This window comes from Aulonocara sp. 'chitande type north' Nkhata Bay, linkage group LG12, assembly GCF_057382095.1.
Source record: "Aulonocara sp. 'chitande type north' Nkhata Bay isolate Kocher_YH1m ecotype deep benthic linkage group LG12, A_spYH_male_GT1.1, whole genome shotgun sequence".
NCBI classification, from domain to species: domain Eukaryota; kingdom Metazoa; phylum Chordata; class Actinopteri; order Cichliformes; family Cichlidae; genus Aulonocara; species Aulonocara sp. 'chitande type north' Nkhata Bay.
The window spans coordinates 868151-940239 of NC_141355.1; the positions used below are offsets into that span (position 1 = coordinate 868151).

General features: G+C 42.3%; 2 protein-coding genes across 3 annotated transcripts; both read left to right on the plus strand.

The window, feature by feature from the left end:
• The first annotated feature begins 29988 nt into the window (after nucleotides 1-29988).
• Nucleotides 29989-31688, plus strand: uqcc3 (ubiquinol-cytochrome c reductase complex assembly factor 3). The gene is made up of 2 exons (XM_086312809.1): nucleotides 29989-30229; nucleotides 31365-31688. The coding sequence occupies exons 1-2, from the start codon at nucleotides 30113-30115 to the stop codon at nucleotides 31491-31493; spliced, it is 246 nt and encodes an 81-aa protein (XP_086168935.1). The 5' UTR covers nucleotides 29989-30112; the 3' UTR covers nucleotides 31494-31688.
• A 718-nt stretch (nucleotides 31689-32406) lies between these two features.
• LOC147316610 (activated RNA polymerase II transcriptional coactivator p15-like) lies at nucleotides 32407-38118 on the plus strand. Of its 2 annotated transcripts, none has more exons than XM_086313117.1 (5): nucleotides 32407-32548; nucleotides 34594-34666; nucleotides 36796-36915; nucleotides 37169-37277; nucleotides 37425-38118. In XM_086313117.1, exons 2-5 carry the CDS (start codon nucleotides 34598-34600, stop codon nucleotides 37502-37504), a joined length of 378 nt encoding a protein of 125 aa, XP_086169243.1. In that variant the 5' UTR covers nucleotides 32407-32548; nucleotides 34594-34597; the 3' UTR covers nucleotides 37505-38118. The 2 variants fall into 2 exon arrangements, with proteins under 2 accessions (XP_086169243.1, XP_086169244.1); XM_086313118.1 differs by having other exon boundaries at nucleotides 32466-32548; nucleotides 34597-34666.
• Nucleotides 38119-72089: the final 33971 nt, after the last annotated feature.

Genomic DNA, 72089 nt, shown 5'->3' on the forward strand with positions numbered 1-72089 from the left:
TCACTCAGCGGTATCTGGCTCTGCAGCCCTTTAAATTCAAGGTGACCCATAGGCCGGGCGCGCAGATGGTCGTGGCCGATTTCCTCTCCCACTCGCAGCCCAGACATAATCTGTATTCAGGAGACATGGCTCAAACCTACTTTAGATTTTGTTATTAAAGGTTTTAGTAGTGTTCGCAGAGATAGAAAGGAGGGTAATGGAGGAGGGTGTGCAATATTTGTGGCACAAGGGATTCAATATAGAGTTGTAGCTTTGGGAACACAGAATATATTATACTTGAAGTCTGGGGAGGGACTGGAAGTTTCAGAGTGATTAATTTCTACAATCCAGCTAATAAACTGATATCGGTGGATGAACTTGACGCATATTTAAAGGGAAAAGTAATTTGGTGTGGGGATTTTAATGCACACAGCACATTATGGGGTAATGGTAATGATCGGAATGGTGCAGTGATTGAGGAATTGATGGAGATGAAGAATTTTGTGTGTTTGAATGATGGAAGTGGCACGAGAGTGGATGTTAGAACAGGTGCAGAATCAGCAATTGACCTTACATTGGTGTCAGACTTGCTGGCAGGTATTTGTTCATGGCAGGTACTGAATGAGACAACGGTAGGCAGTGACCATTATCCTATAATGACGATGATTGGGTTCAGTATAGAAAAACGCGACGTAAGGGGGGTGAAGCAGTGGTGTTTTAGAGATGCTGATTGGGATACATTTAGATTAGTTAGTGATCAAGAAATGCAAAAGATTGATATAAATGTGGGGGTGGATGAGTTAAATTATTTTATTTGTAAGGCAGTTTTAGAGGCGGCCAGCAGGGTGATGAAGAGGACAGACGGTAGAGGGGAGAAGAAGATTGTACCATGGTGGACAAAGGAGTGTGATAGAGTGATTAAATATCGAGATAGGGTATTTAAGACTTTAAACAACAATCACAGTTTTCAGAATTTCATTGAATATAAAAGATTGCAAGCTAAGGTATAAAGAACCATTAAAAGTGCAAAGAGGGACTTCCGGAGGGGGTTTTGTAATTCAGTGGGGAGGGAGACAAGAATACAGAACATTTGGTCAATGATTAGAAGGATGAATGGTATGAAAAGGGAGTGTGATTATCCAGTCCTGAGGGATGGAGACATCATAGCAGTAACAGATGAGGAAAAAGCAAATGTGTTGGCAAAAACTTTTGTTAAAGTCCACAGTTCAGGCAATGTTAGTGAGGAAGGGCAACAAGGAAGAGACATGACTATTGCAGAGAATAGAGGCTTAATGGACCTGGTAGGGGATACAGATGATTCATTAAATATCCTTTTTACAAAGACAGAACTACATCGGGTACTACAGAAATCTAAATTATCAGCACCGGGAAAAGATCAGGTATGCTATACCATGTTAAACCAACTCAGTGAGTCAGCTAAAGATCTTTTGTTAGGGTTGTATAACAGAGTTTGGGAGGGTGGGAAACTGCCGCAAAGCTGGAAGGAAGCTGTGGTGGTACCCATACGGAAACCTGGAAAGGATGTCACAAATCCAGGAAATTTTAGACCTATAGTATTAACATCGCATGTTTGTAAAGTGATGGAGCGTATGATAACTGAAAGATTGACGTACTATTTGGAAACTAGAGGATTTATCTCTAAATATCAAAGTGGGTTTAGAAGAGGGAGGAATACTATGGATCCAGTTTTATGTTTGGAACATGAAGTTCGAAAAGCACAAACAAACAGTGAGAGTGTAGTTGCGGTGTTTTTTGATATAGAAAAGGCCTATGATATGATGTGGAGAGATGGCCTACTAATTAAACTCTGTAAATTGGGTATTAGGGGGAGGATGTTTGGGTGGATAATGGATTTTTTAAAGGGGCGACATATTCAAGTGAGGACTGGGAAGGTTTTTCCTGAAAGGTTTTTGGTAGAAAATGGTACACCTCAAGGGAGCATAATGAGCCCTATGTTATTTTCTTTGATGATAGATGATGTGTTTATTGATATAGAGGCAGGGGTGGGATGTTCACTTTTTGCTGATGATGGAGCAATGTGGAAGAGAGGGAAAAATATAGAGTATAATGTGAAGAAACTGCAGGGAACAATTAGAAGAGTGGTCTTATAAGTGGGGCTTTAAATTTTCAGTTGATAAAACCAAGGTGATGTTTTTTTACAAGGAAGAGAGTTGGCAAAGACATCAAGCTTAAGTTGTATGATCAAGAATTAGAAAGGGTGAGTAAATTTAAGTTTCTTGGATTGTGGTTTGATGAAAGGTTAACATGGGCTGCGCATATTCAGAAGGTGGTGGACAAGTGTAAAAAAGTGTTGAATATAATGAGGTGTTTAGTTGGGAGGGACTGGGGAGCGGATAGGAAGTCTTTGAGGGCCATATACACTGGGTTGGTCAGATCACTGTTGGATTATGGGTGTGTAGCATTTAACTCAGCAGCAGACACAACTCTGGTAAAGTTAGACCATATTCAGTATCAGGCACTATGAATTTGCACAGGTGCATTTAAAACAACTCCAACAGCAGCTTTATAGGTGGAGATGGGAGAGATGCCATTAGGACTGAGAAGGAAGCAGCTCATACTTAATTATTGGGCTAATTTACAGGGCCACGGGCAGGATCACCCAACGCATGAAGTACTTAAACCTTGCTGGGAGAAAGAAAGGAGGGAAATGAAGAGCTTTGGATGGATTGTGGGGAGACAACCTACAGAATTTAATCTGGATCAGTTAAACATTAGTCACAGAGTGCCGTTACCGGCAGTACCTCCATGGCTACTTCCTGATGCTACAGTAGACTTAACATTGTTGAACAAGAAGAATGAGGATAAGGCATTTACTTTGAACTCTCATGCGGTACAGGCTTACATTGACCAATACAGACGCCTCAAAGAACACAACCGGTCAAACCGGTGTTGCAGTTGTGGTCCCAGAGTTTTCGGTGGAAATGGGTAGAAGGATTAGTGATGGGCTTTCTGTATACACTGGGGAAGTGATCGCAATATTATTAGCTGTTCAGTGGATGGAAGACTTGAGACCATTACATGCTGTCATTTGTTCAGATTCAAGTTCATCATTGGTCAGTCTACAGCATAGTCACTCAGACAGTAGCGCAGATGTTTTGGCGGAAATTCAGCAGTCACTTTTCCGGATACGCATGATGGGACTTGCAGTGGTGTTTTTATGGGTTCCAGTGCACTATGGAATATGGGCGAATGAAAAGGCAGATAGAGTTGCAAAGGAGGCCGTAAAACATGTGAATTTTTGTTATTAGTCCTTTCTTGAGTGGATCAAACTGAAATAAGTTATCTAAGGCAGAGTCTGGGGGCCGATCCGGAAAAGATGGAAAAAGCCTCCTTACAAAGCTTCTGATCTGTAAGTATTTGAAAAAGTCCAATTTTTCTTGCAGTTGCCGGAATGTGGGAAAACCCTTGTTGATGAATAAATCCTTTATTGAGTGCAGCCCCTTGTGGTTCCATTGAAGAAATGAAATATTTGAAAGTGATGGTGTGAACGTTGGGTTATTCATGAGTGGAGTTAGTATGGAGGCTTCCTTCAACCCGAAATGTTTCCTTATCTGTGTCCAGATTTTAATTGTGTGAGAGACTACAGGATTTTTAAAGTCATGTTTGGGGATAGGGAGAGCTGAATAGATCATAGCCTCTAATGAGGAGGGGTAACAGCTTTCATTCTCCATCGTTGTCCAGTCGGCCCCCTTAGTGCGCAACCAAAACGACATGGAACGAACATTACATGACCAACAATACAGACGGAAGCATGGTAACCCCATCCCTCCCTGACATGTCAGTCTCTGCAGGTAGCCTTTCTTGATTCTTGGATTCTTTCTGTTCTATATGAAATAGGATATTAAGGAGTCTAATTTATTAAAAAAGGCTTTATTAATCACAATAGGGATACACTGAAATAAAAATAAGAATTTGGGGAGAATATTCATTCTAACAATCTTTATCCTCCCTGCTAGTGAAATTGGTAGATTAATCCATTTGTCTATGTTATTTTTGGTTTCATCATATAATTTAGAGAGATTATGTTTGAATAAACCATAATAATCCTGAGTGATATTTATTCCAAGATATTGGAACTGATTAGAAACCCGAAATGGTAAGGTATTGAAACAACTTGGGTTACCTATTGCTTTAGAGTTGACTGGGAATAGCACACTTTTAGATAAATTCAATTTGTATCCTGACACTTCTCCAAAATTCTGCAAAATTTCCATGATGACTGGGACTGATTTTGCAGGGTTAGAGATATACAGTAGTAAATCATCTGCATAAAGCGAGACTTTATGTTCTACTTTTCCCCTTCTGATTCCTGTATATTTGTCTGTTGAGTGCAGTAGAAGAGCTAAAGGCTCAATAGCTAATGCAAAAAGCAGAGGTGAAAGAGGACAGCCTTGTCTTGTTGAGCGATTCAGATCAAAGTAGTCGGAGTGGACATTGTTTGTTTGTACCAACACTTTTGGTTAGGTGTATAGTAGTTTAACCAGAGAAATAAATGTCGGGCCAAATCCGAACCTCAACAGGGTCGAGAAGAGATAATCCCACTCCACCCTGTCGAAGGCCTTCTCCGCGTCTAAAGAAAGCAACATTTCAGGATCAGGATTATGCTTGTCTTGCGTATAGATAATGTTTAAAAGTCTTCTAATATTAAAAAACAGCTGCCTGTCTTTAATAAATCCTGTTTGGATATAATCGTTGGCAGAACTGTTTCCAGGCATGTTGCCAAAATCTTTGCAAGTATCTTATTGTCTACATTAATTAAACTGATCAGTCTATATGAAGCCGGGTCTAAAGGATCTTTTTCTTTTTTATAGATCAAAGAAATGTTAGCCTGATATAGAGTTGGCGGTAGGGCTTTTTTGTCCAGCGCTTCATTATATACTTCCAGTAACAGGGGCGAGATATGATCTTTAAAGGCCTTGTAAAATTCCGAGGTATAACTGTCATGGTCCTGAGTCTGCCGACTCAGTGTTTTGTGTTTCCTTATGTTTTTGTTTACCCTGAGTATGTATTCTGTTATGATTTGCCAGTTGTTAGGTTTCTGTTCTGTGCTTACCCTGGTCCCACTTCTGTGTTCTGTCTGTCTATGGTGTCACACTGTCTGTTTGTGAATCTGTTTAGTTAGTTCAGTGTCTTGTCTGGTTCTCTGTGTCTGAGTTTCCTGTTTTATTTTGAAAGTCCCTGTCTCGTGTGAGTGTGTTGAGTTAACGTCCCCTGTCCCGTCACCTCTGATTTCTCCCAGGTGTGTTGCCCTCCTGTCCCTCATCCCCTGATTACTGGTGTTTGTATTTAAGCCCTGTGTGTTCTCCTGCCTGTTGCCGGTTCGTCTGTGTTCCATGGTGTCCTGTTTCTCTGTGTAACTCCGCGTAAGTCAGTGTGTTCTACGTCTCTCTGCATCCTCTGTTCAGGTCTGTTCTTTAGTTTCCTCCGGTTTAGGTCTCGGTTAGCTCCCCACCTTTCTTTGACTTTCATCACCAGTCAACTGCCTGCATTTTGGGTCCTTTTCCTCCTACGCCACACGGCTCGACTCGGCAGCCGTGACAGTACGAACCGGCACAATGGACCCAGCAGCAGTCAACCCGCCCGAGGAGCTCCGGGAGGACATTATTCACTCGGTAGACAAATTAATTAACTTATGGCTGGAGCATGAGGGGAGAGAATTTCGCCAAGCCAGAGCTGTTTGGCTACAGCACAGTTTCAGATCTCCCCTGGTTGCTCAGCTCACTTCACCCGCTCACACAGAATTTCGTTCTGAACAAGCTTCGTCTTCTCCCCCCGGTTGCTACAACCCACCCTGCAACTCATGCTTCACTGCCTGGCCCGACAGAGAGTGTTCTTCCCGGCACGTCGGTCCAGCCTTCAAATGGGAAACGGCGCTCACGCCGTCGAGGCCCCTCGCCACAGTCGGACCCCGGGATGTCAGAGCGGCCGACTGTGGTGAGTAAAAAGGATGACTGCTCCGATTTGAACTTTGAGACTGTTTCTTCTGGGGTTGTTCGGGGTGTGTCGGTGGGAGCTAATTCGCAAAGCTTACCTACCTTCGTGGTAACTGATCTCTCCCAGGTTGGCATTTTTAAGACTTCAGTGAAAGCAAAGGGCTGTTGTTCTTCTGTTTCTTCTGTGTCATGGTCCTGGGTCGGTGACCCAGCGCTTTAAGTTTATTATTATCATTTTCTAGTTTATTATTATGATGATTATTATTGTTTGAGTTCGTTCTCTTCGGTCTGCCTCTGAGTCTGCGTCTGTATCTCTGTCTGTCTATGGTGTCACCCCGTCTGTTTGTGAATCTGTCTGTTCAGTTCAGCGTCTTGTCTGGTTCCCTGTGTCTGAGTTTCCTGTTTTATTGTGAAGGTCTGTGTCTTATGTGAGTGTGCTCAGTTTACTACTACCTTGTCTCGTCAGTTCTGATTTCTCCCAGCTGTGCTCTCCTTCTGTGTCTCATTCCCCTCGTTACTTCCCATTATATTTAAACCCTGTGTTTCTCTGAGTCAGTGTCGCGTTGTCCCTCATGCTGTGTGGATCTCCCTGTGTCTCACTGTGAGTTTTAGTTTGTTGTTTCCCAGTTTAGTTTAGTTTGTATGTTTTTTTCCTGCCAGCCAATAAAGCTGTGACTTTGAGTTGACACCTTGAGTCTGAGCGCCTGCATTTTTGGGTCCATATCTCCTGCCTGCCACACAGCGTTTCATGACATTCTGAGCCTGTTAAACCCATATCAAGTAACCCAGAGTCTACTAAAACTGTGGCATACACCCCAGGGACAATTAACACCAGCTCTGATAATACCAAGACTGTTTATTCTTTCAAGCTGCAACCTGAAGCTCAGTTAGCCGCCCGGCCTCAAGCTCAGTTAGCCGCCCGGCCTCAAGCTCAGTTAGCCGCCCGGCCTCAAGCTCAGTTAGCCGCCCAGCCTCAAGCTCAGTCTCCAATTCCACCACCGTCGTCATCCCAACCATTATTTCAGTCCCCTGTAGCAGTTCAGTCTTCTGGTCAGCCTAACATTGAGCCAGGGGTCCCAATTCCCTCTGGCTCTACATCAGCTCCTGCTGGAAGCTTGGATGAGTCCATCCAGGACTCCGCGGCTCCCACGCCACCACCTGCCTCATCCGCTGGGGGTTCTGGAGAGCCCGTGAGGGTCCGAGGAGCCCGTCCAGCCTCTTGCCTCGTCAGCTGGGGGTCCGGGAGGACCCAGCCAGCACGTCCTCATGTCTGCTGACGGTTCTGGCGAGACCGTTCAACCACCACCGGCTCCACCACCTGCAACCTCCACACTGCCCCCTGCAGCAGCTTCATCCACGCCGCCTGCAGCAGCGTCAGCTTCATCCGCTTCACCTGGTCCAGCTTCAGCTTCATCCGCTTCGCCTGGTCCAGCTTCAGCTTCACCCACGGCGTCGCCTGGTCCAGCTTCACCCACGGCGTCGCCTGGTCCAGCTTCAGCATCATCAGTGTCGTCTGGTCCAGCTTCAGCATCATCAGCGTCGCCTGCAGCAGCCTCTTCATCAGCCTCTTCATCAGCCTCCTCATCAGCTTCAAGGTTGCCTGCAGCAGCCTCCTCATCAGCTTCAAGGTCGCCTGCAGCAGCCTCTGCTTCAGCTTCCGCTTCGCCGGGTCCAGCCTCCGCCTCGCCTGGTGCTGCGGAGGCCACACAGCCTTTAGGTTTCTAACCGCCACCTCGACATCATCGGTCGTCTGCCAGGCCCCTTGTTGGGCATCATCGCTGCTATGGATCACTCCTGAACGCCGCCACTGCCTTCCGCGTGGCCAGCCTCCGGATTTGCATTGCCGCCGCCGTTGCCGTGCGCACGGTCGGCCCCTGGAACTGAACTGTTTTGGCCTCCTGCGCTGTCGGGCTCCTAGTCGTCCCCCTGAACTTGACTATCTGGGTTTTTGGTTTGTTTTTGGACTCTGTGTTCCACGGTGTCCTGTTCCTCGTCTGCGTTTCTCTGTGTAACTCCGCGTCAGTCAGTGTGTTCTACGTCTCTCTGCATCCTCTGTTCTCCGTCCATGTTCAGGTCTGTTCTTTAGTTTCCTCCGGTTTAGGTCTCGGTTTGCTCCCCACCCTTCTTTGCCTGTTTTTGTCACTGCCTGTCATGGTCCTGCGACCATGACTCAGTGACTTTATGTTTATGTTCTTTATTGTTATTACTTTCATTATTATTCATGGCTGTTTTGGGATGGTTTGTGTTTGGGATTTTAGACACTGGGTTCTGGGTTTGTGCTCCCTCTGTTGGTCCCTGGTGTTAGTGTTCCCCTGTCTCGTCAGGTTAATCAGGTCCAGCTGTTTCCCCCACCTGTGTGTGATTTCCCAGTGTCTCTTCGTGTACTTATAGTGTGTGATTTCCTCTGCTCCTCGTCACGTCGTCTGTGTTCCTACCTGGTGTAATCCTCTGCGTGTTCTCCCTGCTGTTCTCCCTTCATGTTCAGGTTTGCCACTTCCGTGAAATTAACTGCCCCCGAATGTACGCTTTTAGCGCTTCCCACAAGGTAGACTTGGTAATATCCGGAGTGTTGTTAATTGACAGGTAGAAATCAATTTGGTTCTTAATGTCTTCTATCCCCTGTTTATTTGATATTAAACTATTATCAAATCTCCATATCTTTGTGTGATTGAACCTGAGGGCTAGTTGCAAAAGGAGGGGGCTGTGATCCGACAACATTATTGTGCCATATTTACAGTGCTTTACTGACGGTAGAAATTTAGAGTCGATTTTAAAATAAGTCTATCCTGGTATATGTCTGGTGGATCGGAGAATAGAATGAATATTGTCGCACATTAGGATTCTGAACTCTCCACGGGTCAATTATTCCATAATTTCCCATAAATTCCTGGATGGCCTTTGCCGATTTAGATATTTTGGTTGGTCTACTTGATGATCTATCAAGGTTAGTATTTAACACCAAGTTAAAATCACCTCCTATGATTAATTGGTGAGTGTCGATATCCGGAAGCTTTGATATTATCGACCGTATAAATTGCTCATCATTCACATTTGGAGCGTAAATATTTACTAACATAACTAAATGACCATAAAGTTTGCCAGTTACGATAACATATCTACCCTGAGTGTCTGGTAGTATTTTTGCTGCTGTAAATGGTACTGATTTTTTGATCAGTATGGCTGTGCCTCTGCTTCCAGCATTAAACGTAGAGTAAAATATTTGTTCTATCCATTTGCATCGTAATCTGTTGTGGTCTTGAACTTTTAGATGCGTTTCTTGCAAAAAGATTATGTCCGCATTTACTTTTCTTAAAGGAGTTCAGTGACTTTTTATTCTCGACTTTGAAGCTGTCCAGACTGGTTATAGTCGGGGATTTTAATATACACGTTGATGATGACTCTGACCTCTTTGGCAGAGGTTTCCTTAGCGTCATGGATTCTTTTCATTTTACTCAGCATGTGTCTGGTCCCACTCACACCAAAGGACACACACTGGACCTTGTTTTTACTTTAGGTTTAAACATTGATTTTATTTGTACTGAGGACATTTTTATTTTGGACCATCGTTGTATTCTTTTTAATCTGTCCCTCTCTCCTATTCGACATGTGGTTAGCTCTCGCATCTTAAATTTCTCTACTGCTGTTAAATTTTCCGATGCCTTTAGTTTTATTTCCTTATAAAGATGTTCATTTTTTAACAAATCTTTTTAATAATCATTGTCTTTCTATTTTAGACAATGTTTGTCCTGTCAAAACTAGACTAGCTCCGGTTTCAAAGTCGTCTCCCAGCAGCATTCTCTTCTTAAAGCGTTGCTGCCGTAAGGTTGAGCATTTATGGAGGAAAACGCGTTTGCATGTCCATCTCCTTCATTTAAAGGACCTTTTAGTCTCTTTTAACACTTCAGTTTGAGATGCGAGGGCGGCCTATTTCTCAGATTTAGTGTCTAAGAGCAGAGGTAACCCTAAGGTACTATTCGACACCATTAGTGATATTGTTGCTCCTGCTCCACATGCTGTCCCAATTTCATCAAATGAAGATTGTGAAAAATTTCTTTCCTTCTTCGTTGAAAAAGTCAGTAACGTGAGGAACAATATCTCTCCTTCTGTGTCTCTCCTGTCTGCTCCAAGTCAAGCTAGGCCTGTAATTTTAGAAAGATTTTTACCTGCGTCCTTACCTGAGCTGGTCAAGTTAGTTAATTCAATGAAAGCATCCTCCTGCTCTCTTGATATTTTACCTGGATCCATCCATCCATCCATTTTCATCCGCTTTATCCGGGGCCGGGTCGCGGGGGCAGCAGCCTAAGCAAAGAGGCCCAGACCTCCCTCTCCCCAGCCACCTCCTCCAGCTTATCCGGGCTTCGCTTTTACACTCAGCTCCCTCTTCACCACGACGGACCGGTGCAGCGTCCGCATTACTGCAGCTGCAGCCCCAATCCGTCTGTCGATCTCCGGCTCCCTTCTCCCATCACTCGTGAACAAGACCCCGAGATACTTGAACTCCTCCACTTGGGGCAGGAACTCATCCCCGACCCGGAGTGGGCACTCCACCCTTTTCCGGCTGAGAACCATGGCCTCAGATTTGGAGGTGCTGATCCTCCTTCCCGCTGCTTCACACTCGGCTGCGAACCGTTCCAGTGCGAGCTGGAGGCCCTCACCCGATGAAGCCAACAGAACCACATCATCTGCAAAAATCAGAGATGAGATTCTGAGGCCACCAAAGCGAAAGCCCTCCGCCACTTGGCTGCGCCTAGAAATCCTGTCCATAAAAATTATGAACAGAACCGGAGACAAAGGGCAGCCCTGGCAGAGCCCATCACCCACCGGGAACGAGTCCGACTTATTGCCGGCAATGCGAACCAAGCTCTTGCAACGGTTGTATAGGGATCGAATGGCCCGTAGTAATGGGCCAGACACCCCATATTCCCGCAACACCTCCCACAGGACACCCCGAGGGACACGGTCGAATGCCTTCTCCAAGTCCACAAAACACATGTAGACTGGTTGGGCAAACTCCCATGCACCCTCAAGTATCCTGGAGAGGATAAAGAGCTGGTCCAGTGTTCCGCGACCAGGACGAAAACCGCATTATTCCTCCTGTATCCGAGGTTCGACTAACGGGCGAACTCTCCTTTCCAGCACCCTGGCATAGACTTTCCCAGGGAGGCTGAGGAGTGTGATCCCCCTGTAGTTGGAACACACCCTCCGGTCCCCCTTCTTAAAGATGGGGACCACCACCCCGGTCTGTCAGTCCACAGGTACTGCCCCTGATCTCCACGCAACATTGCAGAGGCGTGTCAACCAGGACAGCCCTACAACGTCCAGAGCCTTCAGGAACTCGGGGCGGACCTCATCAATTTTACCTGGATCTTTGTTTAAAATGTCTTTCAGTCTATTGGTCCCTGTGTGCTCACAATTATCAATACCTCACTGGTTTCTGGTCAGGTCCCTGTTTATTGTAAGAATGCTGCTATTCACCCACTGTTAAAAAAACCTAAGCTTGATGCTTCTCTTCTCAGTAGCTACAGACCGATTTCAAAATTACCGTTCATTGCTAAGATTTTAGAAAAGGTTGTGGCTAAGCAGCTTATAGCTGTTCTAGATGAATACAGCATTCTGGATAAATTCCAATCTGGCTTTCGTAGAGCTCACTCTACTGAAACTACACTTCTTAGAGTCTCCAACGACATTTTGATGAGATGTGATGCAGGAGAATGCTCCGTTCTGTTGATGTTGGACCTGACCTCCGCCTTTGATACTGTGGACCATCATATTCTGCTAGATAGGCTGAGACACTGGGTGGGTATATCAGGGGCTGCTTTGGACTGGTTTGAATCCTATTTGCATGAACGATCCTTTTCTGTGGCTACCTCTAAGTACAGTTCCTCTTCTACTTTTCTTGCCTATGGTGTGCCACAAGGTTCAGTTTTGGGGCCTTTATTGTTCTTACTGTATTTACTTCCTCTTCAACACTTATTGAGCACTTTTAAGGACATTTTGTATCACTGCTATGCAGATGATATTCAGTTATATATCTCCTTTAAGCCCCATGATGTTTCCAAGCTACAGATTTTGCATAAGTGCATAGACTCCATTAGAGGTTGGATGGCTGGAAACTTTCTTCAACTAAATGAGGAGAAGACTGAAGTTCTTGTTTGTGCTCCTAAAAATTTTGTACCTAGTGTTATGGAAAACTTGGGTCCACTTGCTACATTTGCAAAACCGTCTATCAGGAGCCTTGGTGTTACTATTGACTCAGCTCTGACTTTGGATGCCCATGTAAAATCTTTGGTCCGCTCCTTTTTTTATCACTTGAGAAACATTGCTAAGCTGAGTCCCATTGTATCGTGCTCTGAATTAGAAATTGTCATTCATGCATTTGTTTCATCTCGTCTGGACTATTGTAATTCTTTGTTTACTTGTTTATGTAAAGCCTCTTTGGAGCATCTGCAAGTTGTTCAGAACGCTGCGTCAAAGCTTCTGACAAAGTCCTCCAAGTCCTCCCATGTCACACCCCCTGCTGATTCAGCTGCACTGGCTCCCCGTTAAATTCAGAATCCAGTTTAAGGTTTTGACCTTGACTTTCAGGGCTCTGCATAGACAAGCACCAACATATATAAGTGAACTTTTACATCCATACATTCCCAGCAGGTCATGTGACCAGGGCTTGCTGGTTATCCAAAACACGAGGCTGAAAACAAAAGGCGACAAAGCTTTTGTAACTGTGGCCCCCAGATTGTGGAACTCTTTCCCTTTGAGCCTGAGATCTGTGGACTCAGTGGTCGCTTTTAAAAAAACAGCTAAAAACTCATCTTTTTAAACTTGCTTTTGGTTGATTTTTATTTTTAGGTTTTAGCTTCTGTGAAGCACTTTGTGATTTTTATCTTGAAAGGTGCTATATAAATAAAGTTTTACTTACTTACTATCGTTACAACGCCGTTACCGTTAGTAACAAGAAAATGTGGTGCGGTCGTGTTACTATTTTTCAACAAACAGATGGTTGAAGCTGTCTTCATCTTACCGCATCTTATATCAGTTGCACGGAAGTACGGAAGCTACAGTTTTAAGCAGCTGAGAGAGAGAGAGAGAGAGACCCCCCCAGGCACAAGAAAAATAATAAAAAGAAGTAAATCACAGCTTTACAATGACTAGTCGTTTTATGAGTCAGAACTAACTTACCTATAGTGAATCAACCCCAAAAGAAAATACAAACCTCTAACCTGTCTCCCTACCCGAAACAGGAGAAAAAGGTTGTACAAGAAACGGCTTCCCACCCCTACGACTCTCTAAACTTTTTACTGCAGCCCAGCTCTGTCACGCGTAGGTGAACTCCAGGGGCTGAAGCTAGGGACCGCAAAACCATTCTTTAGCAAGTATTCCACCTCCTTCTTCATAACAGCCCGCTTTACTGGCATGGTATGGCCACAGCTCAGACTATACAGTGGGGCAAAAAAGTATTTAGTCAGCCACCGATTGTGCAAGTTCCCCCACTTAAAATGATGACAGAGGTCAGTAATTTGCACCAGAGGTACACTTCAACTGTGAGAGACAGAATGTGAAAAAAAATCCATGAATCCACATGGTAGGATTTGTAAAGCATTTATTCGTAAATCAGGGTGGAAAATAAGTATTTGGTCAATAACAAAAATACAACTCAATACTTTGTAACATAACCTTTGTTGGCAATAACAGAGGTCAAACATTTACTATAGGTCTTTACCAGGTTTGCACACACAGTAGCTGGTATTTTGGCCCATTCCTCCATGCAGATCTTCTCGAGAGCAGTGATGTTTTGGGGCTGTCGCCGAGCAACACGGACTTTCAACTCCCGCCACAGATTTTCTATGGGGTTGAGGTCTGGAGACTGGCTAGGCCACTCCAGGACTTTCAAATGCTTCTTACGGAGCCACTCCTTTGTTGCCCGGGCGGTGTGTTTTGGATCATTGTCATGTTGGAAGACCCAGCCTCGTTTCATCTTCAAAGTTCTCACTGATGGAAGGAGGTTTTGGCTCAAAATCTCACGATACATGGCCCCATTCATTCTGTCCTTAACATGGATCAGTCGTCCTGTCCCCTTGGCAGAAAAACAGCCCCATAGCATGATGTTTCCACCCCCATGCTTTACAGTAGGTATGGTGTTCTTGGGATGCAACTCAGTATTCGTCTTCCTCCAAACACGACGAGTTGAGTTTATGCCAAAAAGTTCTACTTTGGTTTCATCTGACCACATGACATTCTCCCAATCCTCTGCTGTATCATCCATGTGCTCTCTGGCAAACTTCAGACGGGCCTGGACATGCACTGGCTTCAGCAGCGGAACACGTCTGGCACTGCGGGATTTGATTCCCTGCCGTTGTAGTGTGTTACTGATGGTGACCTTTGTTACTTTGGTCCCAGCTCTCTGCAGGTCATTCACCAGGTCCCCCCGTGTGGTTCTGGGATCTTTGCTCACCGTTCTCATGATCATTTTGACCCCACGGGATGAGATCTTGCGTGGAGCCCCAGATCGAGGGAGATTATCAGTGGTCTTGTATGTCTTCCATTTTCTGATGATTGCTCCCACAGTTGATTTTTTCACACCAAGCTGCTTGCCTATTGTAGATTCACTCTTCCCAGTCTGGTGCAGGTCTACAATACTTTTCCTGGTGTCCTTCGAAAGCTCTTTGGTCTTGGCCATGGCGGAGTTTGGAGTCTGACTGTTTGAGGCTGTGGACAGGTGTCTTTTATACAGATGATGAGTTCAAACAGGTGCCATTCATACAGGTAACGAGTGGGGGACAGAAAAGCTTCTTACAGAAGACGTTACAGGTCTGTGAGAGCCAGAGATTTTCCTTGTTTGAGGTGACCAAATACTTATTTTCCACCCTAATTTACGGATAAATTCTTTACAAATCCTACCGGGTGCCCTGGAAGGACTTTCCCTGCCAGATACACGATGGACGGGTGGCAGAAATGGAGGATCGTGTGCCTGGCGGGACTGTCGATCGAGGACGCTGAAGATATCTACCTATTCGGAACCATGATAACAGGGTTCTTGCTGATCGGAGCTGGCTTGGCCCTGGCTTATCGGAGAATTAAGACAGCGGAACCGGCTGTTCAAACCCCCCCCCCCCAAGGCTGCCCGCTGGGATTGGAACGATGGGACGAGGTGCTACTTCCCAGAACGGGCTCACTGAGTGCAGCATGGTTAAGACCTTGGAGACGCATACGGCTGCCGTAAATACTCAGAATAACACCTCTGAACATATATTGGGATACATCAAGAAGAGGCCTCCTCAAAATAACACCCTTGAGCGAAAGTTGGATTGCAGCGCAGAACAGCTCACTGCAGTTGTGAGTTCTCAGAATCGGCTGTTTGGGCAAAAGAATGAAAACACCAGCAAGTTTGATACCATCATCGGGAAGCTTGCGGTTCTCCAACGGGAGATTGAGAGACCAGTGTCGGAGTGTTAAAGAACAGCTTTGAAATTCTCATGAGTTGTCGCAAAAGAAAAATCACCATCACTTATGCGGCTACCCCTTTGGCGCCAGCTGCAAGGCCGGAGCTGAACAACAACACCCTGATAACGACTGTGTTTAGTCTGTTCTTCCCATTCCCTACAAGGCCACCTGGGTTGGCTGGAAGACTGTTTACTTAGCCTGGCAGGGCGAAGGACACTGTCTCAGCTGAACTATGGACACGCACACACATACATATACTGATACTGATAAGCACTCACTGACACATCACCCTCCCTACCCCGGATCCAACGCCACCTCCAACGCTTACCTCCCCCATGATGTGGACATCGGGTCAGCTGGAGGCGCAGTCGAAGATTGCAGCGGTCCCAGATCAGATGTACACACTGGAACTCTTTCCCATGTTGCTGTCTGTGTTTATTGTGCTGTGATGTGTTGATATCTGTGCATTCCTGTATTATCCTTCTGTGTTACACATTTCGATGCTTTTTTCCTCGCTACCTAGCCTGACCTGTCTCCCCAATGTGATGTTTGTGTATTGTATGTACGGTCGGCAAGGTCTGTCATCTCGGTTGTGGGCAAAAGACCTGCAACTGACAAATAAAGGCTATCTCATCTCATCATCTCATCATCATGTTTGTGGTTGTTACAGTAAAAAAATAAAACTTTCTACTCAGATTTTATGTTTTTTGTCTGATTTTAGATCAATTGTGTTAATACAGTATGTCAAAATGAAAACATAACTGTAAATTCAGACACGTGAGGCTGTGCTGAAAAGAATGATACCAAACAAGGCAAAGTAAATATTTTTTAAGGGTGAAATATGGAGGAAAAATCAAAAGTGGTTAAAAATGGCCAATTATACCCTGGACCCCAGAGGGTTAAACATTTTTTTAAAGTAACACAATAGTTACTTTTCAAGTAATTAATTACTTTTAGAATCTTGTAAATCAGTTACTAACTCAATTACTTTTTTGAAGAAGTAACTAGTAACTATAATTAATTACTTTTTCAAAGTACCTTCCCAACACTGGCCATCAGTCACAATTCCAGCTCTCGTAGCTCTCTGTCCTTACACTTACAACTGATTTTACTTACCTTGAGCAAACTCGAATGAAGACAATTGTAAAATGTTTGTGAAACTCAAGCATGTCTTTACCGCAGTTCTCTATGATGCACCTCGAAATCAGTCATGGGAACATGATGATGCAGGTAGTTTAGAGCACTGCTGTGTGCAAACAACCTTTATTGTCAAGTTGATTTAAGTTGCTGATTTAGCTGGAAATTAACTTTCAAGTTAGCATCTTTTCTGTAGTTGAGACATTTTAAACAAATATCATTTCATGCTATAACAACAACTTCAGTAATCTACTGTCATACTGACATGGAATAACGGGTGAAAATAACAAACATCTAGAACTACATTTTACAGGCATATTCCCACTTCTCTTTAGTTTGGAGGATGGGACGTCCATATTTTCCTAAAATAATTTCAAATTTTTCCATGCTGCCTCAGTTCTTTTTAAACAAGCTTTAACATAGACAGCAGTGTTTCAGGATCATGTTTACATATGGCTTCTCACAGACCTCTCTGCTGAATCTTCTGATGATAAGATGTACCATTTTGACAACCGTTATTCTGCCACCCACTTCGGATGTTATCAGTCCATTCAAGTAGTCCACAATTTGTAGTTGCAGTATTTTGTAGAGTGGTGAAACTCTGCCTCTCTACCTCGTCTACATCCTATGTTATATTCTGCTTTTAATGCAGTGCTGCCTGAGGCCTCAAAGAAAGGTGAATGTGGCATAGAAAACATGGCGCAAAAGACACAGCGCTCAGTCGGTGCACATATGTGTGAAAAGGAGCAATATGCACCATGGGATTAGTCTCCTGCCCAGTGATATTTGGCAAGCAGGCTGGAATAATTCTGAGCCAACCCAATCTCAAAGAAAATCTATCAAATGTTAAACTGTAATAAACTCTTAGCTTTGTCCAAACTAAGTGGAAAATTGAAACAAATATTCTGGGTTTTTTTGCTCTATTGTCCACTTGGCCATTTCTCTCTCATGTCTCCTACCTCTATCTGATTTGCTACTCAGTCCAAGTAAAGTAACTATTGTGGGTAACATCAGAATAGATGCTGAAAATGACAGCCTCAACATTGTACCTATTTTATTATTAGACTAAGCTAGCTTCTCTCAAAATGTCAAGAGTCCACTCAACACTTTAATCAGACTGGATCTTGTTATGGCACAGGAACTCTTTGATAGAAACTTTAATATTGTTCCTGAAAACTTTTGTCTGATCGTTTCTTACTAACATTTAATTTTACAATACTGGTTTGTCTTTAGCATTGTAGCTAGGCTGACAGAGACTCGGGGCTCTGCTGAACCGAGTATCCCTTTAATGACTTCATGAATTTCTTCCCAAAGAAAATGTTAACAGTTAGAAGAAAGTCCTAACCATCTCACAGATCTGTCATGTGTACAAGTACTTATTTATTTAGAGTCTTTCCCTCCAGTTGATCCTTCTGGGTTACCTTCAGTCATCCCTTCCTCCAAACTGGGGATGTGTGTGACTAGTCGACTACTCAACTAATGACTGCTGTTGTCACTACTTAGTACCAGACCTACTCGTCATTTAAACTAATTTTTTTTTAACATTTTAATTGAAACCCAATGCTGAAAAAATTGTTGCATCCTAATGTTATGGAGCCATCTGCCAACAGATGGCACGTCGTTGGGGAGAAACGCCATAAATCCGGTAATCTCGACCTGCTCTTTTTCTTAATACTATTATTGATAGTTCTTTTAAAAGCAAAAAAATTAGATCATGAATACAAGTGGCAGACATGAGCCCGCTCACCCTCCTCGATAGGGTGAGGAGCTATAGCTGGGAAACAGATGGATAGTCACGCATACGATCCAGCATTGAGGAGCTTCTTCTTCTTCTTCTTTTTCTTCTTAAATGTTATTGGCGGTTGGCAAACAACTGATTGGTGCATTACCGCCACCACTAGTATGGAGTGTGGACTGGAATGACGCCCCCCCCAAAAGAAAAAAGAAAAACAACAACAACAACAACAATAACAACAACAACAAAAAACCGTCAAAGCCTTTCAAACACTCTTCCCGCTTTAAAAAACTGAAATAAAGCCTGGTAACTCTTACTTCCAGAATCCGTTTGCAATAGGTCAACCAGATCCAATTTCATTTTCATATTAATAAGATTTTGGGATAATTGTCTCCTCTCCACCTGATATTTCGGACAGTGCAATATCACATGCTCTATAGTTTCTGTGTCTCCACAGAAGGCACATTTCCCCGTATTATGTTTCCCAATCAAGAATAATGAAGCATTTAACCCAGTATGTCCAAATCTCAATCTCGATATGACCATCTCCTCTCTCCCGCTCCTTCCAGTGGTCCTCATTTCTCCTACCCCCCTTTGTATTGTATACAACCACCGTCCTCTCCTTTCCTCCTCCCACTGTTTTTGCCATCTACCCCTCATTTCTTGCCATATGATACTCTTCACTTCAGCTTGACCAAAATTAACAGCCAGGTCAACTGTCCCATGTGTTGTGGCTTGCTTCGCCGCTCTGCCATTTCATTCCCCATTATTCCATAATGGGCTGGAATCCATAGAAACACAACTGTAAGACCCATCATGTTTATCCTGAACAGTGTTTGCTGAATTTCTGCTAGAATATCTGCTCTCGCATCTGAGTGACTACCCTGTAAACTAAGCAATGATGCTCTTGAGTCTGAACAAACAATAGCTTTTAATGGCCTCATATCTTCGATCCACTGAACCGCCAACAGAATTGCAAGCAGTTCTCCAGTGAATACTGACAGTCTAAACCTGAAAATGATGGCGCGGCCACGTCCAGACGCCTTCCTGACCGCTCCGCTCCGACTATCCACTTTTCTTGTTTTTTACTTATTTTTTGCTCTGGTTTACATCCCAAAATCCTCTAGTCTTATAGTATACGACAGCGGATCACTTGTAAACATCGGTGCCAAGGTTGCACATCTAATCTTGGACACTTTTAAACCTGACCCTTCCTGGCCGCCAGAGATTCTACGCGGCGCGGAGAACAACAAAGGACGGGCCGCTCATCCGAGGTGCAGAACAAAGAAGCGCCGGGGAAAACGCGCTGGTATTAGGAACAGACTGAGACAGCAGGCGCATCGCGCACCACTGCCCAGTATCCTACTGGCCAATGTACAATCCATGGAGAACAAGCTCGATGACCTAAGAGCAAGGGTCACCTTCCAACGTGACATGAGGGACTGCAACATTCTGTGCTTCACGGAGACATGGCTGTCCCCCACCGTGCCGGACCAGGCCGTAACTCCGTCGGATTCATTCTTTGTGCTCCGCGCGGACAGAACGGCAGAGTCGAACAAAACCAAAGGTGGAGGAGTGTGTTTCATGGTAAACAGAAAGTGGTGTGATGCCAGGAGCATTTCTACTCTCTCCAGCGGCTGCTCGCCACATCTGGAGTTCCTGAGCATTAAGTGCCGCCCTTTCTATCTGCCCCGTGAGTTCACCTCAGTCATCGCCACGGCGGTCTACATCCCACCCCAAGCGGACACAGGTATGGCTTTGTCCGAATTACATGATGTGCTGAGCTCGCTTCAAAACAAGGACCCGGGCGCAGCCCTCATTGTAGCAGGAGACTTTAACAAAGCGAACCTCAGACAAGTCATGCCAAACTTTTACCAGCATGTCTCGTGTCCAACGAGAGGGGATCGGATTTTGGATCACTGCTACACGCCATACAAGCAGGGCTACAAAGCGGTCTCACACCCGGCTTTTGGGAAGTCTGACCACAACGCCATCTTCCTCATTCCCCAGTATAAACAAAGCATACGGAGGGAAGATGTGACCACGAAGGAAGTAAAATGGTGGACTGCCCAATCAGAAGCTACGCTACAGGACGCACTCAACGACGTAGACTGGGACATGTTCAGAGCATGCGCAGTCGACATCAATGAGTTTACGGAAGTAGCAGTATGCTTCGTCAATATGCTAGCGGAGGAGATTATCCCCACTGCGAGAGTCACCACATTCCCAAACCAGAAACCGTGGATGGACAGATCGATCCGCACTGCAGTAAACGCCAGGACCGCCTCCTACAACGCGGGTCTCGCCACTGGCGATATGAGCGCCTACAAAGCGGCCTCATACGGCGTGCGGCTCCGCGGTGAGAGATGCCAAACGCAGGTACCGGGAACGTGTGGAGTCCCGCTTCCACCAGGGCGACACACGGAGTATGTGGCACGGACTACGCACCATTACAGACTACAAAGCCAGGGACACTGCGCCGATCAACGCCGACTCTGCATTCACCAACGAGCTGAATCGGTTCTACGCCCGTTTCGAGGTTAGCCAGGCGGCTAATGCTATCTACCGCCTGACTACCAAGGACAGTGACGTCATCAGCGAGAGACCGGTGACCAGCATCGCGGAGCATGACGTCCGAGCGGCACTGAGGAGAGTGAACACAAGGAAAGCGGCGGGGCCAGACGATTGTGAAGTTTGCTGACGACACAGTGGTGTTGGGTGCCATCTCCAACAACGATGAGGCGGCCTACATGGATGAAGTGAAGAATCTGGCATCGTGGTGCCAGGACAACCACCTCCAGCTGAACGTCAGCAAGACCAAGGAGCTGGTGGTGGACTTCAGAAGGGGTCAGCACAGAGACTACAAGCCCATTATCATCAATGGAGCTCCAGTGGAGAGGGTGCAGTCCTTCAAGTATCTTGGTATCCACATCTCCTCAGACCTGACATGGGCTGCCCACATTCAGGTCCAGACCAAAAAGGCTAGGCAGCGCCTGTATCACCTACGACAACTGAAGAAGTTCAGGGTCTCTCCAAAGATCCTCAGGATTTTCTATACAGGCGCTGTGGAGAGTATCCTCACACAGAACATGACATCGTGGTTCGGGAACAGCTGTGTGAAGGACCAAAAAGCTCTCCAGAGAGTGATCCGTACAGCAGAACGCTGCTGCAGGATTGCTCTCCCCCCGCTTCAGGACACCTACACCAGGAGATGCCGGACTAGAGCAGCGCAGATACTGAAGGACCCGTCCCATCCTGGCAACAAACTTATCCAACTTCTGCAATCTGGTTGAAGGTTCCGCATCTTCCGGGCAAGGACAGAGAGACTCAAGAGGAGCTTCTATCCCCAAGCCATCCGTGCCCTAAACACACACACCCGCCCTCTCACATCATCTATAATTGACTGAGACAGGACTCTTCCAGACACTAAACCAAGGCACAATGTACATTTCAATTCCTTTAATTTTAAATATGTTTATATTGTCTATCCTGTAAAATAGTCAGATATCTATTCATATTAATGTACAGAATTCACCTGCTTGCTGCTACTACTGCACATTCACCCAGTGTATATACTATATATATATATATATATATATATAATGTTCTTCCTCTACACCCCCCCCCCAATTTTTGCACATGTCGAGGAGCGTGTCAGGCTACATTTCACTGTGTGTTATACTTGTATAACTATGCATGTGACAAATAATAAAGAACCTTGAACCTTGAATCTATCAGTGATCCTTTTTGCTATTTTAACCATGAACTCTGGGACCACAACTGCTACACCAATTTGACTGGCTGAATCCTTAGATATAATTGAACATAACCATAAAACTGGTCAATGTAAGCCTGCACAGTATAGGAGTTTAAAATAAATGCCCCATCCTTAGTCTTCTTATCCAGTAGAGTGAAATCAACTATGGCTTCAGGAAGTATCCAGGGAGATATTGTTGGCAACGATACTCTTTGACAAACGTCCAACTGATCCAGTTTAAATTCACTTGCTCTTCTACCCACAATCCACCCAAAGCTCTTTGATTTCCGCCTTTCTTTCTCCCAGCAAGGGTTGAGAACTGCTTGTGTTGGGTGATCCTGTCCATGGTCTTGAAGATTTGGCCAATAATTAAGTACAAGTTGTGTTCTTCTCAGTCCTAGAGGCATCTCCCCTATCTGCAAAGCTGCAGTAGGAGTTGTTTTAAAAGCACCAGTACAGAGTCTTAGCGCCTGATGTTGAATAATGTCTAACTTAACCAGAGTCGTGTCTGCAGCTGAACAGTATGCTACACACCCATAGTCTAACACAGATCTGACCAACCCCACATATATGGCTCTCAAGGACTTCCTGTCTGCTCCCCACTCCCTCACAACCAAACACCTCAATACATTCAATACTTTTTTGCATTTATCCACCATTTTCTGAATATGAACCCCCCATGTCAGCCTTTCATCCAACCACATTCCCAGAAACTTAAATTGCCTAACTCTTTCTAACTGTAAACCATACAACTTTAGCTTAACTTCCTCACTAACCCTTTTCCTTGTAAAGAACATTGTCTTGGTCTTATCCACTGATAATTTAAAACCCCACTTATACGACCACTCTTCAACTTTCCCAATTGCTCCCTGCAGTTTCTTCACAATAAAGTCAACATTTTTCCCTCTCTTCCACATTGCCCCATCATCAGCAAAAAGCAAACACCCCATTCCACCATCTATGGCATCAAACACATCATTCATCATTAAAGAAAATAACAAAGGGCTCACTATGCTCCCTTGAGGTGTACCGTTTTCTACCAAAAACCTTTCAGAATAAACCTTCCCAATCCTCACTTGAATATGTCTTCCCTTTAAAAAATCCATTATCCACCTGTACATCCTCCCCCTAATACCTCCACATCATATCATAGGCCTTTTCAATATCAAAAAACACAGCAACTACACTTTCTTTGTTTATTTGGGCTTTTCTAACTTCATGTTCCAAACACAACACTGGATCCATGGTAGTCCTCCCTCTCCTAAACCCACTTTGATGTTTAGAGATAAAGCCTCTAGTTTCTAAAGAGTATGTCAATCTTTCAGTTATCATACGCTCCATTACTTTACAAAGATGCGAGGTCAAAGCTATGGGTCTAAAATTTTCTGGATTGGTGTCATCCTTTCCTGGTTTCCGTATGGGTACCACCACAGCTTCCTTCCAGCTTTTCGGCAGCTTCCCACCCTCCCAAACCCTATACAACTCTAACAAAAGCTCTTTACCTGACTCACTAAGATGGTTTAACATGATATAACCTGATCCTCTCCTGGTCCTGATAATTTTGATTTCTGGAGTACTCGATGCAGTTCTGACTTCATAAAAGGAATATTCAATAGATCATCTGTATCTTCTACCATACCCAATAAATCTCTATTTTCTGTGACTGTCAATTCTCTGCCTCTTCGCCCTTCTTCACCAACTTTGCCTGAACTATGGGTTTTGACAAACGCCTTTGCCAACATGTTAACTTTGTCCTCATCTTTAACCGCTGTTACTTCTCCATCCCTCAGAATTGGATACCCATACTCTCTTTTTATGCCATTCATCCTTCTAATCATCGACCACACACTGTGTATTTTGGTCTCCCTCCCAACTGAGTTACAAAAACCTCTCCAGAAATCCCTCTTTGCTTTTTTTAACGGTTTGCCTTACTTTAGCTTGTAACTTTCTGTATCCAACAAGATTCTGAAAATTGTGATTGTGAATTTTATAAGCCTTATTTCGACGTCTAATCACGTCCTCACACTCCTTTGTCCACCAAGGTACAATCCTCTTTTCCCTTATACCTTCCTTCTTCTTTGTTGCCCTACCTGCCGCCTCCAATACTGCCTTACAAATAGAATCATTTAAATCATCCACCTCTACATTCACATCGATCCTTTGCACTTCCTGATCACTAAGTAATCTAAATGTATCCCAATCAGCACCACTGAAACACCACTTCTTGACACCTCTCATCTCCTGTTTCTCAACACTCAGCTCTACCTTAATCATAATAGGATAATGGTCACTCATTACAGTAGTCCCTTTTAATATCTCCCATGAACAAATGCCTGCCAATGTGTCCGACACTAGTGTAAGATCAATTGTTGATTCGACCCCCGTCCTAAGACTGACCCTAGTCCCACCTCCATCATTCAAACATACATAATTCTTTACCTCCATCAATTCCTCAATCACCGCCCCATTCCGATCATTACTCTTACCCCACAATGTGCTGTGTGCATTAAAGTCCCCACACCAGATTACTCTCCCCCTTAAATATGCATCAAGTTCCTCCATTGCTAATAGTTTGTTAGCTGGATTATAAAAATTAACCACTCTAATGCTGCCAGTTCCTCCCCATATTTCAATAATGACAAATTCCAACTGCCTTCCTGTAGCTACAACCCTATATTGGATCCCTTGTTTCACAAACGTTACACATCCTCCTCCATTACCCTCCTTCCTATCCCTCCGGACACTATCATAACCATTAATCACAAAATCCAAAGTCAGTTTAAGCCATGACTCCTGTACACAGATTATTTCTGGTTTCTTTATACAGTTTCTGATGAATCCCTTAAACTCTTGACCATTAGCTATCAAACTTCTGGCGCACCACTGCAAAATAATCATGTCATCCTTTCCCCTGAACTTTCCGCTTTCCCCTCCCCTCCAAGTCTTTTATTGATATGTTCCCAAGAAATACCTTTAATACCAAAAAACCTCTCCGCTCCTTTAACTATTATCTTAATTTTCTCTGTTTTGTGTTTGACTTGATCGGTGCAATTTATAACATAGGCAATGAACAAAATCATCTTCTAAACTGTCAGTCCAGGGTGAGCTCCATGCGGTGGCACCTGTTCCGATGACTGGACTCTTCCTGTTACGTCCTTCACTTTCTGAACTCTTCTGACAGCCTCTGCATAACTTATGGTATGAGCTACTTTAACTTGCTCGACCTCCATGGCCTTCTTCCTTACCTCACACCCCCCATAACTTACACTGTGCTACCCCCCACAGTTACTGCATTTCTCCTGTACGTTATCCCCACATTCCTCAAATCTGTGCTCACCCCCACACTTGGGGCACCTCTGTCTCCCCTTACAAACTGCAGCAATGTGACCGTATCTTTGGCATTTATAGCACCGGAGGGGTGACGGCACGTATGCTCTAACAGGAAAACTCATGCACTCTATTTTAACCCTATCCGACAGAACAGCTTCCTGAAATTCCAATAAAACTGACAAGCTACTAACCCTCTCCCCATTAATTGTTTTCAACAGTCTTTTTACGTTACTGACCTCACCACCATTAATACACTGCTTAAGTTTGTCCAGGTCCTCATCCCCCGGAATACCTGTAATCACCCCTCGTGTCACTTTATTTCCTCCCAATATCCTTCTCTCTGCTACAGACTTCTTTCAAATGCTTTCAGCGCCCAACACCTTATTTTTCTGTTCTTCTGTCTTAACCACTATCAATAAGTTGCCATCCCAGAGAATTTTGGCCATCTGGACTTCTCCAAACTTCTTTTTCAACTCTCTGGACACTGCCAGTGGGCTCAATCGCACATCCTCATCTTCCGATCTTTCAAGATTACTTTAAATTCCTCTGTCACCGTCTTTCTTCGCACCACCCTAGACCCTTCATCCGAACTGCACTCTTCAGGACTCCGTTTACTGGACTGTGCCCCCAACAACCAAGCTTCCTCTTTCCTGCTTCTCCCTCTTCCTGATCTGCCCCCACTAGAAACCGGGGTCCATTCACCAAAGTCCATATCATCATCCTCACCCACCTGAGACGCCATTCCAGCCAGTCACATACCAGTTTATGCCAACCGCCAAAGTCCGTGATCCAAATTCGTAGTTCAAAGTCAAAAGCAATTGACTTAAACCGAAACTCTCCCACTCGTCTCTCCCAGCTGATCCAACCCGCTTCTCCCAACTCCAACCTGCCTGTGAGGCAGTTCCAGCATTGAGGAGCTCTCAGTTACACTCCTATTTAGCTCCCCCGATGAGCCTGATCAGCTGCAGGTGTGTGTAATTCTCCTCTGCAGGTGTGGCCAGGCTCCAGGCAGACACACCCACACACACCCACCTAGTTACACAAACATAGAAACAGGAGACAGTAGCACTGGATCTGGGTGACCCAGGGCCCGTGACAGTTACCTCTGTGTTCTTCTGTGTCTGCTCCTGGATGTTTCGTCACTCTAGCTCCTCGTTCCCGGTTGTAACATTTTTGTAACATTTTCCTGGTTTGCTCATGTTCTTTAGTTTCCTTCCCAGTTCAGGTTTTGTTAGTCGTGTCACGGGACCGAGAGATCAGTACCAAAACTGGACTCAGCTGCAGAAACCCAGAGCAGAGACAGCAGGTGGTTTTACAATATATTTATTGGTTAGACTTGAAAGCTTTTCAAGAACAAAAAACAATGAAATGTAGAACTTGACGTGGCCTTTGTAACGTGTAGGTTTAGAGAGGGGAAATGGGGCCTGAGATGCAGACTGAACAGGGTGGTTAACAGACACACTCAGGAGTACGGGAAGTAGTGGAGCTCTGAAGTTGGTGAGTATATTATGTAACTGAGCGGTGTGGAAAGGCTGGCCTGAAATCCACAGGTTCCTGATGGAGTATGGTGGCAGGAGATGGTGGTTTGGTTTCCTGAATCTGAGAGAGGAGCGTAAGGCCGGAGGTCTGAGACAAGATGAGTCCAGGAACTTTAGGACAAGAAAGTGAGGTCAGCAAGATAAATCACAAAGAGAGCTTGAGAGCATGAGTATGGAGAGTGTGGAGTGGGAGTAAAACCAAAACGTCGTAGCTGTGGAGGAGAACAAAGTGTTACTTTTTGGGGATGTGAAATGATGAGGCAGCAAACGAGGGTACTGCAGAAAGTGACCCGTGCAGAGGCGTGTCAAATGGTTGAGCAACAGAGACAGATCGGAAAAGCCATGATAGGAGAGAAACAAGTAATCAAAAAGGTTATGGACATGGTTGGAAGAAAAATAGAGGAAGAGAAGAAGAAGATGGTGACATTTATTGTAGGAGTAATAAATGTAATAAATCACCATCAGATGTGAAGTCCAAGACAGAGAGGATTTAGATTATTGTGAAGGCAACATGTCATAGTTTGGATATGAAGAATATTAGGTGGGAGGATATAAGAGGTGAACTAAGCCAGTCAGGTGTAGGATAATGGGGTGGTTTTATTTTTATAACCATGTTAATCCTACAGTAGGACCAAGGAGTCTCTTGTCAAACGGTCAGGATTTTAAACAGTTTATATACGATCAGACAGAAAAAGCTGACATAATTTATATACAGGAAATGTGGTTGAATTGATTAAGGAAGGTATTCCATATAGACTGACTGAAAAGGAAGGGGATTTGGAGTATGTAGGAACTGAGGTTTGGATAGGAGGGATGGTAATTATGGTTATTAATTTAACAATCCTTGTAAAAAGCTCGAGTTAAGTGAGCTGGAGGAAATGAAAGGCAATATTATATGGTGTGGAGATTTGACTGCACATCATTTGTTATGAGGGAGTGAGCAAACAGACTATAAGGGTTAAGTGTTAGAGGAATTTCTGGATGATAAAAATCGTGTATGTCTGAATGATGGGAAAAAAACAAGAATTGATATTAGTTCAGGTAAGGACTCGGTATTAGATCTAACATTTGTATCTCGCTTTTTGGCTCCATTATGTGAGTGGCAAGTAAGAAATAAGTGATTTGATAGAGATCATTGTACTGTAGTCAGTAAAGTAAGGATGGGTCAAATTCCTGAAACATTAGAAGGAAAGTGGGTGTTTGGGAAGGTGAATTGGGGGAAATGTAGTACTCCAAAGGTTGATTCTGTTCATCTGGACGTAGTGTTTTGTGGGAGAAACGTTTCGTCATCATCAGGTGACGTCTTCAGTCTCAGCTGACTGCAGGTTTCAATCTTATAAACAGGACATTTGCATAATGACTGAAACCAGGCCAGTGAAGGAACAATGGGCTGGGAGGGCAGTTCCTTCATCATAATTATGCAAATTCTCATGACCATTGATCAGTGGTTGTTGATCAATGGTCATGAGAATATGCATAATGAACAGTATCAACTTTTGGAGATTTACTTACCTGGATGATTGAGCACGCATGAAGACAGGAAGTGTAATAGTTTGTGTGAAACAAAGCTTTTACAGGTTCAAAATCATTTGAACCTGTAATTTCGTTGCCCTGTACCTGTGCATGTGCAATGACAATAAAGTTGAATTCTATTCTATTCTATTCTATTTGAGTGTTGAGTACAATAAGAAGAACAGAGAGAACATATTGGAGAGATTTCTGGAATACAAAAGTTTGGGGGATGATCAGGAAAATGGGGGAGACAGAAGAGAATGGAGTTATCCAATACTTAATAAAAATAATCAAGTAGCTGTAACTGATAAGTAAAAAGCTGGTTTTATTAGCAAGTACCTTTGTTAAAATAGATAGTGGGAGAAATATCAGATGAGGATAAACGAGAGAGAACTAAAGGAAGAAATCTTGAAGCTTTGAGAAGGAAAGGGAGTACTGACTATATAATGAACTGTCCCTTCTGGAGAAATGAAAAGCACTCTGGGATAGTGCTCCAGGGAAAGACGTTATGTTATGTTAAAACATTTATGTGATGTAGAGTTAAATAAATTGTTAATGTTATGATATGGAAAGTAGGGTGTCTCCCACATAGATGAAAAGAAGCAATAATTATCCCAATAAAGAAACCTTGGAAAGACCATAGTGATCCTGGAAATTATAGACCCATTGCTTTGACTTCCAATATGTGTAAACTGATGGATGATGAATGAGAGGTTAGTAAGATATTTAGAGTCAAGAAATAGTTAAAATAGGATCACGTGTTTCAGAGCCACGTAAAATAGAAAATGGAACTCCTCAAGGACGTGTAGTAAGCCCAGCGTTATTTTCTGTTATGTGCCATATTACTGGCTTCAGAATGGGTGGAAAATAGTAGAATTTCAAAATGAATAATATGTATTGATTCATTGTCACCAATGGTACGCACTGAAAATAAAGTACAAGTAATCACCAGAAGATTCTGTATGAAGTTCTTTCTGCTTGTCATAGATTATGTGTACAAAACAGAAGTATAGTAACAATGTGGACTCCTGCTCATGTAGTTATTTTGAGTAATGAAAGAACAGATAGGTTGGCTAAGGAAACTATTAAAAAAGTAGATATTGATATGCAGATGTGTAAATCTACAGAAAATGGCGTGGGATAATGAAGTAAAAGGGAGACATTGGTAGAGACAACAAAGTACAGTTAAAGCAGAAACAGAGGAATGAGTAGGAGGGAGGCGATGATGATAAAGAGAACAAGAACAGGTGGTTGTTTTCTGAATGGGACCCTTTGGGATGGAGAAACATCTCACTGGTTTATGTAATTGGTGTAATGCCATGGAAACGACTGAACATGTGTTACCAGCTGCACGAAGTATGTCAAACAAAGCAGATGGTGAGGGCAGAAATGCGCCGTACATGTTTGAAAGTGTGGCTGATCAGTTAAGTCATGATGAAGGGAAAGATGTTTCGTTTTTCAGAAATACCGGATTCATCAAGAGGATTTAGGAGACGATGTCGCAGTAAAGCCCGGGAGATGGCAGTAGTGCAACTTTGCTGGATGCAGGCTGCCGTTAAAACGAAAGAAGAAGAAGAAGCTTTCCCATCCTGCACTGCTGCTCCTCGACGTTATCCAACACACCAAGCCGAATGTAGAAGGTGAGCTTCAGCGGACAATCTGATCGCGATATCAGACAGATACGGTGACAGGCGCCCTTCAGCTCTACAGCATGAGTGGCATGCGGACCATGCTGACCTCTGCGATCATGGTCGGGGCGCTGGGGGTCGGCTATGGGATGTGGTCTGTGATATCTCCCGGAGAGGAGAGGCGGAGAGAGATGATCAAGGTGATTCACAAGTTTCATTGCGCTTAGGTCGCTTTTTCACACATGTCGATGTTAACATGTAGTCTTTCCAAACTTTATCAAAGACAGAGAAACTGTAGGTCATAAATAACAATGATGTGTCTGGTTAAAATAAAAACATTTTATTTACCGTCAGCATCATTAAAGTGAACGATTGCAGTCACGTGTATTTCTGGAAGATTGTAATACTGACGTAGCGGGACCAGATCTTTAACTTCCTTGTTGTGTAGTAGGTAAGCGAACTGTATGTGACCGCCGTCATCTGTGAACCACCGCCGCCCCGTATCAGCCGCTTACATGTTCTTGCGCTCCTACACTGAGTTTTACGGTCGTATTTCCTCTTCTCCTTCTGCTGATTACACACCTGCAGTCATTGGTACTCAGTGCAGATGTAGTGCAGGTGTCCCAGAAGAGCAATCCACGGGAAATGTTGTGTGTCAAGGGTCCAGGATCTGAATTTCCTCATACTGACAGCTCACTTTACCTCGGTTTTATACGCCTGGGGAAAAAACGCTGGACCTTTCCCCTGCTGTTTCCTCACCTGTGTAGATTCCCTCACATTTATTTCAGCGCTCTCCTGCCAGGAATTTAAATCCATTTGTGAGATCTTAGATTTGCACTGTAATTATAATTCTTTATACTGAGGTGATGATTGTTAGTCTCTCACTGATAAATTCAACCCCCCCCCCCCCAAACAAAAACAACAACAACAACAAAAAAACAGTGAGAAAGTAGCCTGACATGCACAGGACAGTATACTGAACTAGCCAATCCCAGTACTCGCAAGGTGCAGTTACATTTCAGGAGGTGCACATCAGGTTACACTGTATGCTTTAAAGGGGTTTCTGGTTATGATGTTGAATCAGGCATAACTGTGCTCCTGTGCATTTCTGGCTACTTTCTCAGCAGAGTTTTCAAATGTATCTATGAGAGAAAAATGATAATATAAGGAGTAATAATCAAAGCATCAATACAAGGACTCAGAGAAAAATCTTGGAATATCAAATCCTCCTGCTCTGTTTACAAGGTGAGGTTTGTTATACAAATCGAATTTACCTGAGACATGAATGTATTTAAATGGAGTAATTTGTGACAGGTGTTTCCTCCTGCCCATCAGAATCTGCCCGAGTCAAACCCGTTGAGAATGGAAGAGACGAGGCAGAGGAACGCTCTGGTGATGCAAGCTCTAAAGGATGCTGCTGAAACCAGCGAGAATCTTGCGAGAGGACTGGGACCTTCAAAGTAGACGGACTGTGTGGTTCTGAGACCTGCTTGCAAAGCCTTTACCCTGCATACATGCAGGCTGCAACCTGTGCAGATAAAGACAGACAATCCTTTGTGGTACAGAGGAGCCGTTGTGTGATACTCTGTTGTCATTGCACATGAAAACAATTGAGGTAAATGTTAAAATTGTTTATTAAACTCTCCAAACAACGTCCAACTCATCTGTCTTATTCAAGCTTTATGATTGCTGTGATAAGCAGGTACACGTTGACATGTGTGGTTAGCACTGCCACCTCACAGCGATCAGTCCAGCCCTGGGCCTTTCTGTGTGGGGTTTGCATGTCTTCCCTTCCACGGGTCAGCTGAATGTGGATGGTTGCCCATGACAGCTCAGATACACACCCACAGAAAGAAACCTGCAGTATGTGATTCCTCTGTGCCACAGAGCTGCATTAATGAAAGACAGCAGTGAACCTTACTGCAGAGGGTGACACAGGACAGCGTGACCTCAGGACTCAGCCCCTAAATTCTCCAGATTATTTATTAAATTTGTGTTGTTTTGTTTTTTAATGACAAGATTAATGTGAAACTTTGTGTATCCTTTTTAAAAATTCCATTCATGATCACCTTTAGGGGGGGCAGAAAGGGTGCTGGTCCAAACAGTCTTTGTTCAATTTAAACTAACAGCCAAATAAAAGAAATGGATCATCAGTGGAGCAATATATCTTAAAACAAACTGTTATCTGTGTCAGCCAAACATCCTGATGAACAGTTTGTTTTAAGGTCATGTTTAAAGTCCGGTTTCTTTACCAAAACCAAGAAGCTGAAACTGGAAATAGGTCGCATGTGCACTGAAGTCCCTGTGAAGGTGCTGCTTTTGTGCTTTTCGTGGGTTAAAATACACGACGGGCGCCTTTTGTACAGCAGGCGGCGCTGTGCGCTCACCCTACAGGAGTTTGCAGTGAGGACCCCGAGTGAAGAAGAGGAAGATGCGCGCCCTCGAAAACATTCTCGCGTTGGAAAAATCGGTTAGCTTTCCGCTTCCTGTCAAGAGATCCAGGCGCTCCGTCAGATAATGTAAGCATGAGCCGTTAGAATAGAAAATGTTGAAAACGCGTGTTTGTCGACTGTTGTTTGTACAGAGGAGCCGTTTGATGCGATATAGACACTGCTGCACGACGCAGCTGAAGCATGCGACACAGCGCGTGAGCCTGCTCGGCTAACTGCAGCCACGCGCTTCAGATAACGTTTAGCTTGTTAGCTAGCGGGTCCGGTGCAGACGGCTGCTCGGCCGTAGGCCAGTTTCATAAGCAGGCTGGATTCTGATCTAGATTTTCCGGAGTGTCTGAAGGCAAACGCAAAAATGTGCGTCGATGCCGTTTGTGGCTCTACAAGCGCCGCTGTAACCTTTCATGTTACTCTGCAGGTTACGTGCGAAGGCCAAATGAAGCCGCAGTATAAGAACTGGACCCAGATATTCGTCACAGTGAGAGGGCACCGTCCTCTGGTTCTTATTACGGTCTTTAAAATATATCCTGGCTGCTGTTTTCAGTGCATGCTTCGGTTGCATTCAAGGGCCACAGAAAGCATTTACACTAGCCTCGGGTTGAAATTTGGACAACAGCAGTACACATGCGTGTGTCCCTGTAACACATCGGCGTTTGGCTTCATGCTTTTTGAGAACACACCAGCAGAGGCTTTTGTTCAGACTCGGAGATGGCAGCCTTGTGTTAGCCTTGTAAGCTTCAGCCCTACAGTAAGGAGCAGGCACTGGCAGCTTAAAGGTTTCACATGTAGTTGTGCAGTGCAAGTCTTCTGCTCTCCACGTTGTGTTGTGATCAAAGGGTGAAAACAACATTCTCAGCTGAAATCTGCATGATTTGTTTTTTTGTGACCGCACACATGCTACGCTGCACTTTACGCATGAAGTATATTAGGAATGACTGTTCATCTGTGGCAGCTTCCACACCCACAGTATAAACAACAACTTATTGCAACTGCAGGGGAAAAAACGTATTTAAAATATGTAAAACATAGATCCTGTTATTTGTTTTTTACAAAGAACAATTTAAATTGAAGATTGGATTTTTAGATTGGTTTTCCTTTCCCACAGGATGTTAGACTTTGTTTCCAAAGAACATTGTAGTGTGCTAAAGAGCCTCCTCTTATGGCTAAACTACTGTGGTGCGTGCCCAGGTATATTGAAGCCTGGCACGTTTTCATTGATTCTGGGTCACATGTGTCCTTCATTTCCATACTGGCTGTAAAGGCGAGGCAGAGCTTGTTTTAACGTTTTCAGTGTGCTCACTAGGGCTGTGCGATATGACCAAAATCTCATATCCTGATACAAGACATCTATTGTCCCGATAACGATATAAATCACAAAAATTTAACATTTTCTGTAAATTCTGTGAATCTCAGGCAGCTCGACTTGTGTGAAGTGTTTCCAGCTGGGCGTCGTGTAGCTGGAGTCGAGTGTTTTAACCGATGCATGAAACTACACATTTTTAGACATAAGTTGTAACGGCGCCGTTTCTTTGTGCGTATTTATTACACGGCGTGCTGCGGGGAAAAGCCTGTTCTAACGTTTGAGTCTAAGGTTTATTTTTTAGCACCTGGCGTCTTTTTTTGCTTCTCATCCGTAAATAATCTGCTCTTTCACGTGATTCAGTTTATTTTGAAAAGTCTCAACAGGATCTCGAGCTTTATTGTGAAAGGTTTATGTGGAACATAAACATGCGGACAGGCCATGGTGTTACTGTCGTTGTTGCTAACGACAACGCATAAAAACAGGTGCTTGTCCGTCCGTAGTGTGGTTATATTAAATATAAGACAAAGAGAGAACTTTAAGAAATTAATAATAACTACAGTGACCATCAGAACCATGAAAAAAATATTACTGTAAACAGTTTATTTTGCGACACCACGAAACAAATGATAGCGTAAAATGAAACGATAGATGTTTTTATATCGTCATCTGATATATATCGTTATATCGAACAGCACTAGTGCTCACTGTGTGAGTTATTGTTATAGTTTAAGATCACTTTAAAACACGTTCCATGTTGCCTCAGGGTGTTAAGTTAAATATTAATACTGGATATTTTAAATCCCTGTTTCAGAAGAATGCCCAAATCAAAGGAAGTGCTGTCCTCCACATCTGGAAGTGACTCCGACAGTGAAGTGGAGACAAAGGTTTGTACTGTAACTCTGATTGTTGTGTCTTATGTCTTGAAATTAGCAGTCACATACATTAGTAAATGTATGTGACTTTTACTGTCGTCAAAGGCACAAAGCACATGTGGTTAAATGAATACAAAAGATTAGATTGGTAAACTTCTCGACCTTTATGACAAAAAGGTAAAAATCTTGATGCTTAAGTGACAACCTCAGCTAGGAATGGGTAAACCCAGGGCTGTCACACCTGCGATGAAAAGCAGCTGTCTGTGCAATAAAGTGTTTTACGTACATAGCACTCATGCAACACCTTTGCAAGCCGCTTTGTTTTTCTGCTAAGACATGGTAGCTTGTAATTAGCCTTCAATTCTACGGCAACTCCCGCAGTTCCTTTGCGTTTGCTGCCAGTCCCCTGGCAGCATGTATGTGCAGGCGGATTGGAGCAAGTCAGTACTACGGAGAAGCAGCAAATCTGAGTGAATCAGACCATCGTTATGTCATGGGAAGCAAGATATTTAAGACAGATAATGAAAACGTCTTGAACTCCAACGCCCCCGTTACCAGTGGTTTCATGGACCGCAACGCCAGGTCTGTTACGTAAGGCAAGGCAAGGCAAGGCAAGTTTATTTGTATAGCACAATTCAACAACAAGGTGATTCAAAGTGCTTTACAGAGACATTAGAAACAAGAACAAATAAAAAGCAGGATTTAAAATTGAATAAAACAAGCAAATAAACTAACTAACTAATTAACAAACAAACAAACAAACAACAGTATATAAAATCAAAACAGATAAAATCAGAACAGTAGATAAAATCAGTAGTTAAATGTAAGTTTTGAAATTTAAGCTTAAAGTGTGGATTTGGTGCTTTATTCAAATGCAGCTGAGAACAGGTGAGTCTTCAACCTGGATTTAAATAAACTGAGTGTTTCAGCTGATCTGAGGCTTTCTGGGAGTTTGTTCCAGATATAAGGAGCATAAAAGCTGAATGCAGCTTCTCCGTGTCTGGTTCTGACTCTGGGAACTGATAAAAGACCGGATCCAGATGACCTGAGGGATCTGGATGGTTCATACTGGGTCAGGAGGTCATTGATGTATTTTGGTCCTAAACCATTCAGAGCTTTATAGGCCAGCATCAGAACTTTAAAGTCTATCCTCTGACGGACAGGCAGCCAGTGTAAGGACCTCAGAGCTGGAGGTGCACGTGTGGTTTCCACAGAAACGCTGGGATCTCTGCTAAAAGCTCATACAAACATTTCTGCAACCACCAAACGGCTAAAACAAACAAATAAAAGAGCATGTAAACAAATGGGAAGCAAAGTTACTGCTCCAGAGAATTTAAGGTGGCAGAGACTGATTTCACTGTGCAAAAACATTATGTATGTGTGCAGGTAACTCTTCAAAAACAATGAAAGCACAAACTGTTTTAGGCATGTAAATAAAGTTAAATCATTTCTGTGTTCAATACCTAAGAAATTCCAACTCTCACAGAGTCTAAGATGTGCCAAATTGTAGAACGTCTGGTCATCACTTAAAAACCTAAAACCTCTGTAACTTTGACCTGTTTCACCTCTGCAGCATAGATAACGTCCATATGTTGGTTCATGATTTTCTGCAGTGTATTGTCTTTGTTAGGCATTTTTAGGCAAATAAAAAAATCTTATCTTTCTGTTCCATCCTCAGTGACTTTTACACTGCAGCACCTGCTGTAATGTTCATGTCTGATGAACTCTCACAACTGTTTACTTTATGTTTAATACCAAGATCGTTTACACAGAGTTTGTAATTGTACAGAAACACTCGATTCATTTTGGAGCAGGAGCCCCAGAAATGACTCTCAGGGTTTAACAGGTAAAAAAAACAAACACCACATTTCATGCCCGTGCTACAGCGTTTTGGTCTGTGCTATAAAACTAACAACCTTTGTAGCATCAGTGCTATAAGCTAACAAACACACAGCCCTGGGTGGACCTGTTCATGAGTGCTCACACTTTAGTCTGGCATCACCTCGTTTGAAACCTTCCCAGTGAAATCATCACATTGGCTGACTGGTTTTCCTGTCCTTTTCTGGACCATAAATCAAATGTGCCTTTCAGTAATAGAGCTGCTAAGTTGTGATAAGTTGCTCAAAGTATTTGTTTTGAAGGCAAAGAGAAAGAAGCCAAGTGCCCCGGAGAAACCAGCCAAGAAAGCAAAGAGTGGAGAGAGCTCCAAGCCCGGGGGCTCGTCCAAGGGCAGCAGTAACGGTGATGACAACATGTTCCAGGTGGGTGCCACGTGTACTAGCTTTGTATTTTTGAGGTTGAAAAAATATATTTTATTATTATTATTGTCTTTATTATTTTTATTCCCCCTTTATTATTGACTTCTTTTAGATGTAAGCCCCAAATATGAGCATCTTATGTATATGTTTCTAAACCTTGGGAAAATTAACTTTGAATAGTAAAAATAATTTTCGGATATTTTGGATAAACAAACCCAGGAAGATGAAAACATGACAGTCACTTTACTTCTTGCAGATTGGAAAGATGAGGTATGTCAGTGTCAGAGACTTCAAGGGTAAAGTCCTCATCGACATCAGAGAGTACTGGATGAACCAAGATGGAGAGATGAAACCGGGGAAAAAAGGTAGTTACCAGAGTGAAGCAGCGGTGTTTTCATGATTAGGGTCAGTGGTAAAGATGAAGGACACGCTTATCTGAAGAAGTACGCTACGACTGGCTTATTGATGTTTTTACTGTCTTTTGCTTTAAACGCGGTTTTCATTTTCTTTAGGTATCTCCTTGAATCCCGAACAGTGGAACCAACTGAAGGACCAAATCTCGGAAATTGATGATGCCATTAAGAGAATATAAGCATTCCTTCCAGTGTTGAATCTGTTGAACTAACTGAATATGTTGGCTTTTGTAAAAAGAAGAAAAAAGCCTGGGATTGTTTTCTAATGGGTTTGTTTAATTTGTAGTTTATATATATGTAGTTGTCTGCATATTCTGGGTTTGTGTGTGTGAAACCTGTTTTTCAGCTATGGTAGTAACGGTGTGGGCGGAGAGTATGTGGTTATGGGTAGGGTACACCAATACAGTCATGTTTTTGTATTGTAGAATAAAAACAAAGACTAGCTTAATGTTTCAGTCAATGTGTAAGATCGTGTTCAGAACTGATCACGTGGATCGAACTCTTCATGTGTTTCTTTTTCATGTGCAGCTGGTAGGTCTCATCTCTGAAACCCAGCCTGGCTTGTTGTGTTTCACAGTGCTGTGCAAAAGTCTTGAGCCAAGTCTCAGTCCTGTTTCACACTTTGTTGTAATTGTTTAAATTGGTCTTGAGTTCTGCAGGCTTTCTGAGGGTGCCTTTTTTTTCTTTGGACACTTACTGCATTTTCACTTCAGTCCTTGTATCTGTCCATTTTCAGAAGATCTTGTTTATGTTAAGCAGCGTAACACCGACCTATAAAAACCACCAACCTTGAGATCGACCACTGTTGTGTCTACACGTAACAATTCAGCAAAGAACCAGTTTGAGATGGTATCTTTAGGTTACTAACAGGCATTCACAAAAACACATCTGTACCATTACTTTAGCTGAATCAGTGAAAAATGCCATACTGGTTTGAGTGGTATGAAATAGTGTTTTTGCACCAACAAGGCGATGATCGGAAAACTTGCCATATTATAAAAGACGAAGTGGTAGGTTTAAAAACTGTCAGCAGATAAATCAGTATTTGAAAGTCACGTCTTTAAGAAACTGAAAGATGTCCAGCAGGGAACTGAAGAAACTTCTCAGATGAGAGGGGAAACTCTTCAAAAGAAGTCCAGACGCTTTTCTTTCCAAGCTCCTGGTTGACTGAGAAGCTTCACAGGCAGAAGGCTCCTGACATTAAACTGAAGCCTCATCAAGGGTGCAAGGCTGGCTGCTGAGGAAGGGACACCGATGGAAAGGGTGAGGTATGGGTTGTCTGGAGTTATGAATCCAGGTTTGACATGTTGGTTTGTACAGAAGAGGTGAGGAAGGAGGTTCAACTGTCTACAACCATCTGTAAAACAAAAACAGGCTGCATTTCAGTCTGCTGTTGGAGATGTGATCATTAATGAAATAATGAATGTAGAAGTATCATCAGATTAACTGCCAATGCAATGATGCTTGATTGGCAACGGCTTCATTTTTCAGCAGTGATGTCAAACACATGCCAACACAGTGAAACTAAGCTAAGGAAGAGCAGTGTCACTGATTGGTCCGCTCCACAGCCTGATGTCCACATCACTGAAGCAGTGATTATGTTGACAGAGAACATAACGGAGCAGCCCACCAGGGAGATAAGTAAGCACATGTTTCATATAAATGTAGTCTATAACTTAATTATTTACTTTAGTCCAAATAATTAAACATTTATGTTACATAAAATATGTGAACTTTGATTTATGTTCTGTATAGCTGGTATAATAAGTATGTAGCCCAGTAAGTATAAGTTCAAGGAAGCTACACAGGATGGTTCACTTACAAACACAAGTGTATATTTCACACTTTAAAAAAAAGAAGCAATAATTATATAATAATAAAGTGTCACATGCTTACATTAAAACAAAATCCCAGAATGCTGCACTGTGAACACAAAATTGTAAACTTCATTTTTCGTGATTTATTGGGTTGAGCCTGTGGGGTCCAGGTAAGATTTTCACCTATAAAAACTATTTGCCTCGCCTTTTTCTTTCAGTCTTTTCAGCACAATCTCACATGTCTCACCTTACAGTGATGTTTTTCATTGACATTCTGCATTAACACAATTGATCTGAAATCACACAAAAAACGGAGTAGGACAAATATGTCTGTGAGGGTTCTCAGTCATCCAGGTCAACTTAGTCTAAGGAGCTTCAGAGTAGGACAAAGTGACATTTTCTTACTGTAAAAATCACAAACATGTTCACGTAGACTACACAACACGTCCCACTAACACACTAAACGTCACAAATCTCTCACGTCTTAAAACGCACTGTCGGCTCTCTCTCTCGCTCGCTGCCATCACTCCCAAAACCTTCCACTCTACCTAAACAACCCAACCCCACATGTTGCCATATCATCTTTTGATTGGTCGACGTGGTACATTTTTCCACCAATAGGATAGAATGGTGTTTTTTTGTTTTGTTTTTTCCTGTTTTGCGCTGTCCTTTGAATATGATGATTTTACGTCTTCCCACACTAAACGTGACGATAGTATTCAGAAAAAAGCATCGAATATATTTTTCATCATAACTCTGGTTTTAGTGGCCTATCAATAAAATGTAAATGTATCAACCTGCCTCAGCACATTAGAGAGGCCCCGTCACTGTCCACTTTTAAAACGCGTCTTAAAACCCACTTTTACTCCTTGGCGTAAGACACAGTCTGACCCTGATTTTATTGGGGTTTTTTTTTTTTTCCTTTTTATTTTGTACTTTTTCCAATTTTATAGTACATGCAAACAAAAATATGAAAAAGGAACACAAAAGAAACAAACTAAAAGGAATAAAGGACACCTAATCTGTGGAAGAGAAAAACAACAACGAGGAGAGGTCCCTGCCTTATGGGGCTGGGTGAGTCTTACAGGCTATCCATTTTGTCCACTGTTTTCGGTGTTTGTCAGATTTCAGTCTCAAAGTGTGGGTCATTTTCTCCATTATATACATGTCCTCGATTACATCAGTCCATTCTTCCAATTTTAAGGGGTCACTTTTCAGCCAGTTTTTTGTTATTACCTTTTTGCTTGACAACAACATAATTTTAAACAAGTAATGGTCCTGCTTTGTTACATTTTCCCATATTCCAAAATACATTATTTGTGCCTCACACGGCACGTCATACCCCAGCACTTTCTTCATTGTTACTGCAATGCTTTCCCAGTAAGGTTTGATATTTTTACACTTCCAAAGCACGAGAATGATTGGCGTCCCAGTCTCCACATAATCTCCAGCATCGCTGGGGTGTTTTCAGCTGGTTGCTTTTGATATAAGGAGTAATAAAGAACCTAATCACATTTTTCCAGCCATATTCTCTCCATCGTCTAGAGCTGGTGGGATTATGCTGTGGGAGACATCGCCAGTCACCCTCTGACAACTCAAGATGTAATTCCGATTCCCACTTTTGTTTGATATATAATGTTTCATTCCTATTCAAATTTTGCAGGCCGTTATATAATTTCGATAAAATTCTTGATGGAGGATTTTTATACGCACCTGTTATTATTTCTATTATATGGCTTCCTTCTCTCAAGAACTTCTTCCTAATTTCTGTATTGTAAAAATGTCTTAATTGAAAATACCTAAATAAATCAGATTTATCCAGTCTGAACTGTCTCTGTAGATTCATTACATTGCTGTAATTCCTTTATTGACCCATTTTAAACATGAACTATCCCATTGTCCACTTTGGAATTTTCGAGAATATGCAGGCCAAATCAGCAATTTACAGTCTTCTATAATTCTATATGTCTTCACTATAATCCACCAGAGTTTAATAGTGAATTCAGTAATGAGATTTGCGTTCATATATTCCGAGCAATAATTTATCTCGATATGCTTCCATTTTGAGGTGTAATCCGATGAACACCAGTAAACAATATATCTCAGCTGGGCTGCATAGAAATATTCCTTGAAACTCGGGAGGGCAAGTCCTCCTTTTTCTTTTCTTAATTGGAGTATTTTAAATCTTATTCTTGGCTTTGTCCCTTTCCAAATAAATCTACTAACTAATTTATACCATCTACCAAATTGTGCATCTGGTATATGGACTGGCAATGAAGTGAACAGATACAGTAGTCGAGGAAGCACATTCATTTTTATTACCTCTATTCTTGAGCTGAGGTCCATGACAAGTGGAGCCAATTTAATCAAATCTTTTTGGATTGTATTACTAATCTTTACATAATTTGCCTCGTATAGTGAACTTATTTCACTAGTTAGATAGATAGACACCTAAATATTTGATCTTATTTGAGTCCCATTTTAATTTATTTTCGTTTTGAATTGAATCTTTGGGGAAATAATTCAGACAAAGTACTTGAGTCTTTACGATATTTAGTTTATACCCTGAATTTTTGCCAAAATATTTTAATGCTTTAATCAACCGAGGAAAGGTCATGTCAGGATCCTGTAGGTATATAATTATACCATCAGCAAAGAGACCTATTCGTTGTTCAATTTTAGAAACTAAAACCCCTTTTAAGTCTGCACTTTTCCATATATACTGAGCCAAAGGCTCGATATACAGAGCAAAAAGGGCTGGACTCAGGCAGCAACCCTGCCTGGTTCCTCTGAAGAGCTCAAAACTGTCTGTCAGGTCCCCATTTATTTTCACTCTAGCCAATGGCCCGTGGTACAAGGATTGTATACACTCGATGAAGATACTGTTAAAGCCCATTCTTTTCAAAACAGCAAAAAGAAATATCCAAGAGACTCTATCAAAGGCCTTTTCAGCATCTAAGCTCACTAAGGCTGTTGGGATTTTCTCTTTATTAACTTCGTTAATTATATGCAATGTGCGTCGTATATTATCTTGTGTCTGTCACCCCTTAATGAAGCCTGTCTGGTCTTCATCCACCATCTGGGAGAAACAGCTCTAAGCGTCTTGTGATTATGGATGTAAATAATTTATAATCCACATTTAAGATAGAGATTGGGCGATAAGAGTCACAGTTTTCCTTGTTTTTACCTTCTTTTGGTAAAAATTTATTGTTTTAAATGTAATTCTACTTATCATTTTATACTATTTTATTTTTTTGCTATTTGTGCTAATTAGATTATTTTAAATGTCATTTTAATTATCATCTTATTTTATTTACTTTTTTATCTTTATTTTATTTTTATTTTTTAACTTATTCAATGTGTCATTTCTGGCATACCAAGTGTACAGCACTCTGTTCAGCTGGGAGTTGTTCTGAAAGTGCTACATAAATAAAATGCTTGCTTGCTAAAAACTGGCGCACACATTTATTTAATAAATAACATTGTCACATGCAAAGCTAGCCCAGCCAACACGCACATGTGGGGCCCGAATGGGGAGTAGCAGAGCTCATATTTATGGTCTACTTGGGTTACCCACCTGGGACGCAGCCATTTTTGTCCTCAGTCTGAGGACCCCAAAAGAACCCCCCCCCCCCAAGAAAAACCCCAAGTTTTTCACACCATCAGTATAGAATTTCATGAGCTTCCTCATGAGTTCAACTTGGTTTAGACTACAAACACCAAATCTTGCATTTCAGTTTTATCAGAGGTACCCATTCTCCAAGATTTAAAACAGCCTAAAGTGATACAAGTAAGCTAGAATTGAACTCACCTGTACAACAAAGTCAGTTTATCTTTGTATTGAGACTGATTCATACACAATTTTGAAACGCTGTGCTTCTTTGTAATATGACACATTTTTTTGTTTCCATGTTAACAAAAATGTCCACAGTACACAACAAATAGTGAAAATTAACAAGTCAATGTGATACAATTTAAAAGAAAAAGTAATGCATCAAACCACAGCTCATTGACCAATCCATTGACTCCATGAAGGCCATCATTCTTCAGGTGGCTTCATCAACAGCGCTGCCTCTGGTCTCTGCCACATCAGCAACCTACGACACACAAGGACGTATATTTACCGACCGTAGGACCGTCAGTCACAGCGAAAAGAATACAGCTCCACAGTAATTAGGCTCAATAATATTGATGCTATTTGACAGAGAAAGTGTCACAGTCAAACACTGTCTGATACAAATGCAAAGAGCTAAAAGATTAATCCAGCACAGGTAAGTTCTTACGATTTGGGAATGGCACGGCACACCTCTTAACAGGTCATGTTAGTAAAATGTAATTCTAGATTTTTGTTATTGTAACATATTATTTTATATCAGTTTGACAATAGATTACTGAAGTTGTTGTTATAGCACATACAAGTTTAAAACGTCCCAATTACACCAAAAAAAAGCTAACTTGCAAACTCATGTCCAGCTAAATCAGCAACTTGACAATGTGGGGAAGTTGAGCTCAGCAGGGTTCAAAACTGATTCACGTGACTGCTGTCGAGGTGCATCATGGGGAATTGGCGGTTAACGACATGCTCGCTTTAGTTGGACATTTTCTAATTTGCACATTCAACCACTGTTGCGGTATTAGCAAGCTAACTCAGCATTCCTTTGAAGTTCACAGGCTGTTGTATTTTGGTGGAAGTTCATTTTGGCAATATTTCCAATAACTGACTGGGTTCAAAAAGATCTTTTTGGCAGGACTCCTATGCTTGTTGTCATCTGTTTACCCCTATGTAATCACTGAAGTTGTTATTAACTGCTGCATACTAAGCTGTGAGAGTGCACTGAGGATTGAGACAAAATATGGTCCACAAACCAGCATTATATTAGTTTTTGTCAGATATCCTCCAGTGTGTTTATTTCTTGCAGTAATGATATTTTGCAGTTATTTCTTTCCCTGAAATGCTTTATGCTTAACAACAGCTCCATTTGGACTTATTTTTGAACTCTTGTGATCAGTATGACCAGATTGTGTCCATACTACTGTAGTATGGACACTGTAGTGATAAAATAATTGGCATCAGAGACACTGATTTTTGGCATGATATACTGCAGAAGTCCCTTGGGTTGTTTCTGATTTATTTTTATTTTTATTTTGTTGCATGATTTAGCTTTTAATTTAACTGCATTCCCTGTGTTGTAACAAAAATAACATTGTTTATATGTGTATATGGTAACAACAATATAATTATAACACATATTTCTATTTTATTTTATTTTAGGTCTGTGAAGCCAAACTTGATGTTGGGCATTTATTTTTGTCAGTGGAGTCAAATGGTAAGTTACCTTTTGTGTATTTTTTCATACTGGAAACACCACAGATTATATTCTAACTTAATAGTTCTGTAGAAGAAATGATATAAAGATTGTAGTGTCAGGGTATTTCTTAAGAAGTAATATTGCACTATTGATGATCGCATGCAGGTGGCATAAACTAAATATTCAGACGTGCTACCAACGAATGATTCATTAACAAAAGCAGTGGAGCCGACTGTTTAAGTCTTGTGGTTGTAATAACATCCATAACTGAAGGTTTGTCATTAATTTGTTTTCACAGGTCTAGATGATCACATCTGTTTTTGTCATTTAAATGAGGTAGACTTGCAAACTTCACAGAATTATTTTGGTTTTCATGTGACGTATGACCCTGAAGGTAAGCGAGTCATGGACTAAAGTAAAACAGTATGTTGGATGTGCCATGCAATGCTCAATTACATGGGTGTGAACTAGTGTGTTAGCGCAGTTAGCTCGTTAACGTGTTGGCCGTCTAGCCCCATGCACGGAGCGATCGGCGGTAGCTCGTTAACGGAGATTTGCCGTGTTGTGGCGTTAAGGTCATTTCAACGAGATTAACCTGAAAGCACTAGTGGGAACACAACGAATATGACTGCACATTTACGCAGACATCATCCTAGTGCAAAGACAAAAACAACAAGCATGCTACTAACTTTAGCCGAGTCATTTAGACAGCTGTTAGCACATGATTCTCCTTATGCTGCTGAGAATATAGCCCAGAAGAAGCGTATAGTATAGCTTTTATTTTGGAAAGAGCCATTTCTCTGTAATAAACTCTCTTTTCCAAAGATGAGTGATTCCTCAATCAGATACAGGGCTTGCAATATCGCTAGCCCGACGTCCTGGAGCTAGCGATTTTTCCCTGCCCGTCGGTCTATTGTAGGAAGGAAAAATATATGTCAATGCTTTTGCATTCTTTCAGAAATGTAGCTGGGTAATTATGTCATTGGCATCGGTGAGCCACTGTCAATATGTGACATATTGAAGTCGCGTTTGAATTTGCGCTTGTTTTTTTGCTTTCACTTTGCAATCGTGCGAACTGTGTATAGAGAGCGACAGCACTGATCTGTGAGTGATGATAATTTGCGCACCAATTCCTCTGACATCGTCTTATTAATCGTTGATCGCGCAGAGAATCGCTGAGCTTATGTGAGTGCGTGTGTAAAAGCATTTCAGTTCTGCTGAGCCAAATAAGACAGGTCAGGGTGAAGAAGTGACAGCCAAATAAAAGCTTACCACAAAACGGAGAAGTTATGACAAATCAGACTATAAGGCAAAAAGAAAGTGCAGCTTTATGGTTTCATGGACAAAAGAATTTCTGTGGCTGCAATATGACGAGCTATATAACCAGGGCTGCACATAAGTGGTCCGCAGGTGCGCATTCGCTGTCAAAATAAAAAACGCGCACAAGGGTTAGGGTTAAATTTAAAAACTGTACTTTTGAGTTAAAATATATATTTATAATTTTAATAAATTACAAATTAAAAATGCATGAACATTTTTTTTGTATCGAAAAAATATCGAACCGTGACACCAAAGTATCGAACCGAACCGAACCGTGAATTTTGTGTATCGTTGCACCCCTAATATGTGTATATATATATATATATACGTATATATATATATATATATATATATATACGTATATATATATATATATATATATATATATATATATATATATATATATATATATATATATATATACGTATATATATATATATATATATATATATATATATATATATATATATATATACGTATGTTCTGCCATCTCCTCAGCAGTGACTCTTGTATGGTGCAGACTGTTTCACTTTACAACATAGAGCTATAATGTCTCTGTGCACAATGTTAAGGAAAACACAAGTTGCTGTGTACATATATTGTTTTCTTTGTGTGCTATGGGTATCTGGCTTCTGGTAAATGTGCTCTTTTTCTCCTGGACCTAAACTGCCAGAGTTATCATGATATCCTGATAAACACTTTCAGGCCCCACTACTACTTCCCCTCCAGCTCCTTATCAATTCCTCATCTAAGTTTCCTGTTGTTGTTCTCTACCATTTCAGCACACTTAATGCTACATAAGGAGGAAGCAAAGGGCTGTATTGCAGATAGATAGCATCACGTTCACACCATTGTGTCAGTATAAACTCCATGGGAGTGAGATTCAGCTTTTATCCTAAATTCAAGAAAGACTCAAGTTCAGCTCACAGTAACTACAATAAATACCATAAAACCATCAAGCATTGAGGGTTTATTGTCAGCCGTCTACACGTGTTGGATCTTGAAATAGCGCTTTTCTTAGAGCCACGGTGCAACATTTGACAGTGCAGGACAACCATGAAGTGCAGCAGAAACTAACTATTAGATTAGCAGCAGGGTACCAAATGACTTTGTAATTGCATACAGTGTTAGTGCAATATAAATACCCCAGAACGTAGTATTAATCACTGTCTTAATGAGATGATTGTGTGACGTGACTTATGCCAGCTTAAGCTGTAGTGCATGTTAAGCAATGTACACAGAAGGTACTGAAGTCAAGCAATGTACGCATACCAGACTGCAACAGGGAGCTTAGCCCAGGTTTACCTTTGCCTGCTTAACTGAAGTATGTGTGGGTGTGTGACAGACGTCTACAGGACAGAAAAATGATCCTGTCTTAGTCTGTTTTTATCTTGTTTAGCTTTTAAACTTTCATACTTTTTTATTTTTCATTTACCTTATGTTTTTATTTATTTTGTACTAATGTAAAGCGACCTTGAGGGTCTTTAAAAGGTAGCTATAAATAAAATGTTTTATTATCATTATTATTATAAAAACAAATGAATTATCTTGTGTTTATTATGCGCAGCAAACCTTGTCTGAACTTCCAGACATTAGTGGTCACATTTTCTAGGAATTTCCTGTCTAGTATCACAAGATGGCGCCTGCAGAATGTGAGTGAGCTCTCGTCCAGCTGAAGGCTTTTCCTCATAGATCATGGATGCATTGCTATGAACATGTATTAACATGCCATGTTCAAACACACATGATATCACTCAGCCTACTGTCAGTCCTGCAGCTGACACACATTACCATCGAATGAACACAAGCCAAACACAATTTTGCCAATAAAATAACTTTTGTTAAGAAATTATTTTTATTTTGTTTTGTTAACATTAGTTAGGGTAAATTTCTGCTCTGACACAGCCATATTTCATCCTCCTCTGGATTAAAACAGTTCCATGGTGCATTCTCAAATCTCAGAGTCAACTTATGGTTTCTAATCTGCTGCAACCAGAGACTGATGGAGGTCATTAGCAGAGTTGCAGGTTTGGAGTCAGAGTTTGTTAAACCTCTTTTCTGGAACTGAGCCCTGGTTTGATCCATCGTGGTGGTTCGTTATTGATGCTGGGGTGATGTAGATCAAGCTGTGCCTGAGTAATCAGAGTGACAGGTTGAGTCCAGATTTAAAATATAAAAAGTCTAGACTCTGACTTTGTATTTAAAACATAGATTTTAGATATAAAACATATTATTCTTTTCCCACTGTGAGATTTTTTTGTCTAACTTTGCGTGATCTACTACTAATGGTAAAAGTACAAATGTAAATGAAATTATATGAAGCGTTTCTACTGTGCCTGAGCACTCAAAGTGCTGTGTCTAACATTTACACTCCTGTGGCTTCAGCAGAGAGAAACATGGGGTATCTTGCCCAAGGATATTTGGCAGCCAGGCATCAAACCACCAACCTTCTAATTAATAGTAACCTGCACACTTGAGCTGCAGCTATTTTTGTGTATGACTTTATCATCGTCTCACATTGATGAGGAGGAATTTTCCCCACTCTTCTTCACAACTTTGCTTCACTTCAGTTTGTGGACATTCCTTTCGTTGGATCTCTCCTAATGTCCACCATAACATTTCAAACAGATTGACATGGAGGCAGTAAGTGTGTGCTTAGCAGCACATAGAGTCCAGAAAACAGCAAACAGGGGTTTAGTGAATAATTATGCAAATCTTCTAAATAAGTTGTTGCTTCAGGTACCTGTAACTTTAGTGCTAATACTACTGTTAAATACAACAAACTAATTCTGAAGGGAGCATTAGATTTGTCTGGAATCCAAATTTCTTCCTCAGCTGTACCTGCTGTTCTTTCAGTGATCATCTAGCCTGAGGTGGGAGGTAACAGCTCTCAGTGAAAGTACTTACACTTTGTTGCAGACAGTGCTAAATTAATGTAGAGACAGTCTTGGTGTTCACCAGATTTACGGGTTTTGAATGCAGTGTCAGCCACATTTCACAGACAAGTCAAAGTCCTCGAGAGACGGTAAAGTAGACATGCAGGAATGCAAAGCAGCATTTATTTAGTGAGGAGGAAAACCAGTTTGGAATGTCATGAAATTCCACATCAACAGCTTAGAGGCAGCTGTGGCTGTGGTGGTAGTGTGGGTCATCAAGTGTCTCAAACCCCGGCTCCTCCTGCCCATGCGTTGAAGCATCCTTGGACCATAATTGAATACATCGTACCCCAAGTTGTCCCGGATTCAACCAGCAGAGTGCCTGTGAATGTTTAGGTTATAGACAAAAGCACTGCATGACTGATGGAATGAGACTTGTAGTAGAAAGTGCTTAAATTAATTTTGATTGATTTGTATAACAGTTGCCTCATGGCACTTTGTGTTACAAGGTAAAGACCCTACAAAAATACAGAGAAAACCCAAACAATCAGATAACAAGCAGGCACTTGGTGACAGTGGGAAGAAAAACTCCCTTTAACAGGAAGAAACCTCTGGCAGAACCAGCTCAAGGAGGGGCGGGGCCATCTGCGGGCGAGAAGGACAGGACAACAGACACTCTGTAGAAGAGAGCCAGATGTTAAAAATAACTCATGATAAAATGCAAAGTGGTGCATAAATCTGAATTTAAATGCTCAAATTCAGTAGAAAGCTGTTACATAAGTACGAGTCCCAAGTGGCAATTAAAAAGCACCCTGGATGAGCTCTACTGAAATGACAGTCTGAAGCACAATGTTACACAACTGAACACATCAGGCAGTCCCGATATCACGATATCATACACCTGCTGTGGAGAGCATCCTCACACAGAACATCACATCCTGGTTTGGGAACAGCTGTGTTAAGGACCAAAAAGCTCTCCAGAGAGTGATCCGTACAGCAGAACGCTGCTGCAGGATTGCTCTCCCCCCGCTTCAGGACACCTACACCAGGAGATGCCGGACTGGAGCAGCGCAGATACTGAAGGACCCGTCCCATCCTGGCAACAAACTGTTCCAACTTCTGCAGTCCGCTAGAAGATTCCTCATCATCCGGGCAAGGACAGAGAGACTCAAGAGGAGCTTCTATCCCCAAGCCATCCGGGCCCTAAACCAACCCCCCACCCACACACACACACACACACACACACACACACACACACACACACACACACCCTCTCACATCATCCATAAGTGACTGAAACAGGACTCTCTTCTAGACACTCTAAACCCACCGGCACAATGTACATTTGCTTTAATTTTAAATATGTTCATATTGTCTATTTTGTAAAACAGTCAGATTGTCTATTCTTATTTAATTCACTTGATGTACAGAATCCACCTGCTTGCTGCATACATGCTACTACTGCACATTCACCTAATGTATATATTTTATATAATGCTCTTCCTCTCTCCCCCCCTTTTGCACAAGTCGAGGAGCGTGTCAGGTTACATTTCACTGTGTGTTATATTTGTATAACTATGCATGTGACAAATAAAGAACCTTGAACCTTGACCCTTGCTCCTGAGTTGGTTTGCCTTCATGTTGCTGTGTGATGCTCCAAACATTTTGAAAAACCAAGCGATCTGGGATCAAATCACAATCAAATCAAAATATTAAAACGATTGAGAAAAGAGGTCAGAACTATAGTGTGTGTGAGTGAACGTGGCCGGTGATGTGGTCAGTTTGAAACCTTTCATGAGAGTTGGCAAAAAAAAAAGTAAGTGCTCTGACATTTATGTAGGACTTTTGTAGTCTTCTGAACCTCTCAAAGAGAGTTACACCTCCACACAGTGCTTTTAATCTAGCACTGTTTCTATCACAATGCTTTTAGTATTACAATCACTAAAGACATCTGAGAGGATCTAACAACTGGCCTTTCAACATGGACAACAGTTTCCATGTCCTTGACTTTAATTATGTTCCACTGAAGAACGTATCTACAACTCTAGCCAGCAGAACTGAACTGTGGCTCCTCTCTCTGTCATGAAGCAACACCAAGAGTGCTACAGCATGACAGTTCACATCTCTGTAAGCTCTGGCTTTCTCTCACACTTTCTCTGAAAAGTAACTTTTCAAGCTAGAAATCCACTTGTTCACAGAGACCTTCCAGCAGTAAGTCAAGCCAGTATTTCACAGTCCACATCAGCCTTTCTCCACATGAAACTATTGCAGGACTGCTAACATACTTTTTGTTCTTTTTAAACACATTCTTCAACCATATTTGCATCCCGACTTTGAGTAAAGTTCACATCATTATGTGTGCTAAGAAGACAGCATGGTGGTAACTATTTGAACAAACTGTTTACTAATGACTTGTCTAGTACGGAGGGGGTGTAGAGTATTTGTTGACATTTCCCAGGCACTTGCTGCTGGGTGGACCCGTCTCTTCCACAGGAATGACACCAAACAAAGCCAGGATGAAAAGCCTACTCTACAGATGTTAGGTCTTCTTGTCTACAGGGTCCAAGACACTGAGTGTCGGCGTCCTTTCCTTGGGAACTGTGGAAACACAATATTGTAAAAACAACAATATTGTAAAGCAACTTCAGTTCAGTTTTATTAGATAGCACTAAATGACAACAGTAGTTGCCTCAAGCCATTTTATATTGTAAGGTAAAGACCGTACAATAATACCCTAAAAATCAAACAACCCTTCTTTGAGCAAGCAGTTGGTGACAACAAGACGAAACCTCAGGCAGACTCATCTGCTGCAACTGGCCGGGTGTGAGAGGAGGAAGACAGAACAAAAGACACGGTGTGGAAGAGAGCCAGAGAGTGATAATAACTAATGATTAAATGCAGAGTGGTGTATAAACATGATGAGTGAAGGAGAAACACTCGGTGCAAGAAAGATTCAGGGTCACCTGGTCCAGCCCTACCTATACGCTTTAGCAAAAAGGAAAGTTTGAAGACTAATCTTAAAAGTAGAGATAGTGTCTGTCTCCTGAATCCAAACTGGGAACTCTCCTACGGGTCCATGGAAGAGGAGCATGAAAGCTGAAGGCTTCCCATTTTAGTTTGAAATACTCCAGGAATCAACAGGTAAACCAGCAGTCTGAGAGAAAGTACTTTATTGGAGTGATGTGCCTCTATGAGGTATTTCAGATCAAATGGGGCCTTGTATGCAAGAAGGGTTTTATAGATGTATGTGTTTTGTATGGCAGCACGGTGGCACGGTGGTTAGCACTGTTGCTGCACAGCCAGAAGTTCCTGAGTTCAATTCCAATATCAGGCCGGGGTCTTTCTGTGTGGAGTTTGCATGTTCTCCTCGTGTTTGCGTGGGTTCCCTCCGGGTACTCCGGCTTCCTCCCACCGTCCAAAGACATGCAGCTTGTGGGGATAGGTTAATTGGATAATCCAAATTGTCACTAGGTGTGAATGTGAGTGTGAATGGTTGTCTGTCCCTGTGTGTTGGCCCTGCGACAGACTGGCGACCTGTCCAGGGTGTACCCCGCCTCTCACCCTATGACAGCTGGGATAGGCTCCAGCGCCCCCTGCGACCCTGAAAAGAATAAGCGGAAGTGAATGGATGGATGGATGGATGTGTTTTGTATGTATGGTTAAATTGCAGAACAGTATTTAGGTCAGTACCTATTTGCACAACAACAACAGTTTTGATCAGACACAATGGATTTAAACAAAGCAGTTAAGATGCGACAGAAATGTTCAGATTTATTTGAAATGATTTAACGAGAACCTTGTGCTGCCCTGTGCAAGAATAACAATAAAACAATCAATGGAAAGGACAAACACATTCTTCTATTGGGTTTCTCTCTCAGTACAACAAACTGACAATATTTCTGAGAATACTCTTCTGTCGGCTTCCTGACAGTTGCATGAAGAGTAGAGGTCTGCACTGCAGCGACATTAATATATAACTGGAGTTGTCCTTTAGTTTGCAGCACCCTCATTTTTCAGAATTACATGTCTTTGCACAGGTAATTTGAAGTGTAGGAGTGTATGTTAAAAACAGTTGATTTCCAGGCTCCAATCTCTTAAATCAATAAAAAAAAAGTATTGTTTTTTAAATGATTTTATGCATATTTCAAAACCAAACACGATGCTTTACTTTGGCAATCTTGAAAATGGGAGTGCAGTTACTTTTATGTATAAGATATTTTGGTTGTTCAGAGTGAATTCTAACCACACTTACTTTAATAGTGATGCAGGTCTGTACTGCAAACGTGTATTCTTTCTTGTACACATCAAAGTGTGGCCTTGACGGGACTCTTCAGCCTTTAACTGTCAGGGTCCTGGGTCACTCTGACCCAGGACCCTGACAGATCCCTGAGTTATGAATTATATTATTATTGTATGTATATTTGGTGTTGCTGTCCTTCTCCCTGTTTGCGCGTGTGTGTCTATGTGTTTCTGCGGGCGCCTTCAGGCCTGGTGGGTGTGGCCCTGCTGGCGGGCTGGCCACACCCGAAGCCACACACCTGCTGCTGATCAGGGCTCGTTGGGGGAGCTACTTAGGAGAGTCTTGGAGCTCCCACCGACGTGGGATCATTGCGTGAGACTCCACGTTAGTCACCCAGTTGAGCTTAGTTAGTGTGTGTATGCGGTTGTATGTGTCCTGACGGCTGCTTCTATTGTGTCCCCAGGAGAGGTGTGGAGCGCCAGACAGCAGCCAGTGCTGAGACACGGGAGCGGAGAGCACAAACACTGGGAGAAGACACGACACGGGAGTCTGGGGAAAGCACGGGGATTTATTGTTGTTTAGTTCCACACACTGTAAATAAACGCACTGTTTACACACAGAGCACCGCGCCTGGGTCCTCCTTCCCAACACCCCCACGGTCTGCCAGCCACACCGTGACATTAACTCTGTGCAGTTCATGGAGTTCTGGTGGATATGTCAGAAGTACAGTGGACAAAACACAAGAGATTCTAAATTGTGTTTTTCCTGAACAAACAAGCCCATTCCTAAACATTTACAAAGGAAAAAAAATAAACTTTAGGGTTTTGCTAATTGCTACTGAGTCTAATGGAACACATGAAGGATAGAAGGAAAAAACAACATTCACTCACTTGCTGCAAGTTTTACTAGAAGTCCCTGAGGTCACTCCCTGAGGTTTCCAGCTTAATCAGGCTACAGAAATAATTCTTATTTTTTATGACTTTCCCCTGTTAGTACAGCAGTGAAGGGGCAGGCAGAGGTAAGGCAGGGACAGCATTGCACAGGATCCCAGGTCACCTTTAGACTAATAGGGAGATCCCAAAGTGGCATTTAAAATTATGCCTTTAACATCTTCTTTGACTTTACAAATATGAATTTTGTCAGTGCTACCAGGTGAGTCTAGTTCAGTATTGCAGTTCAATGTTCAGTTGTGGAGCCCAACAAAGACAGCACTAAAGTATTTAGTAATCTTTGTTTGAAGAGCTGTCTACATGTGTGTTGTAGACTTGGAGAAGGTATTTGACTGCATCCTTTGCTATTTGGTGGCCTCACAATCTCATCTCCAGTTCCAGTTTGGTTTCGGGAGACAGACACTATCTCTACTTTTAAGATTAGGCTTCAAACTTTCCTTTTTGCTAAAGCATATAGTTAGGGCTGGACCAGGTGACCCTGAATCCTCCCTTAGTTATGCTGCAATAGACGTAGGCTGCCGGGGGATTCCCATGATGCTTTGAGTTTTTCCTTTCCAGTCACCTTTCTCACTCACTATGTATTAACAGACCTCTCTGCATTGAATCATATCTGTTATTAACCTCTGTCTCTCTTCCACAGCATGTCTTTATCCTGTCTTCCTTCTCTCTCCCCAACCAATCACAGCAGATGGCCCCGCCCCTCCCTGAGCCTGGTTCTGCTGGAGGTTTCTTCCTGTTAAAAGGGAGTTTTTCCTTCCCACTGTTGCCAAAGTGCTTGTTCATAGGGGGTCATATGGTTGTTGGATTTTTCTCTGTATCTATGAAGCGCCTTGAGGCGACTTTTGTTGTGATTTGGCGCTATATAAATAAAACTGAATTGAATTGAATCTCTGCTTCTTGCAGATAATGTGATTCTGTGGCCTTCATCGGGTGGAGGCCTCCAGCTTGCACTGAAGTGTTCAGCATCAGGAATTAGAATTAGCACCACTAGCAGCTACTCCGCTCAACTCTCTCAGTTTCAGTCGTTCAGTAACCACCTCAGTGCAACATGGCCCCAAAGTCCTGTGACATCATTTGCAGGTGACACAAACAATAAAACAATAGATACATCAAGGCAATGACATTCTTGCTGCTAAACCAGTGGTAAATGTCAAAATGTGGTCATTGGACCACAGTTATGGTTCGTGTATAGCCATTATTGCTAGGTTTTAAAAAATGGTTGGCATCGCTCCCATGACTTATTCAGCGTTGCCACTTCCTGACCAGTCTGTTGCGACACTCTGTTGATGTGATGTTTTCATCTTGACTCAATTCGCTTTGAAACCTGGCTGAGTAGGAGCTAGTACCAGTAGGGCTGTATCGTCACTGATTTCTAGAATCGATTTGATCCACAATTCGATTCGATTTGAATTGGGGAAATTTTGCCTCAGACAGTCAGAAATATTATAATTCTGATCACTTATCAGTACATATCTATATTTTTATATCTATAAAAAGAAAGCTGACACTTGTGAGACTTTATCAAAGGTGTGAGCGTCACAGCAGACGCCTTTGTGTCAAAGTAACTGAGGATAAAACACAGAAAAACATGAAGGGATTTTATAGCAGATGACTTTAATAATATTGTGCAGTCAAAAACGAAGTGAAGCAGAGCAAAGTTACAGAGGTTTGATTAGAGACACAGCTGAGCATTTTGAAATTTTCCATAATTTTAAAAAGTTTAAATTTGTTCAGTATTGACAAACAAATGAGGCTTTCTTGTCAGAAGTAGACTGGTGGGTAATAAGTAGGGGTGGGATTGATTGTCGATTTAGAGAGAGAGAGAGCTCTACACAAAGTGTGATTTTATCGTGGTGGAAGCAAAACAGCAAAAGTCAGAGTGAATTCATAACAATGTTTATGTGAAGTGTAGTTTGGATCGTCTTTGGCTGCTGGTTCAGTCAATATTTTCTGGAGAGAGATAAAACCTGCAGCTTCAGAATCAGCGCAAAAAGGACATAAACACAAAGCGCCCACCGACGCTTCAAAATCAGTGAGCTGTCGGTTTCAGCCCCAATGGCGTGCCCGTGTCCTGCTCTCATTTACTGTTTTAGCTGTTTTAGCCGGCAGGTAGGATCTATGAGCGGCTGTTAACACGTACCATCCCAGACTTACATAAATCACGTCTTAGATAAATTTGTCATTTAAAGCAAATATGGGTCTGGTTGACAATAAATCACAACAAAAGAAATTGGCATGCTAGAAATATGGGAAAAAACCCCACAATGTGAGAGCCGAGTAGGTACTCTGTGGAACCAGCTCCCAGTTTCGATTCATCCTCAAACAACAAGTTTTTTCCTTTTTGATAAAACATACAGCTAGGGTTGGATCAGGTGACTCTCTATTACAGCGGTCTCCAACCTCTTTTGTGCCACAGACCGGTTTAATGTCAGACAATATTTTCATGGACCAGCCTTTAAGATGTGGTGGATAAATACAACAAAATAAAATGACCAAGACAAAAACGGTGGTATTTTGTAAATATAATCATAAAAGCGAGTTCACTGTGTAACTGTGTAACTTTATTAGCAGCGTCCTCCTGAAATGCACCAAACAACATTGACAGTAACATCCTCCTCTCTGCCGCTTAATGCTCTCTGCTCGCTATGGTAACGTGTAAATATTTCTTTCAAAACAAGACACACAACTACAACACGGGAAAGACCCAGGGAAACCGAGTTAATGATAAAAACCCTGAAAACCATCAATTTCACAGCCGAGCCTCAACTACTTCTTTTAGACATTCCCCACAGTTTCTCTATAAAGCACCGATACTGGTGGGAAATCACTGAACATTTGATCTGCACCTCATCAGTCAGGTGTAGCATGCGTTACTTTAAACTGTGATTGTAAGTGTGTTGTATGGGCTACAGATCTTAACCTGGGTCAACACACCTGAATCACATGATTAGTTCATTACCAGGCCTCTGGAGAACTTCAAGACATGTTGAGAAGGTAATTTATCCATTTAAATCAGCTGTGATGGATCAAGGAGACATCTAAAACCTGCAGGGACACCGGCCCTCGTGGACTGGGACTGGGGACCCCTGGGCTACAGTATTTAGTCTGCTCACCTTGTATAATTTGGCATCTGTCTGTTGGCAGCCTCTGAGATTGTTGTTTCCCTTGTTTCTTTGTTCTTTGGTTAAAATGTTTCTGGGCATGATTCTGGACTGCAGCAGGGCCACTAGTTCCCTTAGAGTGACAACAGCCTTTAAACGTTGCCTCCACTGCTTCAGGCTACAGCCTTGGGTCAGCTGGGGACTGGACCGCCACCTCATGGACCTCGTGGCAGCCATGGTCCCTTTAGCTGTCTTTATATGTATCACCAGTTCAATAATGCCTGCTGAGTCAACCTTGCAGAACAACAGTCCATGTCTGGGTTCGGTTGCCATAGTGCACCCATGGCCCCAGACTCTCCTGTACAGTTTCCCTGCATCCAGCCAGTTCTCCACCTGTGCAGAGATGAGACTCTGCAATCTGGACCAGCACTTCTTTGGCTGCGCTTGCTGTGGTTTTCAGCAGTCCCACAAACCTTGTATTGAACCCTTGTTGTGGAAGCTTCTGCTTTAGACTTCTGTCTCAGGCAAGCAGGATGCTGTTCCATCCCTCCTCTGGGACCAGGTTGATGACCACAGCACACAGGCAATTCTGCAGTTCCTGCAGGTGTCCAAATCTGCCATTAGCCTATGGCAGGCTAATAGCAGGCTAATAGGCTATTAGTTGTTATTGCTGACTGAAAGTTTCTCTGCCTCTTAGGCTTGGACTTCATATCTAGCAGGGTCTTGGCCTGGTTGGCATGTGAACATGTACACTACCAATCAAAAGTTTGGATACACCTTTTCATGACTGTTATAGCCACCCTTTGCAGCACTCCATCACTCTCCTTCTTGGTCAAATAGCCCTGACACAGCCTGGAGGTGTGTTTGGGGTCATTGTGCTGTTGAAAAAACCATTATACCTCCTCCTTCCTGCTTCATGGTGGAAACCATGCATATAGAGACCATCCTTTCACCCTTTCTGTTCTGCACACGGCAGGTGGAACCAAAGATCTCAGATTTGGACTCATCAGACCAAAGCACAGATGGTCTAATGTCCATTCCTCGTGTTTCTTGGCCCAAACAAATCTCTTCTGCTTGTTTCACCATAAAGGCCTGATTCACACAGTCTCCTCTGAACATGCAGAGATGTGTCTGCGACTGGAGCTCTGTGAGGCATTTATCTGGGCTCTAATCTGAGCTGCTGTTAACTTGTGATTTCTGAGGCTGGTGACTCGGATGAATGTATCCTCAGCAGCAGAGGGACTCTTCCTTTCCTGGGGCGTCCTCATGTGAGCCAGTTTCATTGTAGTCTTGATGGTTTTTGCGACTGGACACATTCAAAGTTTTAGCAATTTCCCAGACTGACTGACCTTCAGTTAAAGGTCATTACTTAAAGTAATGATGGACTGTTGTTTCTCTTTACTTAGCTGATTGGTTCTTGCCATAATATGAATTCTAACAGTTGTCAAATAAGCCTGTCAGCTCAGTACCAAGCTGACTTTTGCACAACGCAACTGATGGTCCCAACGTCATTAAGAAGGCAAGAAATTCCATAAATGAGCCCTGACAAGCACACCTGTGAGGTGAAGCCATTTCAGGTGACTACATCAGATTTTGAGACTTCTGGTCTGTTTCAGACCAGAAGTCTCAAAATCTGCTGGCCATCCAATAGATTTTTCTAAACACTGAAGAATCCATCGCCCACCTCTGGTGTCAGTGTTCTCTGGGCTTAGTGGAGCAGCCAACACAAGTGAATGACAAACCATGGAATGTGATCTTATTAGTAGGAGGTCACTAAGCACTAAAGGTGTTCAAAGCCTTTAAGCCTTGGGTTTCATAAATATTCTCCTCCTGTAGTTTCAAAGGTATAAATAAAAAAGAATGCTTTGGATTATGAGTGTGTAGATTTCTCAGCAGCATGCTCTAACTGAGGTTTCTGCGGAATTGTCTTTGCATATTTATTCTTTCCCTTACCACCAGAGAGGAGTTTGACACATTTGACCAAGAAAAACAAACGCCAAAAGTTATGTAGCTGTTAAATTTAGATTTCATTAAGGATCAAAAGATCAAGAGAAAGCACGACTTGTTTTGAAATGTAAACACAATTGAAAGTCAGATAGCAGATAACAAGATAAACACAATGCATGTGCAACATGTTAACATGTTGTAGCATTAGGCAGTGGAGTGCATGTGTAAAGTAGGTGGTTGAACCATATTAATGAGAAACCATGTTGATTTACAGCAACTGTTCCTGCAGCTCCAATTATCCTTACAAGAAATGAGGTGAACAGCAAATAGCTGGTCAAAATGCTTCTTTGTCAGCACAGCCAATTGACATTCCTGTTGTCAAAGTAACAAGTCAAGAGGAAACTGATGCATGTAGCAAGCATAACACTCTGTTCCCCTGGTAACGGTTGGTGTGGAGGCAGCTGTAGGCAATTCTCAATAATGACCAACTCTGTTTGAACTGCTTATGAGTGGGCTATTTTTGCTTACACTGAATAGCTTTGTGAGTGTAAGTATATATTGGGTAAAATTCCAAGTATATTTGGAATTTTACCCAATGTTTATATATGTGTAATAGTACTTCTACAAATGTGTGAAATATCCAAATAAGATTTCAAAGGTCAAAAATAAACTCAGACAGATGTTAGATTTTGCAGTTTTGTATGTGTTGTAAAACTCTCCAATATAACGGAGGATGCAAACATGAAAATACACTTTTAACAACCACAGTTTTGTATATTTTAGTCAAATATTCAAGGACTAGTGTTAACAACAAGTCTTTCCTGCCTCATTGGCATATTTTAACCTTATATTGGCTTACATCAGGATGCTACTGCTGTTTCTGGTCCATTGGAGTGAACATACAGCAGTATGTATCCATGTATTGGTGTTTTTCTAACTATTAGAGGGCTCTGGGCTACTTCTTGTCAATCAGTACATAAAGTTGTATACGTGTTATCAACACTAAAACAGGTAGGGTTTGAGCCATGTTAAAATGGGACAGGTAGCTGATGTGATACCACTGCAAATTAGGCTGATATGTTTTCTGTTGTGTGGCTGTGATGGATATCAAGTGTGTTGAACACCAATTAGAAGGCTGGAGGTTTGATTCTTGAGTCATCAGCGCACATGTGAAAGTGTAAAAACCGAGCTACTAAACCCAAAATAGCCTCTCAATAAGTTCATGGGCATGTGATAAAGCATCTGCTTGCTTCTAAGAAACTGTATGATTGTAAAATAAGATGAAAAACACACTATAATATGTAAAGCTTTAGCGTGTGACTGACTATTGTTTCTGTTTGGGGTTTGCTGTAGACATTTGCTCTACTTTATTGCCTGTTGGTTTTATTATTTCTGCTACTGTCACAATACAACATGATACAACATCGCAGATGCAGCATTGCCCCCTGAACCTCTGCTCCAAACCTCACCTGCAGCTGAGCCACAAACCACACCCAGGGTGTGGGTACCAGGATGTGGACAGATGTCAGAAAACAACAGCCAATGCATCCTGCCCGCGTGCCAAGACCAAAAAGGAGGTGAGACGGTTCTTGTGGCTGGCTGGTTACCACCGCTGGTTCGTCACTGGATCTGTAGAGCTAACCAACCTCAAGCCCTACTGTGAAGTTGGTGGTGGTGAAGATGTTTTTGGCAGGACACAGCTAGTGCAACATGAAATCCACACTAAGTTCACTACCCTATAAGGAGATAAAGACACTGGTGACGGGAACATTGGAGAAAGGTGAGAGCCACTGCCCGTACTGGCACAAAAGAAAGATGGTCATTGGTGGCTGTGTTCATTATGGGAAGATGAATGCTGCTACTCACAAGAATGCATTCCTTCTCCTTAGGACAAAGGAAACTCTGAGCCACCTGACTAAAGGAGAGTTTTCCAAGCTTGTGCTTGCTGGAAGGTACTGGTAGGTAGAGATGAATTCTAGAGATGTGCAGAAATTGCAACCCTTCTGGGGGTTTGAGTTTGAACCTGTGCTTTTCCCCATGTAATGCCCCTGTAAGATTCTAGTGGTTCATGCAGCAGTGTTTGAGTGTCTAGTTAGCATACTCCCTTCTAGTATATTTATTTTATAGTATATTTGACACAATATACTCACTTGACTTTCCCTCATACATTTCAATTCAATTCAATTCAGTTTTATTTATATAGCGCCAAATCACAACAGAAGTCGCCTCAAGGCGCTTCATAGATACAGAGAAAAGCCCAACAATCATATGACCCCCTATGAGCAGCACTTTGGCGACAGTGGGAAGGAAAAACTCCCTTTTAACAGGAAGAAACCTCCGGCAGAACCAGGCTCAGGGAGGGGCGGGGCCATCTGCTGTGATTGGTTGGGGTGAGAGAAGGAAGACAGGATAAAGACATGCTGTGGAAGAGAATACCTACAGCATGTTCTAATCGCTCTAATAGGATATTATGGTCGACAGTATCGAACGCTGCACTTGAGGTCTAGCAGGACAAGCACAGAGATGAGTCCACTGTCAGAGGCCATAAGAAGATCATTTGTAACCTTCACTAAAGCTGTTTCTGTGCTGTGCTGAGCTCTGAAACCTGACTGAAACTGCTCTATGTTGGTACAGGGCATTGGAGATGATAACAGTGGGTGGATTATATTCTTAAACTTAGTTACAGCGCTTTCAGAAAGACATCTACTTTGATAAAGTCTACTCTCCACCGCTGTGTAATCAATTATTGTAAATGTAAATGTTATCAGGAAATGATCAGACAGGAGAGGGTTTTCAGCGAGCAGCGGCGAGAGAATTTAAGATTAACGAATCGATGGTTCGCAAATGGAGGAAGCTAGAAAACGAGCTCCGGCAGGTCAAGAAAACGCAGCTGAGTTTCTGTGGACATAAGGCGAGGTGGCCCGAGTTGGAGGAAAGACTCGAGCAAAGAACGAGCAGGAGAAGCGTTTCGACGGTCACCATTCGGCTAAAAGCGGTTTCACTAGCTGAAGAGATGAACATTGAACATTTCCAAGGAGGTCCGTCTTGGTGCTTTCGTTTTATGAAACGGTGCTATTTTTCCATCCGGACCAGGACTACGGTAGCGCAGCAACTTCCAGCGGATTATAAGGAAAAGCTGGCCATCTTCCGCTCCTACTGCAGCAAACACATCGGCGACAAAAACATCCAGCCCAGCCACATCACTAACATGGACGAGGTGCCGCTCACTTTTGACATCCCGGTGAGTCACACTGTGGAGAAGCAGGGGACCAGCACGGTAGCGATACGCACAACGGGGTATGAAAAGTCTTCTTTTACTGTTGTGCTTGGCTGCCATGCTAATGGACAGAAACTGCCGCCTATGGTGATTTTTAAGAGAAAGACTTTGCCTAAAGAGAAGTTTCCAGCAGGAATCATCATTAAGGCAAATGAAAAGGGCTGGATGGATGAGGAAACGATGAAAGAGTGGCTGAGGGAGGTGTATGTAAGGAGACCAGGTGGTTTTTTCCACGCATCACCATCGCTGTTGATCTGTGACTCTATGCGTGCCCATCTCACAGCCGATGTGAAAAAAACTAGTGAAACAAATGAACTGTGAGCTTGCTGTCATTCCGGGAGGCCTGACAAAGGAACTCCAACCGCTGGACATCGGTGTGAACCGCCCGTTCAAAGTAAGGCTGCGAGCGGCCTGGGAGCGATGGATGACCGATGGAGACCAGTTTCACCAAGAGTGGAAGGCAGCGCCGGGCGAGTTACGCCACAATTTGCCAATGGATTGTAGATGTGTTGCATCTTCAAAAAATAAAAATACAATAACTGAGACTTACAATGAAGTATCGTTGCCACTGGTTTACTGAACCTTTCCTTCAGGGCATGTACAGAACATGTGCATCCATTTTCTACTGCCTCCTACAGGACACACTCTTCTTCCACTTCCTTACACATTAATGTAACACAGAACTAATACTGCCTCTCCTGGCATTACCATTGTACGACACACTCATTCTGTTTCTTTCAGAAGAATAACAGGAACTTAGGATGTAGGTATCTATGAATAATAACTATTATGCATACTCATATATTCATATAACCTACTAATTTCTTGCGATACCACAAGATGCTTGGGCTAACATGTCTGCTGGCACTGTTGTTCGAGCTTTCGCAAAAGCCGGCATCATTTCCGAGGAGCCGCACAGCACGGAAAGTGACTCTGACAGTGAAGAACGTGAACCTGGCATGTTTGATGGAGATTTAGCGCAGCTGTTCAATTCAGACACAGAGGATGAGGACTTTGATGGGTTTGATTGATGATAAAAATGTGAGTACCAAACTTTGTTTTGCTCCTGCTTTATTTTTAAATACGCATACGGTACTTGTATGCGCCCTATGATCCAGTGCGCCTTATGTGTGTGTTAAATACAGTAATGGCACACATAACTGAGACTGCGCCTTTTAGTACAGTGCGTCTTATGGTTGTGAAAATACGGTATTTAGAATGACTCGGGGGTGTTGATTCATTTAAACTAACATAATCATCCTGCTGCAACCAGGTTTCTGTGAGGCAGAGTAAATCAATTTGTTGATCAATTATTAAGTCATGTACTAACAGAGACTTGGAGGAGAGAGACCTAATATTTAATAATCCACATTTCACTGTTTTACTCTTTGGTTCAGATGTGGATACTGTATTGTTCTTTCTTTGTAATTGTTTATGTTTAAGTTGTTTGTTGCTGGTTTTTAGTTTGTTTTTTGTCTGTTTGGGAGCTGACACAGTCTCTATGGAGATGGGTTTTTGGGGGGTAGCAGGAGGAGAGAAGCTGCAGAGAGGCGTGTAAGACTGCAACTCTGCTTCCTGGTCCCAACTCTGGATAGTCATATTTTGGGGGGGTTTAATAAATTTGTCCATATTTCTAGAAATGAGAGCTGCTCCATCCAAAGTGGGATGGATGCCGTCTCTCCTAACAAGACCAGGTTTCCTCCAGAAGGTTTGCCAATTATCTATGAAGACATGTACATGCTTATGTACATGTATAATATGTTCATAAGCATTCACATATTTGGAAGACATATTCCAGAGGTTATGGTGAGAGTGACTGAATCAAAGGTTAAACTGGCCCACTCCTACTGCAGTACACCAGGTTAGAGCTTTTTTTAGCCTTGCTGGACACTTTGTCCCTAGCTATGGTGAACTAACATCCCTTAATTCCTAATCTCAGCTAATGAAACACAGTAACGAGTGGTCTCATTTGAGCTTTTATATGCATCTCTGACACAACCTCCTGTTTTTGTTTTTGATTGGTTTTGTAAAATGTAGCATTTATTTACTTTCCAGCTCTTTGAAAATTTGCACAAAATGTTGAGGAAAAGCACAGAGTTTTATCTGGAGCTATCTGCAGCATGTACAAACTGATATTAATCTTTAATAGGGCTGTCAAAATTGAGAGCAAACAAAGCAACTTCTGTACAATGCTGTACGCCATCTTAGTTGAATTGGTCACATGACTGCATCATATGACTACAAATAATTCATCGTTTTCGAAAGCCTCCATCTTCGCTGTCCACACTGCGACGCGAAAACAACGTTTTCAAATGTCTCCACTTTGGAGAGCGTTTTCAAAAAGCTCAGTTTTCCTTGACCGAAAACGCCGTCTCCGTGTGGACGGAAGGCCAAAACGGAGAGAAAAGATGCGTTTTCAAGCAAAAACGTATTAGTGTGGACATGGCCTCAGTTAGGATTTTTGTTGTCTGTTTCAATTACTGCATGCTTTTGTTTGGTCATTTATGTGTCAGGCCACATCATGTGGGAGTGGAGGTGCTACTCTAGTCCAGCTGCCAACTATTTGGATTTGACTACAGTGGGAAGTTGACTGGTGTGGGTTTGGGACCCTTCATTTTCTCTACAAAGGGGGAAGAAAGTTGAAGACATGTACAGAGAGACAGGAAACAACGGGCTGTATAGCACAGCTGGAGCTTAGTTGTATGGAGTAAAGGACACTTTTAAAGGAAAGATTTTTAGCCTGGCCTGTCTGTTTATTACAAAAAACTAAAATAAAATCAGGGTTTTATAGAAAAGAGAATACATTTTTAAATCAGGGCATATGTTGTGTTATTAATCAAAGACCTGGACTGGGAAGTGCATGTAAATGGCCTGTAAATGGTCTGTATTTGTATAGCGCTTTTCTAGTCCCTAAGGACCCCAAAGCGCTTTACACATCCATTCACACACACATTCACACACTGGTATGTAGGAAGCTGTGTGCTATGCGAGTCTAAGGTGGAAAAGCCTACTTCAAAACTGGGAGATGGCCCACCTGATGGATGCACCTAGAGCCTGGAGAGAGAGAGACTGAGAGTCGCTTTCCCAGGACCTAGCATGGAAACTTATTCCCCACAAACACAAGTCTATTAAGGAGGGTGGAAATGCTTTTGTAGGAAGATCTAAGACTAACATGTGATTGGTTATCCCCTGAATGGCTCACCATTTTCTGTCAGTAACCAGGCTGGTAACTCTGACTCCCAGCCCACTAGCCTGTAGCAAAAACACTTACAATTTTGATTATTTATTAATTTGTTTGCACCAACAAAGTTACTCTCAGCACTGTCTGTAGTGTGTCCTTGAAAACAAACAAACAGATGACAGAAAATAAAGTGAGAGCTACTTTCGGCTGCTGCTTTGCTATAAGGAGTCCCCGCACAAGTAACTCTGCATGCTTGATTTGAAAGAGTTTCACACCAGATGCATTTGGGTCTCTGGCTGGAATCAAACCAGAAACCTTTCCCTTAATATGTTTACAAATACATAATTGAAGGCACCAAAGGACAAACGTAGTGGCAGCCATGTCTGCATCACTATATCTGCAGCACATGGACAGTTTCTAGCAAAACAGGGAAGAAATCCAGCAAAGACCTGACACACAACCCAAGAGATGCATGTGTCAGTGGCAGGGAACTGTCAAGAAGCCAGATTTAAGGAAGGGAAAGTGGGAGAAAAGGCTTACCAGATTGGCCAAATTATCCAGGAACTGGACTAAAAATAAGTGGCAACCTGATGAAGTGATCCAAACTAGAAATGTTTGCTTCAAATCATCATGTATGGAGCAGGTTAGCAAAAATGTGCAATACAGGAGGCTGGTGGAGGTGGAGTCAGTGGTTGAACAAAAACTCTGCTTTCAATAATGTGTACATATTTACAACACCAGTGTTGGTCAAGTTACTTGAAAAAAGGAATCAGTAACTAGTTACTAATTACTCCCCCCAAAAAGGAATCCCGTTACTTTACTGATTACTTATTTTCAAAAGTAATTAATTCCTTAGTTACTTAGTTACTTTTTAAAAACACAATTTACAACCTGAAGAGGTGATAAAGTGATAGATCTTTCAGCCCAATTCTACTTTTTCTGCATAATCCATCATACAAAATGTAATCAAATGGAAAAGTCTCTTTTTTTAAACTTGTTTTATCAGTTTTAATCTTTTAACTTTATGCATCAAGCAAAAATTTAATTATATGCAACATTCTCTGACTTGAATTCAATTCAATTCAATTCATCCATCCATCCATCCATTCGCTTCCGCTTATCCTTTTCAGGGTCGCGGGGGGCGCTGGAGCCTATCCCAGCTATCATGGGGCGAGAGGCAGGGTACACCTGAATTCAATTCAATTCAATTCAATTTTATTTATATAGCGCCAAATCACAACAAAAGTTGCCTCAAGGCGCTTCATAGATACAGAGAAAAACCCAACAATCATATGACCCCCTATGAGCAAGCACTTTGGCAACAGTGGGAAGGAAAAACTCCCTTTTAACAGGAAGAAACCTCCAGCAGAACCAGGCTCAGGGAGGGGTGGGGCCATCTGCTGTGATTGGTTGGGGTGAGAGAAGGAAGACAGGATAAAAGACATGCTGTAGAAGAGAGACAGAGGTTAATAACAGATATGATTCAATGCAGAGAGGTCTGTTAACACATAGTGAGTGAGAAAGGTGACTGGAAAGGAAAAACTCAATGCATCATGGGAATCCCCCGGCAGCCTACGTCTATTGCAGCATAACTAAGGGAGGATTCAGGGTCACCTGGTCCAGCCCTAACTATATGCTTTAGCAAAAAGGAAAGTTTGAAGCCTAATCTTGAAAGTAGAGATAGTGTCTGTCTCCCGAAACCAAACTGGAAGCTGGTTCCACAGAAGAGGGGCCTGAAAACTGAAGGCTCTGCCTCCCATTCTACTTTTAAATACTCTAGGAACAACAAGTAGGCCTGCAGAGCGAGAGCGAAGTGCTCTAATAGGGTGATATGGTACTACAAGGTCATTAAGATAAGATGGGGCCTGATTATTTAAGACCTTGTGTCATGGTCGCTGTGTGGCAGGCAGGATGAGGACCCAAAATGCAAACTCACAGACTCAGGGGATAAACTCAAAATGCAGCTTTATTGCTGACAGGTGACAAACGAAAGTAGTGATACCAAAGCAATACAAAACTAAACTACACTGGGAAAAGCTAATGTAACATATACCAGAAGACACAGGGAGAACCACACACAGCATGAGGGAGAACGCGACGCCGAACAGAGGGAGACGCAGACAGAAATACACAGAGGGTTAACGAGGAAAGTGGGAACACACGGGGAACACAGCTGACACAGATAACCATAACGAGACAGGGCGGGGTGAACATAACACTGACGGGAGACGGGCAGAGTCAAACAGGAAGTACAGAGGTTCAGACAGGAGGAGAGAGAGCACGGGGAAAACACAGACATAACGGGCTGGGGAAACATGGAATAAAACATAAGGAGAGACGAGGGCTCACAGATACACAGAGGGGCACACAGGGGGTAAAAGCCACGAAGGGAAAACACTTAGGGAACAACATAACAGGGCAACTCAGGAAACAGAACCTAAACAGGGAACAAAATACAAACATACAAGAGAACTGGGCCAACATGGCCCAGGACCATGACACCTTGTATGTGAGGAGCAGGATTTTGAATTCTGGATTTAACAGGAAGCCAAAGCAGGAGAAATCTGCTCTCTCTTTCTAGTCCCTGTCAGGACTCTTGCTGCAGCATTTTGGATTAGCTGAAGGCTTTTCAGGGAGTTTTTAGGACTTCCTGATAATAATGAATTACAGTCGTCCAGCCTGGAAGTAATAAATGCATGAACTAGTTTTTCAGCGTCACTCTGAGACAGGATATTTCTAACTTTAGAGATGTTGCACAAATGGAAGAACGCAGTCTTACATATTTGTTTAATATGTGCATTGAAGGACATGTCCTGGTCAAAAATGACTCCAAGGTTCCTCACAGCGTTACTGGAGGCCAAGGTAATGCCATCCAGAGTAAGAATCTGCTTAGATACCATATTTCTAAGCTTTTCAGGGCCGAGTACAATAACCTCAGTTTGATCTGAATTAAGAAGCAGAAAGTTAGCGGCCATCCAGGTCTTTATGTCTTTAAGACATTCCTGCAGTTTAACTCATTGGTGTGTGTTATCTGGCTTCATGGACAGATAGAGCTGGGTGTCATCTGCATAGCAGTGAAAATGTATGCTATGTCTTCTAATGATGCTGCCTAAGGGAAGCATGTATAATGTAAACAGAATTGGTCCTAGCACTGAACCCTGTGCAGCAACAAAAAAGCAACATTTTACAACTTCAACCTAAAGCGCTCTATCTATGCAAGATAGCATGGGTGCTGTGTAGGAGTAAAGTCAGTTTCAGTCCACTTCACAAATAAATTTGTTTAACGTTTAAACTTATTTTCTGCACATTCCAGCACAGAAAATAAAATATTTTTTGTGTTTACACTCAGTCTTTCAAATAGATGCAAGTGAAACACAGCAGAAAATAAATAAAGTCAAAGACTCGGCGGTCCGGTTGCTCTATATTCACCTGTAAAGCAGGAGTGGGGCAGGCGGAGGTTTACCCTGGTGCAGGTGTGCCGCGGTCAGTGGAAGAATCCGCGAGTTTCTCTGTGAGTTTCCCATTACGTCGTAGCTACTCGGTGCTTGTTGGAAGTTTAGGGGTTTTTTTGCTGTAAAAAGAAGTTTTCTTCCCACGCACAACAGACACTAATGTTTTTGTCACTTTTTATGGGATCAAACTCAAAGTAAGGTCAGTACTTCCACGCTTTAAACGCTGCACGCTCATACTCTCTCCCATAATCAATATATGATCCACTGTTGATCTGCACACAGCTGTTGTCACTAACGGCGCACTCGCTTACGTCACTGTCGTGAGACATTCTCGCAAAAAATCACTGTTTTAGTAACGCAGTAACGCAGCGTTCCTACGGAAAAGTAACGGTAATCTAATTACCGTTTTTGCAATAGTAATCCCTTACTTTACTCGTTACTTGAAAAAAGTAATCAGATTACAGTAACGCGTTACTGCCCATCTCTGTACAACACAGAGGTAGGAACTGATGACCCACAACTTTTCATTTTAAATGCTTAAATGGTTCACATATACAGTAGACTGTGACAAAATCACATCATGTTAGGGTCATGTTTGATCTCTTTCAGACTGCATCTGATGCTGCAACTGCAAATGTGCCTCAAGTATTTTTCATAAAACCAAACAAACGTATTACACTTGCCACTTGGATTGTGTGTATTCTGGTGATTCTTAATTCCAAAGAAAATAAATGGACATTATCAGATCTGCTGTGGCTGTAGCCTAAGGCCTAACAGCACAAAACAATACAGCTCTGATTTACTCTGTGGTCCCCAATACCAGCACATACACAAAGAAGGCATTAATGCTCTCATGCATCTGTGCCAGAAGTTTAATTTGCATCTACATGATTTTAAAGGCCATAAAAATGTGATGCTGGTGATACAGTAAAATTGGAAATTGAAAGAGGAGTGAAGAAATTAATGCAGCATAAATGGATTGAGTCTGTTTGTACGAGGTATCAGTGTGCACAGAGTATGCATTCAACCAGCAGCCCATTCGACATGGCATTTATTTGTTGACAGTAAGGTTAAATAGTACGGTTCCTACGTTTTACTTATTTATACTTAATTTTAAAATGTCATTATAAGCTGTGTGGCAGGCCAGTATAGGACCCAAATTCAGGACTCTCAGACGGAAAACCTGACTGACTGACAGATGGATGGATGGGGAACAGGTGGGAACACAGCTGGGACTAATCTGACATAACGAGACGGAGGGGAACGAAAACTGATTACACTGAGCGCAGGACAAGGACTATCAAAATAAAACAGGAAACAAGAGACACGACAGATGAATGAACGTGAGTTTGACACAGTGACTGACAATGAAACACAGAGCTACAACCTAACAGAAGCTAAATGATCAAAAGTACAAGAAAAGCAAACATGACAAAAAAGGTATACACGAATGAAAAGAAAGTTACTGCATGACTTATAAATACAACCCAGGTCTTTGCTCTAAGGACTGTCACAGCCTCCCTATTTACTGCCTGCTTTAGGTAGGTGATCACTGATAAGACTGTGGAGCACTGCTTGTTTTCCCTTTCCTCGCTCGTCCCCTGAGATGCTAAATGCAGGGAAATGAGCAGCCAGAGCTGTATTTGATGTTCTAAGATTTGGGGAACAAATGGGAGCACTTTATCCTTGATGCACTCAGAGATTAACATGGCAAACATCAGACTTTGATGTATTAATGAAACATGTCTAAGTAGACAAATCCTGGTGGAAACATACATGCAAAACAATTTAACTTGTGGAACTTCTGCAATAATCGGTGCTGCTTTCATATTATCAGAACTATTCGGTGCATCTGGAAAGTATTCACAGCACTTCACTTCTGCTGCCTCCTGTCATGTTGCTGTCTTATTCCAGCATAAATTAAATTCATTTTTCACCTCTAAATTCTACACACGACACTCCATCATTACAGACCGAACTAAGTTTCATTCAATCATTAAAAATAAAACACAAAAACGTATACACAAGAATTCACCCCTTTTGCCATGACACTGAAAATTGGTGCATCCTGTTTCCACCGACCATTAGTCATGTTTCTTTAACTTGATTGGAGTTCATCTCTGGTCAATTCTACCAAATGATGTGGTGAAATGCATACATCTCCATATATATAAGTTCCCATAGTTGCCACTGCATGTTAGAGCATAAACCAGTCCCAGTCTGTAGACCTCTGAGACAGGATTGTACAGAAACATTGTACAGCAGCACTGAAGGTCCCAGTGAGCACAGCGTCCCCCATCATCTGTAAATGGAATACGTTAGGAACCACCAGGACTCTTCCTAGAGCTGGCCGACTGGTCAGTCTGCACTTTGGAAGGACTGTAATCATCAAAGTCACCTAGAACCCAATGGTTACTCAGACAGAGCTTCAACATTGCTCTGTAGAGACAGCAGGACCTTCTAGAAGGACATCCTTGATGACAACCTGCTTCAGTGCTCTGGACTTGGGACTGGGGTGAAGGTGAAGAACACAGCCAACATTACAAAGACAATGTTGTCAAATGGCCGAACCAAAGCCCAGTCCGACTGAACATTTCTCAGAGATCTGAACATGGTGTGCACCGACACAGCAAATCTGCAATGGGAGCTTGAGAGGTCCTGCAAAGAAGAATGGCACAAACTCCCCCAAAATAGGTGTGCTGAGCTTAAAGGACCATACTCAAGAAGACTTGAGGCTCTAATTGCAACAAAGTATTGAGCAAAGGCTGTGAATATATGTGTACATGTTTTATTTTATTTATTTTGAGTAAATTTACAAGAATTTCAAGCAAACTTTTTTTAAACTTTGTCATTGTGAAATTTTGAGGTTAAAAGAGAATTAAATCTATTTTAAAATAAAGCTGTAACATGACAAAGTGGAACAAGTGAAGCTGCCTCCACATGCACTGTACTACACTGCAACAAGCCACATCCAGCCATTTCCCTCTGCAATAGATAAAAAATACCGGCTTTTTTGTCATTTACAATATACACCAGTTAGTGCATTAATACGATATGTATAAACAAACCCAAATCTAAAAGTATAAAATACAAAAAATCAAATATATACTAACTGTACAGGAAATAAATACACAAATATAGCAACAAAAAAAAAAGCATACATCATCATTCCAAAAATATTGCACTGCCTAAACGTTCAGTCATTTGAACAGTCCAGGAGCAGTAAATGTGCACTCAGTATAGTTGGATGAGAGGGTAAGCTGGCTTTTCTGTTCCTGATGCTTCTTTCTAGGC

Bases quoted from the DNA above. Each gene is read 5' to 3' on its own strand.
- LOC147316610 (XM_086313117.1), top strand. From the start codon at position 34,598: ATGCCCAAATCAAAGGAAGTGCTGTCCTCCACATCTGGAAGTGACTCC. The intron at 34,667-36,795 runs GTTTGTACTGTA...TTTGTTTTGAAG, and splicing joins ACAGTGAAGTGGAGACAAAG to GCAAAGAGAAAGAAGCCAAG. The intron at 37,278-37,424 runs GTAGTTACCAGA...CATTTTCTTTAG, and splicing joins GATGAAACCGGGGAAAAAAG to GTATCTCCTTGAATCCCGAA.
- uqcc3 (XM_086312809.1), top strand. From the start codon at position 30,113: ATGAGTGGCATGCGGACCATGCTGACCTCTGCGATCATGGTCGGGGCG. The intron at 30,230-31,364 runs GTGATTCACAAG...CCTGCCCATCAG, and splicing joins GGCGGAGAGAGATGATCAAG to AATCTGCCCGAGTCAAACCC.